The sequence below is a fragment of the Medicago sativa genome, chromosome 5 (genome assembly GCF_051527215.1).
Source record: "Medicago sativa cultivar Bolivia chromosome 5, Bolivia_mono, whole genome shotgun sequence".
Taxonomy (NCBI): domain Eukaryota; kingdom Viridiplantae; phylum Streptophyta; class Magnoliopsida; order Fabales; family Fabaceae; genus Medicago; species Medicago sativa.
Genome location: NC_140753.1, coordinates 24641712 through 24713800, shown reverse-complemented (window position 1 = coordinate 24713800; position 72089 = coordinate 24641712). Strand labels below are relative to the sequence as shown.

At 34.0% G+C, this 72089-nt stretch overlaps 5 protein-coding genes, 1 non-coding gene and 1 pseudogene across 7 annotated transcripts; 3 read left to right on the top strand and 4 right to left on the bottom strand.

Moving 5' to 3' along the window:
• Positions 1-19040: 19040 nt before the first annotated feature.
• Positions 19041-19739, bottom strand: LOC146921252 (uncharacterized). The gene has a single exon (XM_085711274.1). It carries the CDS (start codon positions 19737-19739, stop codon positions 19041-19043), a length of 699 nt encoding a protein of 232 aa, XP_085567400.1.
• Positions 19740-26825: 7086 nt separating this feature from the next.
• On the bottom strand, positions 26826-27020 carry LOC146921251 (U2 spliceosomal RNA). Its single transcript, XR_015013126.1, has one exon. It is a non-coding gene; the product is annotated as a U2 spliceosomal RNA (small nuclear RNA).
• A 2315-nt stretch (positions 27021-29335) lies between these two features.
• LOC146921250 (paired amphipathic helix protein Sin3-like 4) lies at positions 29336-42933 on the top strand. 2 transcript variants are annotated; one of them, XM_085714680.1, is made up of 25 exons: positions 29336-29437; positions 29691-29717; positions 29809-29937; positions 30760-30906; positions 31011-31197; positions 31300-31398; positions 31517-31678; positions 32381-32657; positions 33134-33270; positions 33944-34025; positions 34101-34133; positions 34260-34540; positions 34632-34786; positions 36573-36700; positions 36781-37035; positions 37486-38136; positions 38279-38349; positions 39165-39794; positions 40997-41097; positions 41189-41327; positions 41418-41570; positions 41666-41823; positions 41910-42015; positions 42165-42340; positions 42571-42933. In XM_085714680.1, exons 3-24 carry the CDS (start codon positions 29858-29860, stop codon positions 42318-42320), a joined length of 4188 nt encoding a protein of 1395 aa, XP_085570806.1. In that variant the 5' UTR covers positions 29336-29437; positions 29691-29717; positions 29809-29857; the 3' UTR covers positions 42321-42340; positions 42571-42933. The 2 variants fall into 2 exon arrangements, with proteins under 2 accessions (XP_085570806.1, XP_085570807.1); XM_085714681.1 differs by having other exon boundaries at positions 29336-29541.
• A 2979-nt stretch (positions 42934-45912) lies between these two features.
• EMB25 (DEAD/DEAH box helicase) lies at positions 45913-53641 on the top strand. The gene is made up of 8 exons (XM_085714679.1): positions 45913-46455; positions 47027-47202; positions 47538-47651; positions 48717-48825; positions 48928-49014; positions 49728-49846; positions 50737-50917; positions 51207-53641. Exons 1-8 carry the CDS (start codon positions 45991-45993, stop codon positions 53436-53438), a joined length of 3483 nt encoding a protein of 1160 aa, XP_085570805.1. The 5' UTR covers positions 45913-45990; the 3' UTR covers positions 53439-53641.
• Positions 53642-56294: 2653 nt separating this feature from the next.
• Positions 56295-58317, bottom strand: LOC146921248 (uncharacterized). Its single transcript, XM_085714678.1, has 5 exons — positions 58003-58317; positions 57844-57918; positions 56978-57040; positions 56694-56871; positions 56295-56585 (listed from the first exon to the last, which is right to left on the bottom strand). The coding sequence occupies exons 1-5, from the start codon at positions 58163-58165 to the stop codon at positions 56519-56521; spliced, it is 546 nt and encodes a 181-aa protein (XP_085570804.1). The 5' UTR covers positions 58166-58317; the 3' UTR covers positions 56295-56518.
• A 790-nt stretch (positions 58318-59107) lies between these two features.
• LOC146921247 (uncharacterized) lies at positions 59108-59887 on the top strand (annotated as a pseudogene).
• Positions 59888-69452: 9565 nt separating this feature from the next.
• Positions 69453-71678, bottom strand: LOC146921246 (uncharacterized). The gene has a single exon (XM_085710765.1). It carries the CDS (start codon positions 71196-71198, stop codon positions 70323-70325), a length of 876 nt encoding a protein of 291 aa, XP_085566891.1. The 5' UTR covers positions 71199-71678; the 3' UTR covers positions 69453-70322.
• Positions 71679-72089: the final 411 nt, after the last annotated feature.

Below are 72089 nucleotides of genomic sequence, written 5' to 3'. Positions count from 1 at the left end.
GCCATGGTGATTCGGAATTCTATGCTATTGTTTCTAGTATTATTTATCAGTTATCTTTACATTCCAACTTCGAGGTGAAGTTTGTTAGGAGACAAGCGAACATGGTTGCTCATAGCTTAGCTAGGGCGGCCTGTTCTTGGGCTAGTCACCGTATTTTTTATTCTTATCCTTCTTGTATTGAACATTAGTTGATTAATGATAATAGTTAATTTTGTTCCTCTCAAAAAAAACTCTCACTAATTAAAGAATAAAAAAAATCTGTACCAAAAAAAAATCAAAAATATAATTCACTTTGAAAAACTATACAAAAAAATAGTCAAAAAAAAGGGTTTTTTTACATAAAAATATGTTTGGTCGCATGACAAGATAAAATAGAAAATTAGATAACAATATGATATGATAGCGATGAGATAGACATTTATCATATCATATATTTGGTTCAAACATGATAAAAAACAAGATATCTTTATTTTACGATTCATGTATCTAGTGCACACTTTTTTCTCGCAACAAGTATTTAGTTCACACATGATAGTTACAAGATAAAATATATGTAAATGACAAAATCATCCTTATGAAACATAAACAAAAATTACACAATTCATATTTTTTTTTTAATTGACAATGAAAATCAAGTAATGAATTTTTTTTATAAGTCAAGAGAAAAATGACATAAAAAAGAATAGTGTACAACTAAGTTGGTACCCTACTCTAATTTGTTGTCAATTGCTCATATATATTAGGCTTAATTGCATTTTTGGTCTCTTAACTATTTAGGTAGTCTCGCTTTGGTTCCTTAATTAAAATTCGATTTATTTTGGTCCCTTAACTTCTCTCTGTTACACATTTTGGTCCTTTCTGTTAGTTTTAATTCAAAAACATTAGGTTTTCTTCATCTTCTTCTCCTTTTTTTCATCTTCATATCATCTCCATCAACCTTCAACAACAAGAATCCTAGAAAAATTCCAGAAGAAAACCTAACATTTTTGAATTAAAACTAACGGAAAGGACCAAAATGTGTAACGGAGAGAAGTTAAAGCACCAAAATAAATCAAATTTTAATTAAGGGACCAAAGCGATACTACATAAATAGTTAAGGGACCAAAAATGCAATTTAGCCTATATATTATTAAGGGTTAATTATGTTTCTAGTCCCTATAAAATAGCGACCTTGTAAGTTTAGTCTCTACTTAATTTTAATAGCATTTTTAGTCCCTATAAAAAAAATTACTTATAATTTTAGTCCCTGCTAAAACAAAGTTTGATTAATTATCCTTAAACTCTTAAATTTTTGAACAATTTTTTTGAGACAAGATTAGAACACTATGAAAGGTTCGTTTACTAAAATTTAGAATTTTCTGACATGAAATGAATTAAATATGAATTTTTTAAAACGACAAAAGTTAAAGATAAAAAGTAATAAAATCTGGATGTAGAATCAAATTTTGCGATAATTTTTTGCTGACGAACTTTTAGTAATGTTCTAAACATGTCTGCAAAAAATTGTTCAAAAATTTAAGAGTTTAAGCATAAATTAAACAAATTTGAATTAAGTAGGGACTAATACTCAGTGCAGAAAAACAAAATTAGGGACTAAAAATGCTATTAAAATTAAGTAGGGACTAAACTTACAAGGTCGCTATTTTATAGGGACTAGAAACATAATTAACCCTATTATTAAAAAGGGGCAAAAACTACATAAAAATTGGGGGACATAAGAACTGACCCAGTAAGCAACCCTAACGGGCAAAAAAAAAAAAAAAAAGATCAACAAAGTGATCCAACCCTAATCAATTCTAACTACCAAGAGGGTTTATAGTTTGGTGAATGACTCGATCATCAACACAAAATCGGATCACGTGCCATCAACTCCCTGCAACAACAACAGCAAGCATTAACGACTATTTCGAGTCCACACAGTCCTATGTCAAACAATAGGATGATTCTTGAGAATGGGGAGAGGATTCGACCACCAACATACACCCTCCGGTCACTATTATAAGCAAAAAACCACATTTTAGATTCATTCATTAAATGATGTATGTGGTTTATAATAAAGACCACATACATCATTTAATGAATGAATCTAAAATGTGGTTTTTTGCTTATAATAGTGACCGGAGGGTGTAGTAATTAGCGAATCCACCCGCACCAACCATTTACTGCGATAATCAACAACAAATTAACAGTCATTTATGGCCCAACCATAGTACCACAACCACCTCCAAAGAAAGGAAGGTGACGAATGATTCGAATAACCCACCAGAACCAATCCACACGACGGCGAAAAAAGTCCAAAATGGCGGCGACAAATCCAGAAAACCTAAATCCATAGCCAAACACTATGAATTTACAACAAAAATTCTAGATTTTGAGAATGGAAAATGAACTCGGCCGCCAACACGGTAACGAGTCCACTAACCTAACAACCCATTGTGTCCAACAACGAGCTTTAATAGCCATTTCTAGCTAACAATCCGCAGCCAATCTCAGATCGAAAACGACCCAAATCAAAGCTTGAGAAACGGATAATAACATGCAACAGAGTAACTCAACCGACGACGGTGACGGTAACCATAGAATATGAATCCAAACCAGATCTACGAATCTAGCCCAGATCGTTGACACGGAAGCAAACACCTATGGAAGCACCTCTATAAAACAAGCAAAACAATAGGCAGCGTGAGCATGACAAAGTCGTCCGCGGAGGTGCCGACGGCCACTTGAGCAACCCAGTTGGGGTTTTGAGTGGTGCATCTATGAAGACGGTGAGAGCACCACCCTCCTTCAATGGCTACATCTTGATAAATAAGGTTTAGATTTGGGAGGAGAAGGTGGAAGTTGGCGGTTGTTTTTGAAGAGAGATCGTATTTCAATAAAAGAGAGGGTTGGCCTGTAAAAAAATCATATTAATTCTATGCAATAACGGTGTAAAACTTTTTTACACATGTATTTAATCAAATCATGCTAAGTAGATATGTGTAGAAATATTTTGGGAACTAACCTTGTTTGAAAGGAAAAGAGTTTGCTTATAGCATTTCATTAATAATAAGAGAGTTTATACAATGAGGTACATGATAATGAATTTTGGAAATAGCAGATAATGCGGCAGCCCTAGCAAGGGTGTGAGCTACCTCATTTGGTTGTCGCATGTTAAACTCGACATTAGAGTTTGAGAAATGTATGGTAAAAAGACTTCGGCATGCTAAAATCACTTGCCTAAATTCAGTAACATCAACCTAATGATGATGGAAGGTGTCTGTTTTAATCTTTGAATGCAAGGTGAAATCGACGTTGTCAAATTGCATTTCACTTAGCAATTGTAAGGCGTGGAATAAGCCCAGGGCTTCTCCCATGGAAACAGAACACATAGGGGGGAGAGAGAGAGAGAGAGAGAGATTGTTTTATCTAACATAAAGGTACCTTCCTGATCACAAATACATATGTCAATAATGCTTGTTATTTGCAACTGATCCGAAAATGAAGCATCGACATGACATTTCAGAAGAACTCGTTGTGGATGCTGCCACCTAACCAAAGCTATAGCATTCGTTGTTCTAGTAGAAGGATCTGGAGTTGTACCTGAATCGTATTGTCCTACCAGTGTTGTCGTTGTCGTTTGATCATTATGAACTAAATGTTTTTATGCTTGTTGTGACTAGCTACTGGAATAGTATCGTTAGGTGCATACCAATCCTTAATAAGGTGACAAACTTCATTAATTACTTGAGCTCATGTTTCTATGACATCTTCCCAAAGCTTGAGATTTATATGCTTTCAAAATCTCTAAAGGATAGTTGCAAATCGTTAGCCGAATTCTTCTAAATTCTTTTCAAGAAACACCTCATGAACCGCATGTTGGAGTAAGCCCTAATAGCCAATCTATGTTGATTGGGTTTGGCTTTGTATCATGATATTGATATAAATATATATTGTGAATATATAAATAATAAGGCATTTCTTTATTGATTTTGTTTTGTTTCAAAATAATAAAGTCCCTAGAATAGTTAGTCTGTTTAATGGAACATTAAGTATAACTTAATTGTGAGACCCCGTTAAACATAAGGAAACTATTCTTAAAGTATCTGTAATCAAGTTTTATTGAGAAGTGGGACATCATTAAAGCATAGAGACTATTATGTGGGTAGACTGATGATCACATCTCACAGATCATGGATAAAGAGTTATGAAGTCTTCACATAGATATAAATATTAGGAGTAATATTTATATTGGATTGACCCGCCATGAGAATACTACATAGTAAAAGTTATGAAAAGTGTCATAAGATATTCTCATAGTGATAGTGGTGTATTCCACCCTTCGACCTTAAACCACTATGTACCCTAGATGTTGGAGTCGAGTGCTTTGTCACCATTCAAACATTGTTCATAACATGATGACTATAAAGTTGGTTGATGGCTACTCCATGAATCATGCTGAAGGACATGAGTGACCTAGATGGAATTTGCCCCTCCTACATAACAGGAGAAATGTTTACGGGCCCAATATTGAACTAGACAAGGATGACACGGTCTATGCCCTGTGTTCAATATAGACATGAGGGCAAAAGGGTAATTATACACATGAACATTATCACGGAAAGGTTTCGTCAAATCACATGACATTCTCGTCACTTGGGTAGCAGTGATGTGTTGTTAGATACCGCTCACTGTTTATAATATTAAATATGTGATTTAATATTATTGCCAACGTTACGGGAACCTATAGGGTCACACACAAAGGATAGATAGATGAGAGAAATAAATAAGTAAGACTTATTTAAAAAATAAATAAGTAAGACTTATTTATAAAATAATAAGTAAGACTTATTAGTAATTAAATAATTAAATATGATTTAATATTTAATTTACGAAAAATAGAGAAATGCAGTCCACCCTAAGGTACGGTGTATTTAAGTGATTGGCTTGCTGACCACACAAGTGGTTCTATAAATAGAAACCTTGTGCTGAAGCATTACTAACCTTTTGTTGAAACACTTAACCTAATTCTAAAAGTTAGAAACCCTAGCCGCCGCTTGTAACACCCCGTTTTCCCAACATAAAAATTTCATTTAAAATCAGAGTATTTTGATCACAACGGAATGTCACATACTTCATTTAAATCATAAAACGGATAATAATAATTATCCTTCAAATTCAACATCATGAAAATCTTAAAATTGTTGCAGCGGAAAATAGTTCAACATTTAAAAGTCTTGGCACGCAGGCCTTATTGGAAAATCTCATAAATTAGTTCATAAAAGAGACACGTAAGGAATAGAAGTAAAAGCAAGCCCCCATCCCGTTACGTATCAGAGCACCTAGACACCAAGTGGGGAGTCCACTCACGAACGCCTCTAATCTTTACTACCTGCACATTACCCACGGTCGAGGCAACATATACGCAGAAGGGGTGAGATTTCATAATCAATACATTAAGAATATAATCCAATAAAATGCATTTAACAACTTAAACATTAATAACATATCAACAATTAGCATATTTTTCATTTCATAACAAATACAATCATCAAATACCATTACTAATTTTCATCACAAATCATAATCAACTTAACACTTAACTTGACGACACAACTCATCTTTGACCATGCAACTCTATCAACTCAACAACAACTTAACAACACAACTCTTCTTTGACCATGCAACTCTATCAACTCAACAACAACTTGACAACTTAAACATCATGAACTTCTTGATATGCAAATGCATGTGGTACCAATCAACAACAAAATGAGCATAATGGCTCTTCAACGTGTGAGCACAAAGGCTGCCGGGCCTAAAGCCCCCAACTTTAATGAGCACAAAGGCTGCCGGGCCTAAAGCCCCCAACTTTAATGAGCATGCAATGAACTCAACTTTCAACAACTTAGACAACAACATAAACAACTCATACGACTCATAATCATGGACCACTCCTTGAATTCTACAACATAGACCGACTCATGCAACTTCAAGACACTAACAGTCAAAAACAGGGAACAGCAGCAAGATACAACATTTATTAACATCTGAATGCGTTAACATCATCTAAGGTATGAATTACATCAACATAATTACCATAAAGCATCATTATAACATTCATGCAACCACACTTCTAATCTCAGTCACCTGAACAGACTGCAGGGTCTATAAAAACATCCTAAACAGCTCTCTTACTTAATTCTAAGGTCAACTCAAGACTACACGTGCGAAGGGATCGCATCGGGACAATTTTGGGCAACTAACAGCCTAACTCGCAGTGGCGAGTAACTCTGCTCACAGTGGCGAGCAAAGCGTGCATTCTGGGTTCCTAAGTCCTTACTCGCAGTGGCGAGTTATTCTGCTCGCAGTTGCGAGCTTACAGGTCACTCGCAGTTGCGAGTTGCATTGCTCGCAGATGCGAGCTCTGGGTTCTAGCTCGCCGTTGCGAGTGTTCTTGCTCGCAGATGCGAGCGATGAATGTCAGTACGGCCAGAAACCTAAAAATCACAACTTTTCACCTATATTCATGATTCCTTCATCCAAATAGCATCTAATTATCATCTTAAGTCATATCTAAGGTCTGTACACTAATTTTGCATCAATCTAACATCTGTTCTTGATTCATTCATCAAATTGATCCTAAACCTAATTCTCAATTCTCACCAAAACTTAACCTAATCATGCTAAATTCATCCTATAGAATTATACCCTTAATAATATTGAAAATTAGTCTCACCCTTACCTGATAATAGCAGAATCGCAGCCCTCCTTTGGTTCTTCTCTCTTTCTGACTTTTCTCCCTTTTTCTCCAAAAACGTACGTACTACTTTTCCTAACTTATGTCTGTCTATTTATCTCTCCTTCTTACTCTTCTCACTACTAATTGCTCATCTCACCACGCAGCCCAATCTTTAATATTTTTATTTTATTTCTCATATCTTATTTTATTTAATAATAAAATAAGTCATAACAACATAACAACTTCACCACAAAAAATACTCCACATTATGCAGTTATAAATCATATAACCCACTCAACTTCATGAATCATAAAATTCGCACATATCAATCATGAAAATCACGTAAATCATATATATAAATATATTTTTAAATAATCGAATAATTAAGACGGGCGTTACAACTCTCCCCAACTTATAGAATTTTCGTCCTCGAAAATTTACCTCAAGCAAACAACTCTGGATAAGACTCCATCATCTTACTCTCCAGCTCCCACGTCAAGCTTTCACCAGTAGTGCCGCTCCAAACAACTCTCACTAGAGGTATTTCTTTGCCTCTCAACGTCTTCATTTTGCGATCATCAATCCTCAAAGGTAAAGTCTCCACCGTAAGGTTGTCTCTAACTTGCACGTCATCACTCTGAATCACATGGGACGGGTCTGGAACATACTTCCTCAGCTGCGACACATGAAACACATCGTGCAAATTCGATAAATGCGGTGGTAAGCCAACTCTATAAGCCACCGTGCCAATTCTTTCAGATATCTGATAAGGACCAATAAACTTTGGAGTCAACTTCTTTGACTTCAATGCACGACCAACACCGGTCGTTGGAGTAACTCTCAAGAACACATGGTCTCCCTCTTGAAACTCAAGGTCTTTCTTACGCTTATCATGGTAACTCTTCTGTCGACTCTGCGACGCTTTCATCTTCTCTTGAATCATTTTCACCTTCTCAGTAGTCTGTTGAACAATTTTTGGCCCTAAAACCACACTTTCACCGGTCTCAAACCAACACAACGGAGTCCTACACCTCCGACCATACAAAGCCTCGAAAGGTGCCATTCCAATACTTGAATGATAGCTGTTGTTATAAGTGAACTCTATCAACGGAAGATGACTATCCCAAGTTCCACCTTGCTCAAGTACACAAACTCTCAACAAGTCTTCGAGTGACTGAATTGTTCTTTCCGACTGACCATCTGTTTGAAGATGATAAGCCGAACTCAATCTCAACTTAGAGCCTAAAGCCTCTTGCAAACTCTTCCAAAATCTAGAAGTAAATCTTGGATCTCTATCTGACACGATGCTTGAAGGAACACCATGCAATTTCACTATGTCTCGAATATAAATCTCTGCCAACTGAGCCACAGGAAAACTAATATTAATCGGAAGGAAATGTGCCGACTTCGTCAATCTATCAACAATCACCCAAATAGCGTCATTTCCCTTAGGAGTATTCGGCAAACTCGTCACAAAATCCATGGATATACTATCCCATTTCCATTCTGGTACATTTAACGGTGTCATCAACCAAGCAGGTTTCTGATGCTCTACCTTCGACTTCTGACAAATCAAACAAGAGTACACAAATTGTGCCACATCACGTTTCAATCCTGACCACCAAAACAGCTTCTTTAAGTCATGATACATCTTTGTAGCTCCGGGATGAATACTTAAGCTACTTCTATGACTCTCTTCAAGAATCATCTTCCTTATCTCGTCATTGTCTGGAATACAAATCCTACCTCGAAACCTCAACACACCCTGATCATCGACCTTAAAGTCACTATCTTCGGTTTGATTACTAGCAACCAACAAGTCCACAAACTTAACATCAGCTTTCTGCGCATCCCTAATATCTTTTAAGAAATCATTATCAATTTTCAGCATTCCTAACTTAACGCTTCGAGACGACATTTCACAAACTAAGCTCATATCTCTAAATTGTTCAAGCAATTCAAATTCCTTCACCATCATAGCAGACATATGTAAACTCTTCCTACTTAAGGCATCCGCAACAACATTAGCTTTACCCGGATGGTAATTCAAACTGAAGTCATAATCCTTCAACAATTCGAGCCACCGCCGCTGTCGCATATTCAATTCCTTCTGATCAAACAAATACTTCAAGCTCTTGTGATCACTAAACACCTCAAATCTCGAACCATACAAGTAATGTCTCCAAATCTTAAGGACAAATACGACTGCAGCTAATTCAAGGTCATGAGTAGGATAATTTCGTTCATGAGTTCTCAACTGTCTTGATGCATAAGCAACAACTTTACCATCTTGCATAAGCACACCGCCTAAGCCCAGTTTGGACGCATCACAATACACCGCAAAAGGTTCATCAGGTTTTGGCAAAATCAAAACTGGAGCCGTCGTCAAACGCTTCTTCAATTCATTAAAACTGTTCTCACAATGAACATCCCACACAAAGGTTTTACCTTTACACGTCAACTGTGTTAACGGAAGTGCCAACTTAGAAAATCCTTCTATAAATCTTCGATAGTATCCTGCCAAACCCAAAAAGCTTCTAATCTCTGTAACTGACTTAGGAGTCTCCCATTGTGATACTGCTTCAACTTTAGATGGATCGACTGCAATACCACTACCAGAAATAACATGGCCCAGAAAACTTACCTCGTTCAACCAGAATTCACACTTAGACAATTTAGCATACAGCTTCTTCTCTTTCAGCACTTGCAAAACGATTTTCAAATGTTCTGCATGTTCTTCTTCTGTCTTAGAGTAAATCAAAATATCATCGATGAACACAACCACAAAGCGATCCAAAAATGCATGGAAAATGCGATTCATATACTCCATAAACACACCAGGCGCGTTACTCACTCCAAAAGGCATCACCTTATATTCATAATGGCCATATCGCGTCCTAAAGGCCGTCTTCTGAATATCTTCATCTTTTACTTTAATCTGATGATAACCCGACCTTAAATCAATCTTGCTGAACACACGTGCACTCACCAGCTGGTCCATCAAATCATCAATTCTAGGAAGTGGATATCTATTCTTTATAGTCACTTTATTCAGTTGTCGATAATCAATGCACAACCTCATACTTCCATCTTTCTTCTTAACCAACAATACCGGCGCTCCCCAAGGTGAAACACTCGGTCTAATGAACTTCTTATCTAGCAAATCCTCCAACTGTTTCTTCAACTCAGCCAACTCAGAAGCTGACATACGGTAAGGTGTCATAGACACAGGCTTCGTTCCCGGAACAAGGTCAATAGAAAATTCAACTTCTCTTTCCGGTGGCAGACACTTCCTGATGTGCCGGTAAAATCACACAACAATCTCTTCAAGAAAACTTCGGGAAATCCTCACACAATTTGCAACTTATCACTCACTGCTTGATTCTCAATAGACAGTGACGCCATCAACGAAACCATCAAAATTCCATCACGTGCTAACTTCTTCAGCTGCTTAGTAGACAAAAACTCTGCTCCACTTTCTTCTTCAGCAGAAGAGAAATACACCGACTTACTAAAACAATTAATATGGACATGGTTGTACTCCAACCAGACCATACAAAGGGTTAAACAACAAACAACAACAGGACAACTCAAATACAGTACAAAACTGTAAAACGACACATCGACTCATCTACTTGGCCGGACGGACCGACCTGCTCTGATACCAATTGTAACACCCCGTTTTCCCAACATAAAAATTTCATTTAAAATCAGAGTATTTTGATCACAACGGAATGTCACATACTTCATTTAAATCATAAAACGGATAATAATAATTATCCTTCAAATTCAACATCATGAAAATCTTAAAATTGTTGCAGCGGAAAATAGTTCAACATTTAAAAGTCTTGGCACGCAGGCCTTATTGGAAAATCTCATAAATTAGTTCATAAAAGAGACACGTAAGGAATAGAAGTAAAAGCAAGCCCCCATCCCGTTACGTATCAGAGCACCTAGACACCAAGTGGGGAGTCCACTCACGAACGCCTCTAATCTTTACTACCTGCACATTACCCACGGTCGAGGCAACATATACGCAGAAGGGGTGAGATTTCATAATCAATACATTAAGAATATAATCCAATAAAATGCATTTAACAACTTAAACATTAATAACATATCAACAATTAGCATATTTTTCATTTCATAACAAATACAATCATCAAATACCATTACTAATTTTCATCACAAATCATAATCAACTTAACACTTAACTTGACGACACAACTCATCTTTGACCATGCAACTCTATCAACTCAACAACAACTTAACAACACAACTCTTCTTTGACCATGCAACTCTATCAACTCAACAACAACTTGACAACTTAAACATCATGAACTTCTTGATATGCAAATGCATGTGGTACCAATCAACAACAAAATGAGCATAATGGCTCTTCAACGTGTGAGCACAAAGGCTGCCGGGCCTAAAGCCCCCAACTTTAATGAGCATGCAATGAACTCAACTTTCAACAACTTAGACAACAACATAAACAACTCATACGACTCATAATCATGGACCACTCCTTGAATTCTACAACATAGACCGACTCATGCAACTTCAAGACACTAACAGTCAAAAACAGGGAACAGCAGCAAGATACAACATTTATTAACATCTGAATGCGTTAACATCATCTAAGGTATGAATTACATCAACATAATTACCATAAAGCATCATTATAACATTCATGCAACCACACTTCTAATCTCAGTCACCTGAACAGACTGCAGGGTCTATAAAAACATCCTAAACATCTCTCTTACTTAATTCTAAGGTCAACTCAAGACTACACGTGCGAAGGGATCGCATCGGGACAATTTTGGGCAACTAACAGCCTAACTCGCAGTGGCGAGTAACTCTGCTCGCAGTGGCGAGCAAAGCGTGCATTCTGGGTTCCTAAGTCCTTACTCGCAGTGGCGAGTTATTCTGCTCGCAGTTGCGAGCTTACAGGTCACTCGCAGTTGCGAGTTGCATTGCTCGCAGATGCGAGCTCTGGGTTCTAGCTCGCCGTTGCGAGTGTTCTTGCTCGCAGATGCGAGCGATGAATGTCAGTACGGCCAGAAACCTAAAAATCACAACTTTTCACCTATATTCATGATTCCTTCATCCAAATAGCATCTAATTATCATCTTAAGTCATATCTAAGGTCTGTACACTAATTTTGCATCAATCTAACATCTGTTCTTGATTCATTCATCAAATTGATCCTAAACCTAATTCTCAATTCTCACCAAAACTTAACCTAATCATGCTAAATTCATCCTATAGAATTATACCCTTAATAATATTGAAAATTAGTCTCACCCTTACCTGATAATAGCAGAATCGCAGCCCTCCTTTGGTTCTTCTCTCTTTCTGACTTTTCTCCCTTTTTCTCCAAAAACGTACGTACTACTTTTCCTAACTTATGTCTGTCTATTTATCTCTCCTTCTTACTCTTCTCACTACTAATTGCTCATCTCACCACGCAGCCCAATCTTTAATATTTTTATTTTATTTCTCATATCTTATTTTATTTAATAATAAAATAAGTCATAACAACATAACAACTTCACCACAAAAAATACTCCACATTATGCAGTTATAAATCATATAACCCACTCAACTTCATGAATCATAAAATTCGCACATATCAATCATGAAAATCACGTAAATCATATATATAAATATATTTTTAAATAATCGAATAATTAAGACGGGCGTTACATCGCTCTCTATACCTAGTCTCTTTAAATCTCCGTTAGAATTGGCTAGCACCGGTTATCGGAGAAGTTCTGTTCCTGTGGACTGAGTAGAGGCATCGCTCCTTTACTTTGCTCGTGATCAGAAATATTTCTGCTACAAAGGTTCTGCTCTTCAAGAGGTAAACACATGAATCTTAAAGTGTTTAAGTTTCTATTTGATTTGTGATTAATGATTTAATCAAGATATGTTTCAATAGGATTTCTTCCGCAAAGAGGATTAAAATTTGGAAAAACCCCTCTTAAAAATCCCTTCACCGCATTCCAAAGACCAGTCCTACGCCAAACCTGCACAGTAAAAGGACACTCGAAACAAATATGAGCAAGGTCCTCATGCGGACCATCACAACTCAAACAACCTGTGGGAGATTGCAGTTGTCATACCCCAATTTTTGACCTAAGACCCTACATTCATATGTCGTTTGACCCTGAATAGTCTCTGACTTTTCAAATGAAATTTCGGCAGAAGAGTATTTTAAAATACCTCATTTTTGTTCCAATATCGGACCCTCTTCTCCCTTTTATTTTATTTTTATTATTATTAGTTTTTATTTTATTTTATTTTTATCTTTAGTTTTTTTTATTATTTCCATATTTTACTTTACCATTTTTTTATTTTATTTTATTTTATGTCCACTTTTCTTTTTAGGTTATTTTCTTTTTTATTTTAATTAGTCAAGCGTCCAATAGGTCTAAAAATAACTTGTCCAGGGTCCAAAAGAATTTTCTATTTCAGCCGCGCCACCATTCATGACCAAGATTCCTCATGTCAACTTTCACATTCCAAAATCATCAATCTCATTCAATTCCCCATCAAAAACCATTAAACCTTTTTTTCATTCTCATCAACCTCCTCACCTATAAATAGAGCTCTCATTCCACACTTCAAAACACACCAAAAGTTCTCTTGAGTTGTCAAAGAACTTTTCTCTCTTCTCCCTCATTTAGCTTGTGTTGATGAGCTATTCTTTTCTTCTCCCTCTTTTTCTGTCCCTTCGGAAAAGTCCCTTCGGAATTTTGTCTCTTCCGTAATTTTGTCCATTCGGTTGTTCCTTTCTTTTATTTCTTTATTTTCTTGCATTTTATTTCTTTTTAGTATTTTTGCATTTTATTTCTATTTAGCATTGTCATTTATTTTCCAGCAATTAGAATGTATCTAGGTTCAATGTAAACAATATAAATAAGAAAAGTGTGTGTGTGTGTGTCCTTTTATCTCTTTACCGCTTTATATATATCAAAAAATGCAAAAAAATTAGGTTAGGGATTATGTGGTGATCCAACGTCACTACAAATCCACGCCCTTTTATTTTTATTGTCACGTTAGTTTATTTTATACTTTAATTAATATTCAAAAAAAATAAAAACATGCAAATAACCAAAAATCACAACAACAAAAAAATTCACAATAAACCTTGATTTTCAATCAAGTGATCGTTCTTTTTATTTTCTTTCTTAATCAAATTTTCAAATCAATTTTAATTCTACTTTGAGTCATTCTTCTTTCAATATAAAAAATACAAACCAATTCTTATTTGCCACTTGGCTTTTTATTTTAAAACTTTTTTCAAAACTAATAAAAAACACAAAATCAATCAAACGTCAATTTCTACCCCGAATTACGAGGTTTTGATCCCTCACGGGTACGTAGGCAAAGAACCATGTCCTTCCAAATCAATAAAAAAATGTAAATAAAAATGTTCCATTTCTTTTTATCACTTTAATTCCTTCTTTTAAAAAGCAAGCAAGTTTAAGCACAAAAAGTTAAATAAAATCAAGAGGTTCTCGTAGAGTACTACGAACATAAAGGGTGCTAATACCTTCCCTTTATGTAACTAACCCCCGAACCTAAAATCTTTTCAAAATATGGGGTAGTTTGAACTTTTTTCCCCTTTTCTAAAAAAAATTAAAAGTTCAGTCGTGAAATAAAAAATGAGTCAAACGCTAATCAAAGAGCCTTGACTTACAAAAAATGACGCGACAACAGTCCTATATCTTGAAGCCAAACTCGGGTAGGCAAGCACCCACGCCACATTCGTCAAATCAAATTCTTTACTTTTGGCGGCACTTTATGTCTCCAAATACCAGACCAATATCCTGGCCTCCTAAGATTAGAAGCATCCACCAATTCTTCCATACACAATATGTATGCACTCTTGACAGAATATAAATCATTCTTCTCAACCTTCCATATTAACCTATCATCCATCACCCGATCAATTAACGGTGTTCGAAGAATAGAGTCGGCTATGTCGAAACTAAAAACTTGTCGAATCACTTCTTGTTTCCAGCCCTTCGATGAGGTATTCATCAGACTACTCACAGAAAAATCCCTCACAAAGTTTGCACCCATAATATTTCCATCTATGTGATCCCTATTTAACAACCATGGTTCATAAAGTATTGATATAGAGTGACTTGTACCAATACACCATTGCGCCCCACCTCGCCTATGAAGCGTTCAAAATACTTCTCCATACATAGCTAGGATTGTGACCTCAATTTGCTGTCAAGTAGCTTCAGGAAGGAAAATATCGAGCCTTGTAAATACGAGAGATAAGAGAATCAGGTTTTGTTTGAAATTTCCAACCTTGTTTTCCTAAGATAGCTAGATTAAAAGCAGTCAAATCTTTGAATCACATACCTCCATGGTTTTTTATGCATCACAGCTTCTCCCAATACATCCAATGAATACCATAATTATTGGGTCCTCCATGACCCCACCGAAATGAGTTCATCATCTTCTCAATAGTAGAAATAATAAAAGTGTGTAATAGAAATATACTCATGAGATACAATGGTATATCCTGCAACATGGATTTGATATTGACCTCACGACCTACCTTAGATAAACATTTACTGCTCAAGAAATTTATCTTCTGCCAAACACGATCCTAGAGATATGAAAATACCACTATACGATCATAATAGGCCCCACCGCTTCATTATTATCAAGAACCGAATAATTAGGCGTCTCGGCACACATAGTCATCCAATGAATCCAATTATTATTGAACCCATTTTAAGCATGACCTCCTTTAAATCCATCATGTCATATGCCTTACTAATATCAAGTTTAAGTGCAACACAACCATTTGTTCCCCTCGTCTTACTAATATCAAGTTTAAGTGCAACACAACCATTTGTTCCCCTCGTCTTAATTTTCATATAGTGAATAACCTCAATAGTTACCATGGCATTGTCAAGGATCGACCTACCTGAAACAAAAGCATATTGATTATCATAAATACATTTAGGTAGAACGCCTTTCAGTCCATCAACAAGCACTTTGGAGATAAGCTTATACAAAACATTACACAAAGCTATAGGGCGATGGTCCTTCATTGTAGTATGAATGTTAGCCTTTGGAATGAGAGTTATATTTGGTGTATTTAAAGAAGCTGGGAACTGACCTATTTCTAACCACTCACAACAATCCTTAAATATGTCTTCACTACAAATGGACCAGAAATGCTGGTAGAACCCCGGGTTAAAACCATCAGTGCCTTGGTATTTATTGGGGTGCATCGAAAAGATTGCATCTCTAAACTCTTCCTTTTAGAAAGGTAAAGTAAGTACAACGTTATTAGTGTCTGTAATAGAGTGTCGAATGACCTCCACCACAAATGCGGTATTGTTAAGCTTTCTTTGAAATAAATCCAAAAAATAGTTCTTTGTGAAAGTACTCATTCTAGGATTATCAGTAACCTTGACATTCTAGAGTGTCGAATGCCCTCCACCTTGATTATTTCAAGAAAGTTCTAAATTCAGTGGTGTTCAATTCCCCATGTTGTAGGAATATAACCCTTACACAATACTTAAGAAATAAATTTTAAGAAAGTTCTCAATTCCTCATGTTGTAGGAATATAACCCTTACACGATACTTAAGAATTAAATTTTAAGAAATATATGAAAGTTGTTACAGATTAGAATATTAGTTATATCAAACACATATTTGAAATTTTATTTTTTTCATTTTTGAAGTATAATCAAATACACGCATCGGGATGTAACTATGTAAGCATCTACAAAGATAATATTTAATAAAGTATAACTAAATATATTACATTACTACAAATTTGATTAAATAATTTGCTTAGATAATATTTTCCATACATATAATTATAATACTATTCACTATTATTTTACTAAATAGTGTTCAACATGCTACTAACTTTAACTGTGATGTAAATAAATTGGTAAGTTGCTAACTTGTTGACAGGTTTGGCCCTAAGGCATAGGCCGGGGGTGCGACGGCCTAGGGTCCATGCTGTTAGAGGGCCCAAAAGCTGTTTTTAAGGTGGGCGGTGTATATAGAAATATTTGGTTTTTGGGGGGTATATGTAGCAAAATGCTCCGAAAAGGCCCTAAACATTGACATGATGTAGAGCTGGGCTGAAATCTGTTAATGTTTTTGGCCCTTTGGCGCGATTTACTATATATACCCCATGTAGTACAAATATTTCTATATAAACCCTCCTATAAAAAAATTTGGTTGTTGGTAATAATGTGCTCAAAAATTTGTTATCAAAGAAATTAGTGATATTTTTTTGGGCCCTTTGTCCCTAATAATGTGTCTCACTTATTTTAAAATTATTGATGATATTTATTATCCAAGAAATTGGGATAATTTTCATAACAAAACAAATTCTATTTTAGGTGAAAATGGACCTACTAGAGAAATTAATCTTAATCTTATCTTTCAAACATCCAAAAAAAAAAAATTATATCAATATAATAATGTCATCTTTCTTGAATTGATTGAAAGGGTTGCAGAATTGAATTTGATAATGCAAGATCATGCGAAACACATTCATCATTATGAAACCGGTGTGAGATCACTATAAAAAAAAAAACCGATGTGAGACGCATCAACGTTTTTGTTTGTTCTCTACTTCTATGGTATTTTATTTTGTTTTGGTGTCTCTGACCAAAAAAATCAACGTTTTTGTTTGTTCTCTACTTCTATGGTATATAAAGTGAAGGGATTTTAAGAGAGGTTTTTCAAAAATTTATAATCCTCTTAGCGGAACAAATCCCATTGAAACGGATCTTGATTAAATCATTAATCACAAATCAAACAGAACACATGCTTAAACACTTTAAGGATTCATGTGTTTACCTCTTGAAGCGCAGAACCTTTGTAGAAGAAATATCTCTGATCACGAGCAAAGCAAAGCAGCGATGCCTCTACTCAGTCCACACGAACAGAACTTCTCCGATGACCGGTGCTAGCCAATTCCAACGGAGATTAGAGAGAATAGGTTTAGAGAGTGGCGGCTAGGTTTACTTTGTGAATTAGGTTAAGCGTTTCAACCAACAGTCAATCAAGCTTCAACACAAGGGTTATATTTATAGAACCACTTGTGTGGTCAGCAAGACAAACACTTAAGTACACCGTACCTTACGGTGCACCATATTTCACTGAAACACACCGTACCTTACGGTGGACCGCGTTTCTCTATTTTTCGTAAATTAAATAATAAATCATATTTAATTATTTAATTACTAATAAGTCTTACTTATTATTTTATAAATAAGTCTCACTTATTTATTTTATAAATAAGTCTTACTTATTTATTTCTCTCATCTATCCGTCCTTTGTGTGTGACCCTATAGGTTTTCATAACGTTGGCAATAATATTAAATCACATATTTAATATTATAAACAGTGAGCGGTATCTAGCAACACATCACTGCTACCCAAGTGACGAGAATGTCATGTGATCTGACGAAACCTTTCTGTGATAATGATCATGTGTATAATTACCCTTTTGCCCTCATGTCTATATTGAACACAAGGCATAGACCGTGTCATCCTTGTCTAGTTCAATATTGGGCCCGTAGACATTTCTCCTGTTATGTAGGAGGGGCAAATTCCATCTAGGTCACTCATGTCCCTCAGCATGATTCATGGAGTACCCATCTACCAACTTTATAGTCATCCTGTTACGGACAACGTTTGAATGGTGACAAAGCACTCGACTCTAACATCTAGGGTACATAGTGGTTTCAGGTCGAAGGGTGGAATACACCACTATCACTATGAGAATATCTTATGACACTTTTCATAACTTTTACTATGTAGTATTCTCATAGCGGGTCAATCCAATATAAATATTACTCCTAATATTTATATCTATGTGAAGACTTGATAACTCTTTTATCCATGATCTGTGAGATGTGATCATCAGTCTACCCACATAATAGTCTCTATGCTTTAATGATATCCCACTTCTCAATAAAGCTTGACTACGGATACTTTAAGAATAGTGTCCTTATGTTTAATGGGGTCGCACAATTAAGTTATACTTAATGTTCCATAAAACAGACTAACTATTCTAGGGACTTTATTATTTTGAAACAAAACAAAATCAATAAAGAAATGCCTTATTATTATATATTCACAATATATACTTATATCAATATCATGATACAAAGTCAAACCCAATCGACATAGATTGGCTATTAGGGCTTATTCCAACATAAAGGACAAACATATAGCATATAATTGCATGATCGTCGCATACAGTTTGAATGCATCAATATTAATAATACATAGAGCGTTTAGTAATTATAGATTGCGGAAAATTTCCTGAAACACAACATTTGTAGTGCTATCAATACAAACACCATCTTCATCCAGTAGCAAAATCTTCAGGCCATTTCTTGACGTAACTCTTGATATTGCTACATATAGTTGACCGTGCAAGAAGACTGGTTGTGAAAGGTATATACCAACTTGTTTTAGGGACTGCCCTTGACTTTTATTAATGGTTATTGCAAAGCACAGCGATATAGGGAACTGTCTTCGTTGAAATTTAAAAGGAATTATTATATCAGAAGGTGACAAAGATAGTCTAGGTGTATATACCTTATCACCAATATTTGTCCCTGTAATCACTTTCCCTTCAAGAATATCCAGCTTTATATTGACATTATTATCTTCTCCGATGGATCCATCACCAATTCCAAGTACCCTCTCACTAAACTCTTTTCTTTCGTGAGTTTCATTTTCCGAACAACCATGTAAAAACCTAATATTAGTTGTTAAAGTTAATACCTCACAAAATTGCCAGAGATGAGAAGAGTTTATGCTTGCATGAACAATGTCTTGTCTGGTTCCTATTGGTATCACTGGAAGAATTTGACGGAAATCACCACCGAGAACAACAACTTTGCCGCCGAAAGGAATATCCAAGCGATCGTTGTTTTGATGTCGAAGTATATCTCTGAGAGTTCGATCCAGAGCCTCAAATAAGTGCTTATGCATCATATGTGCTTCATCCCAAAGGATAAGTTTTATTGTAATAATGAGTTCGGCTAAATGATTTTTGGGTTCGCACGGGGCATATTTTGAATCATATATAAAACGTGTATCTTAAAACATGTAAATTAATTGTGCGATACTAAAATAAAATATCAAACAATGCCCTCATATAACACATTTGATGTACGATTTTATGTTTACAAATTACAAAAAACTTCCTTGTACACTATATTTGTTGTAGTATTCAGATTGACACACCTAACAAAATTTTCAAACCATCTCCCGAAGTGACTCTTGATACATCAACATACAATTGATCATGTGAGAATACTGAACGTGGAGTATATAGTCCAATATGTTGAAGTGATTGACCCTGACTCTTATTAGTTGTCATTGCAAATGATACAGTTAATGGAAACTGTCTACGCTGAAACTTGAAAGGTAACAAACATTTCACTGGAAGCATATTCATAGACCATAATTAACAGCCATATGCGTGTCATTCTCGGCTCTAGTTCCAAATTGAATGACTCAAAGTTGAGATATTAATCACGTTGGTAACACCAAACAATGGTCACAATTACTCGTGAGCACAACATCCTAAACTTCTTTAAGCCACTAAACTCATTATTATGTACACGCTTACTTATAAAGAAATGCACGACAATCAACTGTTTTTATTGATCACTACTTACTTGCATGTCAACTTATTGCAACCATTGTATTTCTATACAACTTCCTAAGTTTCATTAAGTCACTAAACAATAAATGTTTTACGTCTATTCGTAAGTTGCTTGATCTCCAACAACCCATTAATCACTAATACATAAAAATTATTGCCTAAAAAAAATATATTCATAAAACTATCATCATAGTCTAAAAAAAAGCATATTAATTGATTAAGAAGCCACTTAAAAATAGTAGATATTGGGGCAGATTTTAAACAACTACATATTCTTCTTTCTTAATTGGAGAGTCTAGTTGTCACTCCTGTGTATTATACACGTTTTTCTTTTTGTAAATGTTAAGAGCACCAACATTATCTTAAACTGTTATTTTATTAGTGCACGCGTGTATGCTATTGACACCAAGTCAATGACCTTCCTTAATCATAGCTATAGTTATAGTAGTAACAAAAAAAAAAGGATTGTAATTCAATTGGTTATATGAGTGTCACCGCATGCTATTGACACATACTCAAGGAGCTTCCTAAATAATAGCTATAGTTATAGTAGTAAAAAAAACATTGTAATTCAATTAGTCACATCCAAGGATTGATGAACTCTTAATCAATTAATCATAACACAAAACCATACGACAGTACCATTGATATATTTTCTAAAAAAAAGTACCATTCATATTATAGCAAAGGTTCAAAACATACCCCAAAATACAAAGAATTAATAAGAAAAAAGTCTAAATAGAAATGATTTAACTATTACATCAATTTTCAATCAAAGCAATCCTTTTTTTTTAGACAGCAAAACATTATTAAGAGTTTCAAGCACAAGAGGTACAAATGAAACAACTAACCAAGGTCCAACTGGCCCCAAAAAACTAAAACAGGAACAAAAGAAAAAAAGGCCACTAAAAAAACCAATGCAGCCCCCTGAGCACTACTAACAGACAGAATAAAAAACTGAAAACACAGTCACCGCAGACTCGAACAATAGAAAACAGCCCCCACAGGCCAACAACTAGCAAAAAAGGAGTACTTCAGACTCAAACAATAGAAAACATAACTGATTAAGTAGCCTTCCAGCAAGTCGAAAACAGAAAGGCACCCTCCGGCTACGCACCAAAAACAAACAGCAACAACACCACAACGCCAGAACACCCGAGTCAACACCAGCACAACCCCTAAAATTTCAATATGATAAAGAGAATTTCATTGTTTCCAAGGGACGGAGCACCATTCTTTATGACCATTCCTTCACACAGTCATTGTATTGTTCTATCATGTGTAGCATAAAAATTGTTATGCTATTTATGTAAGTATGAATTCAAGTATATGGAAAGAGTTTGTATTTATGGAGATTGCATATATAGGGAACTTGTACCGGTCAGGGCATGGTATGCGAGGAAGGCATAAACGTTGTTGTGCGCCATTGTTTGATGAAACAGATTGTAAAAAACGGGGGTAGGAAAAAGGTGGTTCATTGCATGGATGTATATAGATGGATGGACTACCAACTAAAAAATTATACGGTGCCTTGGAAATACACAGAAATTAAATGCCTGTAGTAGAATCCTCATAAGAAACAGCTTAGTTCAAGAATTTTGGCAGTGCAAATTAGAATTTCCAATTCTGAAATCATTTTGCATGGCAAAACGTGCATTAGGGTTTAAAAATCCAAGGTCATTAGTGTAGATAAGCTGGCGCCAAAGTAATTAAGTATAGGATTAACGGGTTTGGATATGTACCTTAGGATTAGATATAAAGTAGATATGAAGGTGATGTTGTTTTCAAAATCTCAAGGTGTGCAACTTCACACCCTCACTGTAGGGTAGCTTCGCCCCTTGTTGAGATGTCTATGATGTCCGTTGATGTTTGTCTTTCCTCTTAGTTCATCGAGAAAAAAATATTTATAAATAATTGATTAAAATAAAGAACGAAAGATAAAAGTAATTAAAATATAAATGTACACATTGATCACTACTCTAATGTACACAAAAATGTCATACTGATTATTAGCATGCGTATACATGTAAAATTACTTAAATAATAGTTAGTGATTTATAAGGCGAACATAAACATACATAAATATATGAAAATATAGTTTATAAAAAGCAGGGGTGTTACAAGTTCCAATTGTGTAGGTCCCAAGAACTTCCATGGGTAGATTGGAGGTGGCAAGGAAGGGATTGCCATGAGTGCAACATCCTTGATCAAAACAATAACAAAAACTGAATAGGAGCGCATGAAAAATTAATGTGAAGAAATCTAGCTGTAAAGTTGTCAAAATGAGCTAGCCCATATGAGACAGCCCGCTAACCAAGATAAAACTTAGGTCTTGGGCCTTGAAATCCTAGCCCAAATTTTTTAGGGCTTTTTAATCTAACACATAAAAGCTTGTAGTCTGTTCAGGCTAACCCATTTGGGCTACAATATCTATTTATGTGGTTTTGTGGTTATGTTTGAACTGTAATGATTGATTATGTTGTCTATAAGTGTTCAAATACCTGTTAATATTGATATGTTCTATTAAATATGTGCATAATAAGTTGTTTTTATAATTGTGAATTTGTCCCTATTTGATTTGATTTTATGGTTGAACCACTAGATTTAACTAATCCTGTTAATTAATCATATATATTTATTTATGTTGTTTTAAATTGTGGTTGAAATGTAGATGCAAGGGATGTCTACAATTATTGAGTTGTTCTTCTACCAACAAAACTAGTCATTTAATGCATCATAGAGATATTTGATAGATACTCGCTAAATATTATAATGTGGGTAAAATGATGATTGACGTTGAAGGAAAATTGAGAAATAAAAAATTTGACCCTAAGGCTAATCGAGAAATTTTAGCTAGAATGATGATTACACATGGTGCACCATTTAATATAGTTGAGCGGAGTGTATTTAGAGAACGCCTGAAATTTTTGAATGATGATTGTACTTTTGTTAGTAGAAACAGAAGATTGCTTAACTTATGATTATTGGACTACATGCACCAATGAAAGTTAGATTTCTTTAACCGCTCATTATGCTGATGTGAATTGCAAGTTGCAAAGTAAGATTTTAGCATTTGCTCACATGGAACCCCTACTCAGTGGGTGAGATTTAGCATTGAAGGTGTTGGAGAACATTTAGGGTTGTCAAATACTTTGTTGCTTGATAGAGAATTTTTTCATATACGATGATCAACGTACATCTTGAACCTCATTGTTCAAGATGGATTGAAGGTAGTTAGTGATGCATTGCATTAGACAAAGTGTGGCTTATTTTAGGGTAACAAAAATTAGAACACTATAACTCTTTGAATGTATTAAGAATATTGGTGATATTGATACAACAATCAGATTGAGATCATATTGTGTTACTAGATGAAACTCCACTTTTATAATGCATCCGAGTGCAATTACTTATCGTCTTGCCTTTTATAACTTAAGTTTGCACGATTTAAATTGTAAGTATTGTCTTACAAGTGGCAAGTGGAGAATGGTTGAAACAATGAGTGAGATTTTGAAGCCATTTTATAATATTACAAGCTTGATATTCGAGTCTTCTTTTCCTACATTAAATTTATACCTTAGAGAAATACGAAAGATAGAGTGCCTTGTAAGAGCTTATTTGACAAGTGAAGATATATTGATTCAAAACATGGTTTAAACTATGAAGGAAATTTTTGACAAATAGTGGGGTGACTATAGTTTGGTCTTGGAATTTGGGATTATTCATGATCCAACCAAAAAGGTTAACTTTATGAAAATTTGCATATAAAAAAAATTGATTCAATCACCGGTGAAGAGAAGTTGAAAATAGACAAGACGAAATTGCTAATTATTTTCCATTTTGATGTTTTCTTTCGTCCATGTCGTACCTTTATTTTATGTTTCTAGTTTGTGTTTAGTTCTCGATATGCGCGTGCACACATACAAACACACTTCTTACAAACAACATTTTAGGCATTGAAGATGATTTGAAGCAAGAGTGATAAAGTTGATTAAACACGCACAAGGGAAAAATAAAATTGATTTTAAAATAAGGAACACCTTATGTTGGTTCTCGAGATCTAAACACGGAAAATAAATACAAGTGTAACCACCGACTAAGCACATTAATGGAGAAGACCGTTGGTGGAGAAAATAAATGCAATCAGAAACGACAGTTCAACGTTGGTTAGTCAATTAATGATGATAAGGTCGAATTAGGGAGCTAGGTCCCAACAACTAAAGAGAAATCATGATCATAAAGGCATCACAAATTAAAATTTTGATTTTCTTTCCTTGGACCATTATGAATTTGACATGAATCAGTGATAGTATTTGTTACCTATTGTAGTATAGAAAAGATTTCGATCCCAACAAATCAATGTAGCAGTGCCTCTACTCGTCCAAGCGAATAGGTCTCCTCTGGTTCCCAGTGCTAGCCAAGCAATTAGAGGTTTAGAGAAAACTAAGGTTTGGTTTGTAGTTTAGGGTTCTGTAAAGTGGTGTATCTTGCTTCAGCACAAGGGTTCTATTTATAAAACTACTTGCGCCTCAAATTATAAGTCTTACTGAATTATATCTCTCATTTATGTGTGACCATATTGGTTCTTGTAATATTGACATTAATATTAAATTTTATATTTAACATTATAAATAATGAGCGGTATCTAGCAAAGCATCACTGCTACCCAAGTAACAAGAATGTCAATTGATCTTATATTTCTTGATCCAAAATATACGGAGTAACGAATAAGTCCAATATCTCATATTAACTAAATTCGGCATGGTAATACAATTTTACAATCATATTTCATTAAGTGGCCTAAGAGATATATCGCCTAAGAGATATTAAAGCTTAACTACGAATACCTTTAAGAATAATGTTCTTTATGTTAATGTAATCTCAAGATTAAGTCATATATAATGTTCCATTACACAAACTATCTATTTTAGGGACTTCATTAATTTTACAACAACTATAATAAAGAATTACTTGCATTATATTATAAAATAATAAAAGTCATGATACATAGCATAAGTTTAACATAAAACTATCGACCTTTAGGGATTACACCAACAACAACAAATGCGAGCAAAAAACTACGTAGCCTTGTTTTTTTTTTTTTCCGTACATAAGCTTACCAGTGAATGTGTAGGACCAGGAGGCTAACATCCTGCCAGGCTATCCATCTTCAATAAAGACACAACAAGAGAACTATTGTTAATCAACCAGTAAAACAACTCTTAAAGAACCTTCGCCTATCGACTTGAACACTTGAGGGGTTTTGCATGGAACCTTTTATGTCGATACCCTGATTTTGGGGATGATTCAGTTATCTAGGACCCAATTCTCTTAGAGTACCTTCGCCCTATCAACTTCAACGTTTAGGGGGTTGTGTATGGTACCTTTAAGTGAATACCTTATCAAATGGAACCCTGGCCTAGGAGACCACCGATATGAGGATATGACCCGATACACAACCCTTAGGGAGGAGCACCCAAGGAGGTCGATTATCCCTCTCATAGGGTGACATCCTAACTGACATGACCACATCACGCATAATCATTGGTCTACATAGTAGTATCTTCCTTGGGACAGGTGCCTCGTATGGATTTAGGGTAAAGGGTCACGTTTACTACACATCAGGAGGGAAAACCTTAGGATCATGCTCTAAACCTGGACAGTGTCACACTTTTTTTAGGAAGAATATGCAAAGATCATCCTATTATTTGTTGGAAAAATTAACAATACGAGCTGCATATATCATCCATGAAGTAAGGGTGTTCAAATCCAAACTGATCCAAATTAAAACTACAAACCGATAAAAAAAAAAACTAAAACCGCACAAAAACGAATAATATTTGATGTGTTTGGATGACATTTTACGAAAACCACTCGAATTGAATTGGATTTTGGATTGATTTTTTAAAACCGAACAAAACTGAACCAAACCGCATACATGTATTTTAATATATATTTCCATTTTTATAAGTATAATATATTATATTAAGCTGTTATTATTTTTCTTTTTAATTCTTTTAATACTACATATGAGTTTAATTTAATCAATTTTGTTTCTATTTCATATGTTTCAAAGATAATCAATCATTTTTATTTTGTACTATTAATTTTTTTATAAATCATATGTTATATTTTGTATCAAACCTATTATGTTATCATATTATTATAAGATTATCATTAATAAAAAAAGTTACAATTTGTAATTTGGATATCCAAAAATTGATCCAAATTAAACCGCATTAAATTGGATCAGATCAGATCGGTTTTTAAAAATTAATTATCCAAAACCGAACAGAACCACATATAATTTTATCTTTGGATCAGATGAGTTTTTGCCTCAAAACCAATCCAAATCAGACCGCAAACACCCCTAATCCATACCTATATAGGAAATATGAAGTTTTCTTTTGGGGTGCGCCAGCCTATGCAATAGTGCAACACATAAGTGACACTCGAGAAGCTCATTAGCAAGCTCTTGTGATGACTTCTCCCCATCAAAAAAGTAATTTAATATCATATGACCCATTAGGCCACATATCAGATATTAAGCTAATAAGAACAAATACTACACTTGATCTTAGTCAAAAGGCCGAGAAAAGTATTAGGGAATATGAAGTTTCGATACAATAATTTCTTTCAATTTTATTCTTTATTTAAAATATTTTATTTACAATTTATTATTATCCAAATATGGTGAAATAATTGCATTTAATTATTATTTCAATTTTAAATCCAATTTGCTCCCAATTTTATATTTAAATCAAATCAAATTAAATATATTCCTTAAATCACTCTTAACAAAATCAATCTAAATAAATTATTTCTTCAAAAAAAAAAATCTAAATAAATTATTATCCAAATTTGAATTAAAAATATAGCTCATCTAAAACTTGAAATTTAATATTCATTAGATGGACATCGACCGACTATGATTTTCATTCGAAAACAATGTACACCCTTTATCTTCATTGTGGGGCGACTTAAGGATTTCGGCAAGAATTGTCTTTGATTAACCTTCTCAATTTTGTAACTATATTTCTTACTAAAAAAATGCAACCAATTTGTTAGGGGATGCTTATGCACATTTTATATTGAGAAGTTAACAAAACTATAGAACTGTCTTCAACAGAACAAAGGCCAAAACCCAGATATATGCCAAGGCTAGGCTTCAATTTACCACTTGAGAGCTTATCACAAGCACAAAGTTACCAATATCTCTTACTTCTTCACTATCCAAGATCAAGAGGCTAATTGGTCCCTCCAATTCCATTAACAAGCACACATCAAACAATCCCTACATTTTCACTTCATTAGTAAAATCTAAATTGTCTAATCCACAAAAATGTAACAAGTTGTTAGTATAGTTGTTTTATTTTTTTTTTGTCAAAAAAGTTTTTAATATTTATTACATAAGTCTAATCCACAAAATTGTTATTTTTTTTTATTTTTTTGGTCAAAACAAGTTTTTATTATTTATTGCATAAAGATAAAGATAATTACAAAGTGTTAAGAAAAAGATAACTACAATGTGTCACTTTAAAAAATAAAATAAAAAATAAAGATTTTTATCCTTTGTTTTATTATTTATTACATAAGTCTAATCCACAAAAATGTTATTATTATTTTTTATCTTTTTGGTCAAAAAAGTTTTTATTATTTATTACATAAAAAATGTTATTATTATTTTTTATTTTTTTAGTCAAAAAAGTTTTTAGTATTTATTACATAAAAAAATGTTATTAATTTTTATTTTTCTGGTCAAAAAAGTTTTTAGTATTTATTACATAAAAAATGTTATTATTTTTTTGGTCAAAAAAGTTTTTAGTATTTATTACATAAAAAATGTTTTTATTATCTTTTTTTTTTGGTCAAAAAAGTTTTAGAATTTATTACATAAAAAATGTTTTTATTTTTTTTATTTTTTTGGTCAAAAAAGTTCTTAGAATTTATTACATGAAAGTGTTAAGAAAAAGATAACTACAAAGTCTTACTTTAAAAAAATAAAATTAAAAAACATAAAGGTTTTTATCTTTTCTCTCACTATCTATTAGACCTAATTTTATCATCATTGTTGCAATGCATCATCTATCCACCAATAAACTACTATTCACAAATTCATACCAAGTTTAATTTTGTTTATAGGACAATTCTAGTTATGTATAATATTATTAAAGGGAGGTAAATTTTTTTTAAGGATAACAAAAGGTAAAAATGTTATACCGGAAATCGAAAACTAAATCTTTCTTAAAATCATTAAGCATACCAACTCATTAACAACTGTACTCCACCTTCAATATCTTTGATGTAAGAAGAATTATCATAAATCAAACAAAGCCTTAATACTAATGAAAAAAAAATATCTAACCTAATCCATAAAACGACACTTGATGAAACATGATAATCAATTCACACTCATTAAAAATAAAAATTAATGCTACACCGGAAATCAAAAACTAAATTTCTTTCTAAAACTCAATAAGCATACCAACTCATTAACAACTGTACTCCATCTTCGATATAACAAGAGTTATCATAAATCGAACAAAACCTATCTTAAACTCAATAAGCATACCAACTCATTAACAACTGTACTCCATCTTCGATGTAACAAGAGTTATCATAAATCGAACAAAACCTAAATACTCTTAAAAAAAAATCTAACCTAATCCACAAAACCACACTTGATGAAACATGATAATCAATTCACCCTCATTAAAAATAAAAATTAACCACAGTATAAAATCTAGATCTAATCTAGATTAACCCTAATTTTTTTCACTTTCACAAAAAACATGGTAAGAAAACCGGCTAACTGATTATAACCTGTAAAAAGCGTAACCCATTACCGGTAATAAAAGGTCAAGCTTTACTATCGCCGCGCTATATATATACCACATTGTAAAACTCTGAAATTTTCAGAGAGAATTGAGAGAAAGAAGAGAGAATTTCAGAGAGAAAAAATCCTTCGTGTTTTTCTTCATCAATTCAACGTTGATATTTCTGAAGAATAATCACAAAGGTGAAAAAAAATATCTTCAATTCAACTCATTTTCTCAGTTAATTATAATTTTCCATCACTTTCTCGGAAAATTCTGAACTTCAAAGACTTCACGATCACTCAGTGCAAATAAATTTCGGTTTTTTTTAATTTTTGAATTCATAGTTACGTTGCTTTGCATTGAAGTGATTCGAATTGAGAATGATGAATTGTGAATTGTGAATTTCGAATTGAGAATTTTTAGTTCTGATTTTCATTTTTTTTGTTTGTGCAGGATTTGGCTTGGTTGAGTTGATCTACGGTAAGTGATTATTGCTTTGTGTTAATGTTAGATCTGAATTGTGAAGTAATCTTGATGCTGTTGATTGATTAATCAGCTTGTGATTTTGCAGAATTTTGAATCATCGAGTTTGAAAAAGCTCGTTTCCGCGTTTTCTGAAGATGAAGCGGTCACGTGAGGACGGTTTCATGAGTTCATCTCAACTCAAACGACCTATGCTGAATACTTCTAGAGGAGAAGCGTGAGTTTCTGAGCTTTTTTGAATCTCTGAAATTTCATCTGTTGGTTTTTTTTTCAATGATTTTGTGCTTGATCAAACATCTGAATCTTAATTGCCTGATATTTATGGTCTTTGTTGTGATGAAATTTTATGTTTTTTGTGTTCTTATGTGAAATTGATGGAGTGTTTTTAGATAATTGTTTGGTTTTTTGTAATTTGTAATATCTTATCTAGGTTTAGGATTTAGTAAAGAGTTTAATTTTTATTTTTTTTGTTAAAAATTAATTTTTTATGGAATGTTTGATTTCGAGAGATGAGATCAGATGATTCTTATCAGCAATTATGTTTGAATGGTTTTATTCATTGGTTGATTTTCAACTTTTAACGGTGTTTAGTTATGGTTTTGATTATTTGTGTCTGTAATGTAATACTTTGTGATCAATTTCAGATTGTGGTTTTGAGTATTTGTTTCTGTAATGTAATACTTTGTGATCAATTTCAGATTGTGTGTTGAGTTAGGGTTTTGATTATTTGTGTCTGTAATGTAATACTTTGTGAGCAATTTCAGATTGTTCTATTCATGGTTTGATTTTCAACTTTTAATGGTGTATTGAGTTAGGGTTTTGATTCTTTGTGTGTTAGCAATGTAATACTCTTTTTTTTAATGGCAGCAATGTAATACTTTGTTATCAATTTTTGAATTGTTCTATTCATGGGTTGATTTTCAACTTATAGCGGTGTATTGAGTTTAGAATTTTGATTATTTGTGTGTTGTTAATGTAACACTTTGTTATCAATTTGATTAATGGTTTAAATTTATTCTGACATTTTCATGGTTTGAAGGTCCGGGCAACCGCCGAATCGAGGTGGTCAAAAACTGACTACTAATGATGCCTTAGCATATCTCAAGGCGGTCAAGGATATATTTCAAGATAAGAAGGAAAAGTATGAGGACTTTTTGGAGGTTATGAAAGATTTTAAAGCACAAAGGTTTGATCATGTTGTACCACGTTGTTTTTGTATATATATTGGGAGAGGGGGTTATGAATTTGTTAGTTGTAATTGATTTGTTTATCTGTTTGGTGCATTTGTAGAGTTGATACTGATGGTGTCATTGAAAGAGTGAAGGAACTTTTTAGAGGTCATAGAGACTTGATCTTGGGATTTAACACCTTTTTGCCAAAGGGCCATGAGATTACCCTTTCGTCTGAGGATGAGCAACCTCAACCAAAAAAGAAGGTTGAATTTGATGAAGCTATGAGTTATGTGAACACGATAAAGGTTAGAATGTTTGTCAGTTTAATGGATTCTCTTCATGCAGATTTGTTTGCAATGTAGAATTAACAGTTTTAGTTTTGAGCTTAATGGTTCCTTTTTATGCAGACTCGGTTTCAGGGCGATGTTCATGTTTACAAGTCATTTCTGGACATATTGAATACGTACAGAAAGGAAAGTAAACCGATAACCCTGGTCTACAAAGAGGTATGTTCTGTTATAGTCAGGAAAATTTATTATGTTGGTTTTTTTATTTTATTTTATTTCCTCCAGTACTTGACATATTGCTGTGATACACATTTTAATCATAATTGCACTTCTCCAGGTTGCTGCACTCTTCCAAAACCACCCGGATCTTCTTGAAGGGTTTATTCATTTTCTTCCAGAAGCCACCACAGCTGCATCTACTCATGCTTTTGCTCGGAATTCCATGTTTCGTGATAGGAGCTCTGCAATGCCAACACTACGGCGAGTGCATGTTGAAAAGGTTCGTCTTCAGTTCTTTTGTCCCTTTCTGTAGTCAAAGGCATGCTTAAGGAGCTGAACTTAAATGCCAGCAGTGTTGTCAATCGTAGATCGCAGAAAATAGTAGTTCAAATTCTGCTACGCAACACTGTTATAGTGACACTATAGTCACTATACTTTGACAACATTTTGTACTAAGTAGCGTATTGCGGAGCAATAGAGATTTGTTCAAATTCCGATACGCTATAGCTGCTATATAACAAAACTGGACGCCAGAGGGGGCCATCACCTCTTGCCAGTTGAGTCTTAACTCCTTCAGTGACGCACTCGCCTTTAGGGCATTATGGTTCATGTGAGGCATACCTTCAACACGTTATTGATAGCTATAACAAATCTAATGCCAGCTATTTAACATGCATGCTAGGACGTTAAATTGGGTAAATTAGTTATAATGTCAAAAAATATATTAATTGTTGTTTACTGCTTGAGACTTTATCATCTAGCAGACTAGGGTTTTGTAAATGGAATGTATTAATCATTTATTTTTCAACTCAAATTGATGTTATGCTTCTATAGTAATCGGTCTTTGACAACTTCAACCCAATGTGTTAAAGCCCTCTAAGTCCTAAGGGCCTACATTTTGTCTTTGTCTACCTTGGTGGCTTTGTTCCTCTGAGTCTCATAGTTGGTGATAAAGCTAACATTCTTCTTATCTGCATGCCAGAGAGAAAGGACCATTGTTTCACATGGTGACCGTGACCCTAGTGTTGACCGTCCTGACCAAGATCACGATGGAGGTTCGTTGAGGGCAGAAAAGGAGCGTAAGAGACACATGGAGAAGGAAAAGGACCGTAGAGAAGATAGAGGCAGGAGAGAACGGGAACGAGATTATGAGCACGACAGGGGTCGAGATAGGGAGAGGTTATCCCACAAACGGAAATCCGATCATAAGGCTGAAGACTCAGGAGCTGAACCATTGCTTGATGCAGATCAAAATTTCGGTATGCACCCTATGTCATCCACTTGTGATGATAAACATTCTCTTAAAATTGAGTATGTCATCAACACAGTTGATCTTGAATCTACTAACTTATCTTGTATATATTTACCTTTTCTAACTAATGCTATGATGTACAATGTTTTTCTGCTGGAACTACGTGCTTTCATGTTCACTTGGGAAAGAAATATATGGGAAAATATGGAATTGTATGAACTTGAAAGTTCATTAAATTATGCAAAAAAATTGTTATCACTTTTCTGAAACTCATCATAATGCTAAAATATTTATTGTCGAGAAATGATATAAATTTTTTATTTATGATCTAAAGTTATATAAATATTTTCCTTGTTTTGCTGACAGGGAGAAAAATATTTTATTCCAAATTTGTTTTTTGGTGTTCTCTTTTTTGTTGATTGGTGCTTTTATTTCCTACGTTCCCTTTTAGTTTGTTACGCATCTTGAATTTTGTCATCTCAGGTACGCATAGCCAGGAGTTAGCTTTCTGTGATAAAGTCAAAGAGAGATTACGAAATCCTGTTGACTACCAGGAGTTTTTGAAGTGTGTACATATTTACAACAAGGAAATTATTACTCGACAAGAATTGCAATCACTGGTACAGTGTGTATATTAATTTTTGTTAGTTTACTGATTTTTATGTGAAATTCTTCAATTACGGGTGTCTGTAATTGGTCTGGCTATGTTGATTTTCCCTAGTGAGCATTCACTCCAATTCCTTATAAACTACACAAATTCATCTATTATTTCTAATGCCACGTCCTATTTGTACAATTGTTTAGAATGGTCTTCCATAAATATATTTATCAACTGATCTATTACTTTTAGTTTTTCATTAGAGAACTAGACTATCTAAGTAGACATAGACTAGTGAGAGAATCAATCTCTCATTCTTTAAGGAAGACAATTATCCTTTCCAGTTCCTGCTGGAGCAATTTGATTTTGTAAAAAATGCCAGAAAGCAACCTTGCATGACAATATCTGATATGTCTCCTAAAGGTAAAGGTTATCGGGGGAAGAATGCAAATTGAAGGAACATCTTAAAAGTATTGAAATCTGGTATCATGTGCAATCCACATCACTAATTACTTTTTTTTGTGCTTCCTACAACTTATCTCTGCTTGGAGATAGCTGAATTTTTCTCCTATCAATCTATGATCAGCTCTGCCTTCTTTCATTGTATTTCTCAGTGCAATTTATATTTTCCTTGAAGAACACTCTTTACAAGATATACAATATGATACCTAACTCTTGGTAGCTTATTCTTGCAGGTGGGTGGTTCTGGTTTATTGGGAGACTATCCAGATCTTATGGAAATTTTTAATGAATTTTTGTTGCAAGCTGAGAAGAATGGTAACATTCAAACTAGTGATTACTTTCTTTGAAGTAAATTTTTGGAGTTGTTTCTAATCAGGTCCTGTAATGCAGGTGGTGGATTCCTTGCTGGCGTCATGAATAGAAGTATGTAAATGTTTTACTCTACTGCTATTTAGCTCTCTTTATATTCTCTATGCAATGGGATTTGGGATCATATGTTCATTTTCGACATTATCTTTTTGTAATGACCTTCTGACTTATGTTCATCAGAGTCCTTATGGATTGAAGGATGTGGACTGAAACCAATGAATGCTGAACAGAGGGATAGAGATAGGGATGATGATAGGGATCGTTACAGGGAAGATGAGATGAAAGAAAGGGACCGTGAATTCCGAGAAAGGGACAAATCTCCCGTGATCAACAAGGATGTTTCAGGTTCTAAGATGTCCCTATATCCCAGCAAGGATAAGTATCTCTCAAAGCCAATAAATGAGCTGGACCTTTCTAACTGTGAGCGATGCACTCCTAGTTACCGCCTTCTACCAAAAAATGTATGCTTGTTATACTTGTCAGTTATTTTAATGGCATTTCTGAGGTCACTCGCTTATCGTGTTCTTACGAATATCATTTGTGCTTATGCAGTATCCAATACCTATTGCTAGCCAGAAAACAGATCTTGGTGCAGAAGTGTTGAATGATCACTGGGTGTCGGTCACTTCAGGAAGTGAGGATTACTCCTTTAAACATATGCGCAAAAATCAGTATGAAGAAAGTTTGTTTAGATGTGAAGATGACAGGTTAGAGTTTGCCAATAATGTTCTTTTACTCTTCACTATTCATGTTTTATTGATTTGTCCAATAATGTCAAAATTTAGATTCTATCTAGGATTGGGAGGGGATGTGAAAGATCATAGATTAGAGGATTATAAAACGGGTGGTAAGATCCTACCTGAAGTGCGAAAAATGCCGTGCATAAAAAATAACTTACATGAGGTACATAACCTCTAAAACAGAACATTAATCTAAACTTTTGTTTGCAATAAAAATATAAAATTGAAAATTCAGTCATAAGTAAAAGCAAGCATCATAGTAAACATATGAACTTATTAATTAATTATATAATACTTTTCAAATTTAAAAATATGATTTTTGGATTATGAAGCGAGAGTACTCAAAAATTGAACTTTACTGCAGATGTACCCACACCTGATACACTTTGCCTATTCATGGTACCTACGGGGCACATACCTAAAGTAGTTTTAAGTAGCAAAAAAAATTTGGTGCTATCTCCATTATGTTTTGGATTCTTTCCATATTTCTACTAATCAAGTATTCTTCTGCATTTTCTGCAATGCAAATATCCTCTTTCTTAATTCCCCTTTATATATTTCTCGATTCTATAATAATTTTTTAATGTAGCAAATTAGGGAAATTTGCAGGCAGTAATTCGATAATCTCTATAAAGCACCACAAAAAAAAAAAAAACAGAAATGGTTTATTTTCTACAAAGATTATTATAAAGTCGAGTGACCAAGTTTAACTGATCGAGAAATTAAGTACCATTTCTAGTCTCTTACGCAGATAATTTTAGTTCATTTTCCTCTAAATTCTATTTCTTAAACAATTTGGTCATGATTTTATAAATATATAAAATCTATGTTCACAAAATCCCATTCCTTGTATCCATGCAACATAGTCTTTTGGACCAAGTAAATTAGCTTACTAATATATAACATATTTTAATTCTCAGAACTTATATGTAAATTTTGTATACTTAAAAGAGCATTTGAATTTAATATTAGGAAATTTAAACTTTACCATTGATAAAAAGTATGATTTTATTGAAAACACTATATAATATATAATAATAAAGTAAGTAATTCAATTAAAATATTAATTTATTATAATTAAAAAAATGAACAAAAGTGATATTAAAATACAAAAATATGTGTGTGTGTCTGTCATTTCATTTAATTAGAAGTACAAGAATTAGAAAAATATTGGCTCTCACAAGCAGCCGACATCACATGCATAGAAGACAGGCGCCCAAGGTTCTGCAGAAAAGAAAATTAAGGGAAATGGGGAAACCCATAAGAGAAGGGTGGCCACAACTACTGTTCTTGAAGAAGAGAGGGAGGTCACAAATTGAAAGAAAGAAGAGATGGAGGAAGTGCGGTTGAGAGAGGGATATTGCAATGAGATAGAGGTAGCGGCTAAGATGTTTCTCTGGTGAGGTTTTGTTCATTGAACAGGTCGTGAATTAGGAGAAATAGGCTTTTTTTCCTATCTGGTTTTCAAAATCCGTCATGGAATTTGTGATTGGTGAGCCGACCATGATCTCACACATGCAATCCAGGCATTGATCTAACACAAGGATCCTACCAAAAATCGTAGTACTGGAAAATACCATTAGTATGATCGTGATCTTGACAAGAATAGATCTATCTTTTATTGGTAGCACTCATAGCCGCAACATCGTTCCGCTTATTACTTTTGATATTGCTAGGATGATTAATAGTTATTGATTTATGTAAGTTTTCTATTTTTTGCCCCTGCTGATGTTATGTCAATCTGTGCTGGCAGGTTTGAACTTGATATGTTGGTAGAGTCTGTCAGCGCGACAACCACACGAGTAGAAGAGCTGTTAGAAGTTATCAGCAAAAATCCAATTAAAGGAGACAGCCCTATTTGTATTGAGGAGCACTTAACAGGTATGCAATTGATATACAGTGTAAGGTAATTTCTTGAAGTATTCAATATTCTGATATGGTTTCTCTCTATATTTTTGTAGCTCTAAATTTCAGGTGTATTGAACGGATATATGGTGATCATGGTCTTGATGTGTTGGAAGTGCTAAGGAAGAAACCATCTCTAGCTTTGCCAGTGATATTAACACGCTTGAAGCAGAAACAGGAAGAGTGGGCAAGATGTCGTGCTGATTTCGGTAAAGTTTGGGCTGAAATATATGCCAAGAATTATCACAAATCTCTTGATCATCGTAGCTTCTACTTTAAGCAACAGGACACAAGGAGCTTGAGCACCAAAGGTAATAGATAACTTTTCACGTTATTTATTAACATAAGATTCCTGAGGCTTTCAATGTGTAAATGAATCAAGAGTATTTGTTGTAGCTACAAAAAATTTTAATCATGTGAGATATAAATGTCTCTATTGACATACCAAAATGTGTATTTCTTTGTTAACCCATCTTTAAATTTTCTGTGATTGATGTTCTCTTTTCTTTTACATTCATCTTTTTTCTTACCCGTCTGAAATGAATATATGCACAAATAAATATTTTCTTCAGCAACTGTCGTATGGCTTGATTTCGCTCACTTATTTATTTTGGTCGAAACAAAACTTGGTTTCTCTAGAGTCTAGGTTGAGCTGCATGAGTGGTATGTGACATTCTTTGACTGCAATGCAACTTTCAATATATGTGGTGATCATGTTCATTCCATTCTCACAAATCTTTTATTTGTGAAACTATTTACAGCCCTACTGACTGAAATCAAAGAGATCAGTGAGAAGAAACACAAAGAAGACGATGTTCTTCTTGCAATTGCTGCTGGTAATAGACGGCCTATTCTTCCAAACCTGGAGTTTGAGTACATTGATCCAGACATCCATGAAGATTTGTATCGGCTTATAAAATATTCGTGTGCAGAAGTTTGCACAACTGAACAGTTGGATAAAGTTATGAAGATTTGGACAACATTTTTAGAACCGATGCTTTGTGTTCCTTGTCGGTCCCAGGGCGCTGAGGATACTGAAGAAGTTGTGACTAAGAATAATTCTGTGAGAAATGTTGCTGAAACTGATGGTAATCCTGGTGTTGGGGCTACCATAATGAACCCAAAGCATATAAGTACTTCTAGAAATGGTGATGAGTGTGTGCCAATAGATCAGTCAACTTCTAGCAAAGCATGGAAATCAAATGGTGATACTGGGATTGGAGAAGATAAATGTCTTGATCCAGACCGTACTATGCATAAAAGTGAAACATTTGGCAGTAATCCACAACATGGTAGCCCAGATATTATTGCATTCCTTGATCTCTCTGGTGGGCTGTTAGTGAATGCTAATGTCTCGCCAGCATCTGGAATGGAGCAAAGTAATGAAAGAACAGAGATAGATAATACATCAGGTACGGAACTTGGTTCAAGAATAAAGACGCTTGATGCTTACCCATTGATCTAAAAGAATACCTTGTAATTATTTTCTCCTTTCATATTCATATGTTACTTCTGATAAGTGAATAAAACTGAGTTGCATCTTTTTTCATCAAGGATTTGCTGCTACTCCATCTAGAAATGGTAATGTATCTGTCACCAGAGGACTCGAGTTACCTTCATCAGAGGTATGACATAACTCTTGGTTTAGTTTTTGTCAGTCTCAAGTTATAAAGGGCACTTGTACCAGATTCATTTTTGAGATAAATTTTGTTTTTTATCAGCATGAAGATCTCTGCTCTCTCTTTGAACCAGTTGATGCTTCCTTCATTAAAAAAATGGTTTAATATTTATGCTGCAAGAGAAACACCTTAACCACTCCAATTTGGTTTCACTTATATCATTTATTATGCATTCATGCCTACCTCTAGATCTAAATACAATGACAGCATGTGATAGAAATAGAATAAGGAAACAAATATCTACGAGGTTATGTTTTCTTTCTTGTTAGCATTCTACAATTGGCATTTTTGCTTGTGCCATCAACTGTCAGTTGACGAATTCTAGAGACATCAAGTTACAAACTAGATTTTCACTTCTATGTGATGTTCTGTCTCCTAGACTTCACTCAAGTGTTATAACATGATTCATGCAGCCTGTAGTGTGGGTACAGTTAATGTATGATGTTCTTTCTACAATAAAACTGATGCTCATATTTTAGTTACCAAGACCTGATTGCTAAGCCATAAGTCGTTAGATTGTCAAATAATGGCTTCATTTCCTTGTTAATTTAGTTTAAAGTTGTTGGCTTGGCAAATCAGAGCATTGATAGCACCATTTCATTTTTAACTGTTTTATGGGACTATCAAATGATCGATTTACTTGTGAAGTTCTTTATAATTGTCTTTCTCCTGCATCACTACGAGTGATGTACTGATTTTTGTTTAGACCAGGCACCACTACAAGTAATATGCTGAATGTTTGTTTCTTTATCATGGTTTAGGGTGGTGATTCTGCTAGACTATGTGCATCCACAAATGGGGCCATCGCTGGAGGCACTGAAGTGTGCAGATACCAAGAGGAATCGAATCGACAGTTCAAAAGCGAAAGAGAAGAGGGTGAGTTATCTCCAAATGGAGACTTTGAAGAGGATAATTTTGCAGTTTACGGAGATGCTGGTTCGGAGGCAGTGCATAAAGGAAATGATGGTGGTGTGAAACGGCAATATCAAAATAGACGTGGCGAAGAAGTTTGTGGTGAAGCCAGAGGAGAAAATTATGCAGATGCTGATGATGAAGGGGAAGAAAGTCCTCAGAGGTCATCAGAGGGCAGTGAAAATGCTTCTGGAGACGATGTTTCTGGAAGCGAATCTGCTGATGGAGAGGAGTGCTCCCAAGAAGAGCATGAGGATGGAGAACATGATGATAAGGCTGAAAGTGAAGGTGAAGCTGAAGGAATGGCTGATGCACATGATGTTGAAGGAGATGGAACGTCATTGCCATTTTCTGAACGCTTTCTTCTAAATGTGAAGCCATTGGCAAAGCATGTTCCCCCAGTGTTACATGTTGAAGACAAGAATTCTCGAGTTTTTTATGGAAATGACTCCTTCTATGTGCTGATTAGACTTCATCAGGTACAAAATTTTATACATTTAATGAGACATACACCCTCTTCTGGTATTCAAAACCTAAAGTGTCTCTGTAGTTTCAATTTCTACAAACAGCACAGCTAGATTTTCATTCAGCATTATTAACCTCTGTTATTCTATTCAATAAATTTAAACCAGATAAATATTTGTCAAAAGTATAAAATCTAAATTACCCTTTCCACCTGTTTTTGATTTCTCTCTCTTATTCCTTCTGCTAATTATTTGGGTATCTGTTACCAATTGAGTCATCCCAACCAGATGATTCCTTATTGTGTACTCTTCGGTAGAACCACTTTATTTAATATATCTAAATGATTAAATCAATGAAACGAAGGATCCTAACCATTTGTGGATGAGACTTAAATGATTTAGGAAAATTGATTTTCTTAATTGAGATATCATTACTCACACTGGGAGGTGAATGAAATGGTGTTGTGGCCAACAGTAATGAGGATCCAGGACAAGGGGTTTTTAGAGGAAAATCAAGTCTGAATGGTCATTAGGTGAAGTTGTGACATTGAAGGGTGGGAGCGGGTGGCAAGGAATATGAGAATTGTTGCAATTAGCATGACTTGTTCTCTGGTTACATTGTGGAGGTGGAATGGGAGATTGGTTATATGGGTTGAGGCCATAATGATGGGATGATTGTGTTGAGTTCCACTTTGAGTTGAAAAAAAGTGTTACTTAAGTCATGAGGCTCTCCACCTTATGATAACAGTGCTCTTGAATGGTTGACAAGTCCCAGTTTGAGTTTATAATACTGCTCAGTGTTGTAAAGCCACTAGGCTCTCCCACTTATTGTACTAGTCGTTTGTGTTGGGCTCTCCTCATGGGTTTGAGTCCTAGCAGATTCACATCAAAAGGATGATGGAGAGATCAAGCAGTAGAAGCTCCAATGGGGGATGTAGAAAGGCTAGAATCTACTATTGTTAAATACGGAGTGTTTTGGTCATGAAATGATAGTTTTAACTCTGGCCAACTTTCTGTTAAGAGATGGAGGTATTTGTAGAATTTGAAATTTGAGGGAGTAGGAACTTTTATGTAGGTTTTGCGAATCTGGAATTTGGCTGCGTGTAAATGTTTTGGGTGTGTATGAATAAATGTATTGTTAAAGAAAAAATTAACATTTCAGAGTTTATTACATAGTATATACTGACTGTATAAATTTTTCTTTGCTAATTTGACAGACATTGTATGAGAGGATACACGCAGCAAAGGTTAACTCATCATCCGCTGAAAGGAAATGGAGGGCTTCAAATAATACAAGCTCCACTGATCAATATGATAGGTATATATGCCTTTGAAATGTTTCATTATATTGAAAATTTGAAGATACACGCAAATATCTATCAAGACTAACTGTCTCCTTTATGCTACAGGTTCATGATTGCCCTTTACAGTTTACTGGATGGTTCTTCTGATAATACAAAATTTGAGGATGACTGTCGTGCTATTATTGGAACTCAATCATATCTCTTATTCACGTTAGACAAACTAATATATAAACTTGTTAAACAGGTTAAATGCATAAAGCTGTAAAATTCCTCTTTTTACAACTTTGATGCCATTCATTCTTTCTGACCCTTCAATTATGTACTCCTATTTCAGCTTCAAGCTGTTGCGAGCGATGAGATGGATAATAAGCTGCTTCAACTATATGCATATGAGAAATCAAGAAAACCTGGAAAGTTTGTCGATATAGTTTATCACGAAAATGCTCGTGTTCTTCTTCATGATGAGAACATATATCGTATTGAATATGTAAGTTTTCTTTTAAGTTTTACTTGTCTATTTAAATCTGCTGCTGAATGAAGTTTAGTGTTATATGTTCTGTAACATGGTTTATTTCATTGCAGTCACCAAAATCAAAGACACTGTCTATTCAACTCATGGACTGTGGAAATGAGAAGCATGAAGTGACTGCTGTGTTAGTGGACCCAAATTTTACAACCTATCTGCACAATGATTTCCTCTCTATTGTCTCTGACAAAAAGTCGGGGATTTTCTTGAAAAGGTATTTGATTAGTCAGAAGAAATATTAGCGCCATTGCTTATGACAACTTGTAGGCAATACTTTGACAAATTCATTTATTTTTGTAGGAACAAACGTGGCTACGCCTGTAGTGATGAATTTTCAAGCGAGGTTATGGAAGGACTGCAAATTATTAATGGTCTGGAGTGTAAGATAGCTTCCAATTCTTCTAAGGTATTACATGTCATACGATTTACTACTATACATATTTTTTCTACGTATTTCATTCTTCATTAACAAGCCTAATGTTTACTCTGTTGGACTGTGTTTCTGAATTTCCATTCTTATATTTTTTTTTCTTGACACGTTACTCTTCTTGTTAGGTGTCGTACGTTTTAGATACCGAAGACTTCTTGTTTCGGACTAGAAGCAGAAGAAAAACATTGCATCTGAAGAGTTCATGCTATGAAGAACGAAAGTCTTCAAACATTCGTTCAAGCAGAGTAGCAAGGTTCCGCAAATTGTTTTCCTTCATGTGACAGTGTACATTCTGAGTTGGGTAAGTTTTCGAGATTGTTTATATTGCTTAATGTTTTTACTGTGTGCTTGACACCAAACTTGCACTCAAACAAGATGCACATACCACATACCACATACTTTCACTAGAGATCAACATACTTTCACTAGAGATCAATTGTTTTAACTGACCCTTGGTTTGTTCCATGGAATGTGAATTTTTTAATGAACAATTAGCTTAATCAATGATTATTGTTTGACTGTCCCTTTCAGGAGTATTTCATTGGTAGAGGGACCGGATGTAAACGACATTGTATCCTAGAAGTTAATCAAAGGATGTACAATATTTCATCATATTTTATTTATAGGTAAACTAATAAAGGTTATAGAAGGGGGAGGCATGGTGCTGCAAGGAGAGGAATAGAGATTACAGTATACCGTAATTTGATGGCTGATTATGACTCACAATAATGTGAATGTAAATAGGTGTACTTTGTCGTTTAAACGAGAACATTTTATTCCATTCCTCCATAGTTTTGTTATCAACTTGCTTTGATGACATTGAGGCTATTTTTTTTTTGGATCATTTGGTTGCTGCAATTGGCCTTATTTCAAATACCAATAGCATTCCCTGAATCATGCAATTTCTGGTATGGCAATTTTAGGTAACCATGGTGTGACTGGCTTAATTCTTTCAAATAAAGAAAAAAGGGTTTGTCCGGTTTAAGACAGTTGACATTAAAAGCTTGATTTGTGATTTATTTCGACATTAAAAGCTACTACTTCAAAATTAAAACTAGAAATTAGAGATTTAGAAATAAAATTATGGTTGGTAATTTTTGTTTATTAGCTTGAATGATTATTTCTGATAGGATTTGAATCAAAATAATGCTCTTACTTTATATGAAAAATTTCTTTAAACAACTTTTTGAAATTATGCTCTTTTTTCTTTTTATATATTGAAGAATAAAGATAAGTTATAAAAAAAAATTAAAGAAATGCTCTATTTACTTCTCTGTATCGTTCCAGTTTTATTTTTACTTGATAAAAGATCAAGTTAAGATCTTTCGAATTAAGATGTATTTAAAATAATTGTCTGTGTAGAAGACAACTGCGCTGTTTTATTTTTAAAATCATTGATCTTCTTTTGACTAATACAATTATTTGTCTTGCTAAGGCTAATAAACTCAATGTATCTATGGTATGGCAAGCCTAGGAGTGTGTAAGTGGCAAAGTTAGCCATCTTTATTCAAAGATATTGAGAGTTGTCTTCCTAATTTTTACTGTTCGTAGAGCTCTTTTGTAATTGTTTAAAATATTAAAAGTGTCAAAATAAGACGAAATACATATATAACTCAGGTGAATATAGCTAAATATATATCTGGGATAGCCACTTACTAAGTATAATTGTTGTAGTATGACTCAAAATTGAAGTTCTAAAGGAGTGCAAAATTGGTGACGATTTTGAGTGTGTCTCCTGACCTTTCCTTTTGACTTTTTTTGGTGCCCGATTTCGCGCAAGAGGAATAAATTAGTAATATTAATTACATATATAGTTGTGACATTAATGTTAGTTTTTTTTAGCGGACATTAATATTAGTTCAGTTCCTAAAATATAGAATGTTGTACTGATATATCAGTAGGTGTTATTTCACTCACACATCTTTTAATACTCAGCGTGAGTTAACTCACGCAGTGTCGGGATTTAAGTCACGTTGCGTGAGTTAACTAACATAGAATTTTACATATGCGTTAGTTAACTAACGCAAAGGTATTTTGGCAGTTTGGTTGAGTAGGAGCAAAACTTGTTGGGATAAGAACATAATTAATATATATTAGTTCTGTAGCCATAAAACCCAGAACAAACAAAGATCCACTCGTTATCATGGTTCCTAAGCCAACAAGATATCAGTTGGAGTTACCAAAACAACTACCATCATGTAGCTTAATTTCTTTTGTTTGAAAGGAATCTATGGCTGTGTTTGGTAAACAAAAAAAGCTAGCTTATAGCTTGTTGGACTAGCTTATAAGCTCGTTGGATGAAAACGTGATGTGTTTGGTAACAAGCTTTTTTCACGAGCTTATAGCTTTTTTTGAGAAGCTATTTCAAGTAGCTTTTTAGCTTATAGCTGATAGCTTTTTACATTTTCTTCCAATAATAACCTTATTATTTTATTTTTATTACTTTTGTACCCTTTTGTAAACAAAAGCAACTGTCCCACTACTCACCACTCACTCACGTTTCATTGTTTTCCTCTTCGGCCAAATTTCTTAAAGGAAGTAAATTTTTGTCATTTTTTTTCTCTTTTAAATCAATGTTTTTAAGATACACAAAGTCTAGTATAGTTCTTTAGATTTGTGAAATGATAATTTAGTCACTTAAATGTATATGATCGAATTTATTCTTTTTCAAATTTAGCATTATAGAATGTTTAATTTCATGTATGAAGAAGGGACCAAAGACAATACGTGACTTTCATAGATTTTGATGAATAAATATTTTCAAAGGTGATATTTTTTTTGACATAATTTTGATTTTTTTTTTAAATTAAATTGTCATGTATTTTTAGGTCATTTTATATTTATAACAGCTAGTTTTACCAAACACATTATTTTTAATTAGCGAGCTTTTCAGCTATAAGCTATCAGCTACCAGCTATCAGCTAGCTTTTCAGCTATCAGCTAGCTTATCAGCTAGCTTATGGCTTCTTTTTACCAAACAGAGACTATGTAGCTTTAATATTAAGTATACTTTTAACACATCTTGAATTTTCTGCCCTCATAATATAACATGAGGTATGTTATTTGAGACGAACATAAATTTACAAAGAAAAATAGAAATTGACATGGAAACCAAAACAATAGAAAAAAAGTTAAAAATATAATGTAAGTATGAGAGAGAAAGTTGTCACAAAAGTTGTCAAAAATGGTTATACAAATATCATTTCTCTTATAACAAACAGACCAAAGTACTCTTAAATTTTACTTTCATATTTCTACCACATTTAAATTTAATTTTTACAAGAATTTTTGTTTAAGTTTCACATAACTTTCACAAAATTAAATAAAAAAAGTCATAGAATTAAAATTAATTTTAATTTTATAGGATGTAATATATTAGTAGAGACATTACAATGAGCAAGAGTCGAGATTTGATTTTTTTTATCAAGTAGTCTAGTGACTAAAACTCACACATTTTAAATGTAGAAAAGTAAGGTGTCCGACGTTCGAACCCCAACCCCCTATACATATATTATGTATTGTCCCTACCAATTAAGCTAAGTTCACGGGGGCGATTCGAATTCTAAGTTTCTCACTTTTTTTTAGGGGAAAAGAAAAGAATAAAAGAAAAAGAAACTGTGCAATATTTATCTTTTATATCTCTAATAACACACTTATTTTAGTTCTATAAATGATTTCTTTAAAAACAAAAAACAAAATATCTCGTGTATAATCTCATAACTCTTGGATTTATCTACTTACATCTTTAAATTTCATCAAAAGGAAAAGAAAAATCTTCTTGTTAAACGAGATCTAGTTCAACCGACAATGTTGATATTATTGAAATTTAAATTGAAACTTCGATATAACTATTTGATTCGAGAAATTAATTTTACATTTTTCCAATTGATTAAAGAATGATTAAAAGAAAAAGTTTGTAGCATCTAAACCCAAACCTCACCATCTCCCGCCATGGCTATCCCCACCCCCACGAAACCGAAACTTATCCTCTCACTCCTCCAACCTCATCACCACACTTTCTCTCTCTTCCAAACTCCAACTACTTTCTCATTCTCTCTCCTCCCCAACCGCTCTCTCAATTTCAAATTCCCTCTCTCTTTCTCCTTCAAATCTCCACCTTCACCAATCCGCACCTTCAATGCCGACGACGACGAAGACGAAGAAGAAGAGGAAATCGACGACGAAGACGATGAAGAAGAGGAAGATATCGCGGCGGATGAATATGATGAAGTAGTTGTATCCGGTGAGGCTTCGGATGAAGATGAAGTTGAGGTTGAGGAATTGGGGAGATATGATGATGAATTTAAGTGGCAGAGAGTTGAGAAGCTTTGTAATGAAGTTAGAGAGTTTGGTGTTGGGATTATTGATGTTGATGAACTTGCTTCTGTTTATGATTTTCGGATTGATAAGTTTCAGGTTCGCTCAATTTCTCTTCATTTTCATGTTTATGATTTAGTATTTTGTTTTTTTTTTCTGCCATATGATAAAAACTGATTTTTAGTGAATTAATTATATAAAATTGATTCTGATGGTTAAAGTGATTTTATGTATAAAATTGATAGTAAAAATCAATTTTTGAATCAAAAGCGATGAGAAAATGTGTTCTGACAATCAACATGATTTAATATCATTTGCGTTTGATACTTTTGGCTTCCTGGCACATAGGTTTTGTGATGTTGTGTCTTCTAGGTTTATGGGTGTGGTTTTTAAGATGATTGGTTTTGCCATCCAGAAACGGTTAACGGCGCACCTTGTTGACTGTTTGCATTTAATTCTTGTGTAGTTTTCTTGAGTATTCAAGTAATTAATACAAGTTATTTATAGTTTAAAGCTAGAATCAATTCTGAAGGTAAAATCAAGTCTACTTGAGAGCAATCAAACAAGTCAAAATCAATTATACATCTCTACAATAAAGTTTGGCTTCTCTAAAAGTGGTACCAAGAGTTTTTGATTTGTGTGTGTTGTGGTTTTTTTTTTTTTTTGCTAGCGGCAAGCGATTCAAGCTTTTCTGAGAGGTTCATCGGTGGTGGTTTCTGCTCCGACTAGTAGTGGAAAAACTTTGATTGCGGAGGCTGCAGCTGTTGCTACTGTGGCTAGGGGACGAAGATTGTTCTACACGACTCCTCTTAAAGCGTTGTCTAATCAGAAATTTCGTGAATTCCGGTATGTGATGAACAATTGAGTGCGATTTTGTGCACATTTAGAATATGCAGTTTGATTGCAAGTATTTATGTACAGGCTATTTCTATTTCATATAAGTTATAAGTTGTTTTCATTAGTTATCCTGAAGAGATTATGTAAATAAGCAAAAAAGTAAAAACAACTTTGGGCATTTCATAAGTTGTTTCTATTAGCTCTGTAAAACAGTATTACAAGTGTTTATGTCATTTGATAAGCTCAAATAAGTCAATCAAAAAGAGAATCTTATTTGTTTCCGTTATTGCTTTTTTTACACTGTTTGGAAGTTGAACTGGTGGTGGGTTGTTGTGTTCTTTCAGGGAGACTTTTGGTGACAGTAATGTTGGCCTTCTTACGGGTGATTCTGCTGTCAACAAGGATGCTCAGGTTTTGATTATGACTACGGAGATATTACGTAACATGTTGTATCAGAGGTGCATTATCTTGAAAACTTGGACTTATTATGTAACACTAGATTTTTGTCCCCAAAGCAACAATCATATACTTTTGAGCCTTTGTTTTTTGCTATTGTGCTGAAAAAGCTTGGGTTTTGGGCTTATGGCTTTATGTTGTTTATGTTTTTCGTTACAATTAATAGCTCTGAATTTGGAGTCAAATGCAATGAAGCTCATATACTCCAAAATCACTAAAGTATCAACATCATGCCCTATTTTGATACTGATACATGTATGATACTCCTAGATGTATATCCAAGTAGTATCCAATCCTTTTACTTTTTTTATGGAAATTGTTGACCGATAATACATTTAGAGTATGGCTTCAATACTTTGGGATACAGCTCCGAAAACGTATTTTAAAGTTTTTGTATGTTCTTGTTCTTCATCATGTTGACAGCGAATTTGGATGATATAATTCTTCTATTCATCCTATGAGCATAGAATGTGCGACATTAGTGGTACACATGTACTGGATCCATTTAATGATGGATGGAATTCTTGAATTGGCAAAGCCGACTCTTATGTACTAGACTTAGAGGCTTTACTTTTTTGGATGGTCAAGACTTTTAAACAGGACTAATGATTTTTTTGTGACCTTGTGAAATTGTTTGTGTGGGGGGGTACATTTGTGACATATAACATTATCTAATTTCTACCAATGTAATAATATCAGTGTCTCATTATAAATATTATGCATTTATGTAAAGTTGTACATTTTCGTATAATGACTGTTAATAACTTTTATTTTTAATCCCTCAAAAAAAAAACTTTTATTTTTAACTATCTTTCGTATTCTTGCATTTCTGTTGTATTGTATCGACGTGTATTAAGTCTGTGGGACTCAAAGGTCCAAAGGACAGGAGATCAACAATGTGGATTTACCAGTTCAATTCATTTATCATTTGACCTTGTTTCTTGTAATTTGATTATGGCAATGTCATCAATATTCTCACCTGATATTTTTATCAAGTATATTACTAAATCCTATGTCCTCTTATTTCTTTTCTTTATCATCATTTTGACGCTGCAATTTTCATGCAGTGTTGGTAATGTTTCTTCTGGAAGTGGACTCGTCAATGTTGATGTGATTGTTTTGGACGAAGTTCATTACCTTAGTGACATATCTCGCGGTACAGTTTGGGAAGAAATTGTAAGCATGATTTACTGTCTTTCCTGCTTTACTGTCTTTGCACATGACTTAGCTTGCTTGATTTTTCTTAAATTTGTATGCATATGTTTTGTATTGCTGCAGGTTATTTATTGCCCAAAAGCAGTTCAACTTATTTGTCTCTCTGCAACCGTTGCAAATCCAGATGAGTTGGCTGGTTGGATTGGTCAGGTATTCAGATTGGGCTGGTCATGTTTATTGCAGTTGCAGAATTTGTTAAGAATTGAGCACTTATCTATGTAAAGAACATGACAACATGTCACCATCGGTGGCTTTTTTATTTCTTGTTCTAAGCCATTCAATTCAATTAATTATTTTCACCGCTCAAATTGGAAACATCCAAAAAGTTGTCGTATATAATTAATTTGAAATTTACCAAACTTCAGGCTATTTTTAAGGAGCTTTACATATTTGATCATCTTGACTGATTTTTGGACAATTTGGATTTGAAACATTCTATTGTTAAAGTATCCATGTGGCCGACCCCACTTAGTGGGAAAAGGGTTGGTTGTTGTTGTTGTTGTTGTATCTATTGTTAAAGTATATAATTCTGGGTTCTCAAATTTATGCAATGCTCAGTATTCAGATTTTATTTATCAGAAAATTTTGCATATTATAGTTGCAGAGAAAGAACTAGACTACATTAATTTATTTTATATAAAATTACCTTGATAATGAACTCTGATGCTGGTTGCATTTTTATGTCACGTAAGTTGAAAAAAATTCCAAGTTCAGTATCATTGCATCTTCATTAAATTGACTGATGGGATTGTGGTCGGTGACAGAATTCAATTAGTAAATTAAATCTGTCATCTTTCATTTTGTTTGGTTGCCTGTCTAGGCTAGTTTCTCTTTTTGATCTCTGAAATGTTTTTGTTTTTCAGATTCATGGTGGAACAGAGTTGGTAACATCAACAAAACGCCCAGTTCCTCTGAATTGGCATTTCTCTTTGAAGAATTCCTTGTTACCCCTTCTTGACGATAAAGGAACACAGATGAACAGGTGATATCTAGGATCCTGAATTTATTTATTTTGTTTAGTTAATTGCTACATGTATCCGATATTAGTAGACACCTTGTTTAACTGTAAAGAGTTGTACAATTTTACTTTTTCACTTCAAAGCCATATTTTCTGTCATGGATGTATGGATTTGGTATGGTTCGTAATGATTGTTTTGATGAGTTGCATGAAGTTTGATAGCATCTTTATTTGGTGGCCTTTTTCATAGTTCCTTATGTTAAATTTTAGTAGCACGCAAAAGGGCTGAAACTAGTTGGTTTTGCAGTTAGATTTGATATATAACCCTGTGATGTGTGATCTATAGTAAACTTAGCTCTTTTATAATGCATGAAAAGTTGTTCAAATTGGGTGATTATTCTTTGTAGTGCCATAATTTACTGGATCAAAGTAACACTAGTAGTCAATAGTTGGGGGTGATGCTTACTGTTGTTAAGACTTGCAGCTATTCAGAATGTTAAGAGTCTTCGACTTGCAGCTATTTCCACAATATGATCGTTATTTACACATTTGCATTACTTATTGTGATAATTCTAATTATAATAATAACTGCAAGAATTTCAATGGGATGGATGAATAGGTCGGTTGTAGTGACTACATAAGTATTTAGTGGTTGTCCAAAAGAAAATACGATAGAAATAAACTATGAATTTTTATTATTTAAGAAACCAAAGATAGAAATATTTTGTTGGAAATTGTGCATTCAATATTCTAGAAATTTAAAATCTTATCTTTTCAAGATATAATTTATGATTTAATACCATTTTTAGATTCTTAACTTGTGCCCTAAGGGCACAAGTTAACACTACCCTATAATTATTTTACAAATGAATTAAATCAAAGTGTAAACTAAGTTCTTCTTTTATGTAATGCAGGAAGCTGTCACTCAATTATTTAAAACTTCAAGCTGCAGAAGCTAAACCTTACAAGGATGATTGGCCTAGAAAAAGGAATTCCCGGAAACGTGGAACTCGCACAAGCTATGACATCGATGATAGAATGTTGGAACAGCGTTCTCTTTCAAAGAATGACATAAATGCAATTCGTAGATCACAAGTTGGGCCTCTGAATTAATTTTCTTATTGTTTGTTTGTACTTTATGATGTTCATAGTAGCAATCATTTTCATATTTTTTCACAACTTAAAATCTTTTAAAATGGGGATACCTTGGTGGCATTTATATGTCTGCCAACCACCATGCATATTGAAATACGTAGTTCGGGTTTTGATACACATCTGGGCTAATAGCACACACACATTTCCATTAGAAAAATAAGACTCTTGTGCCCTGAATTTTTAGTAATGAGCGTACATGCTGATGAGTATAATATTTAATTTTTTTCAGGTTCCTCAAATAATCGATACTTTATGGCACCTTCAGTCAAGGGATATGCTTCCAGCTGTTTGGTTTATTTTTAGCAGGAAAGGTTGTGATGCAGCTGTGCAATATGTTGAAGATTGCAAACTTTTAGACGAGTGTGAAGCAAGTGAGGTTCAACTAGCTTTGAAGAGGTTCCGCATTCAGTATCCAGATGCTGTCAGAGAAACAGCAGTGAAAGGGCTTTTGCAAGGGGTCGCTGCACATCATGCTGGATGTCTACCACTGTGGAAGGCCTTCATAGAAGAGTTGTTTCAAAGAGGTCTTGTCAAGGTTGTTTTTGCTACCGAAACCCTTGCTGCTGGAATCAACATGCCTGCTAGAACAGCTGTTATTTCATCCCTCAGCAAAAGAAGTGATACTGGGCGCACCTTGTTGACCTCAAATGAACTGCTTCAGATGGCTGGGCGTGCTGGGCGTAGAGGCATTGATGAAAGTGGTCATGTAGTCCTCGTCCAAACTCCTAATGAAGGTGCTGAAGAGTGCTGCAAGGTACTTTTTTCTGGACTTGAGCCTCTGGTGTCGCAGTTTACTGCTTCTTATGGTATGGTTTTGAATCTTCTTGGTGGTGGGAAAGCCCTTCGTAGGTCAAACACATCAGACGAGATGAAAACTTCATCAGGGAAAACTTTGGATGAAGCTAGGAAGTTAATTGAGCAAAGTTTTGGAAATTATGTTAGTAGCAGTGTTATGCTGGCTGCTAAAGAGGAACTTAATAGAATTGAAAAAGAAATTCAGTTGTTGATGTCAGAAATCACTGATGAAGCCATAGATAGAAAAAGTAGGAAGGCTTTATCACAGCGACAATACAAGGAGATTGCAGAATTGCAGGAAAATTTAAGGGCAGAGAAACGTATTAGGGCTGAATTGCGAAGACAGAAGGAAGCAAAGAGAATATCCGCCTTGAAACCATTATTAGAAGAGTCCGAAAATTTACCATTTTTGTGCTTGCAGTATAGAGATTCTGACGGAGTTCAACATTCAATTCCTGCTGTGTTTTTGGGAAAGGTCGACTCCCTTGGTGCTTCGAAACTCAAAAACATGATCGGTTCTGTTGATTCTTTTGCACTAAATTCAGCAGATGCAGATTCTGAATTGAATGAAGACCCTGTACCATCATATCATGTAGCTCTTGGCTCAGATAACTCTTGGTATCTATTTACAGAAAAGTGGATTAAAACAGTATATGAGACAGGCTTTCCCGATGTTCCGTTAGTTCAAGGGGATACCCGACCTCGAGAAATTATGAGTGATCTCCTTGATAAGGAGGACATGAAGTGGGATAACCTTGCTAACTCTGAACACGGTGGTTTATGGGTCACGGAAGGATCTCTGGAGACATGGTCTTGGAGCTTGAACGTTCCAGGTTTGAGTAGCTTCTCTGAAAATGAAGAGGTGCTACTGAAGTCTCAAGCATACAGAGATGCAGCTGAACAATACAAAAACCAAAGAAGTAAAGTTGCACGCTTGAAAAAGAAGATATCTCGTACTGAAGGCTATAAAGAATATAATAAAATTCTAGACGCAGTCAAGTTTACTGAGGAGAAAATCAAGCGAATGAAGACTAGATCCAAACGTCTGACAAATCGGATAGAACAAATTGAACCCTCAGGTTGGAAGGAGTTTATGCAGGTGAGCAATGTCATACGTGAAACCAGAGCTTTAGATATTAATACACATGTGATATATCCACTAGGAGAAACTGCTTCAGCAATTCGTGGGGAAAATGAACTATGGCTCGCAATGGTTCTTCGTAGTAAAATTTTAGCAGAACTAAAACCTGCACAACTTGCTGCAGTGTGTGCAGGTTTGGTATCCGAGGGGATTAAAGTCAGACCCTGGAAGAACAACAATTACATTTATGAGCCTTCTGCAACGGTAGTCAATATCATAGGGTTATTGGATGAGCAAAGAAATGCCCTATTGACAATTCAGGAGAAACATGGGGTGACAATATCTTGCTGTTTGGATAGCCAGTTTTGTGGTATGGTTGAAGCTTGGGCTTCTGGGTTGACATGGAGAGAAATAATGATGGATTGTGCAATGGATGATGGTGATCTAGCTCGTCTCCTTCGAAGGACCATTGATCTATTAGCTCAGATTCCTAAATTGCCAGATATTGATCCATTGTTGCAAAAGAATGCAAGGGCTGCTTATGATGTCATGGATCGGCCTCCAATAAGTGAACTTGCTGGGTAGTTTTCTCTTCTCTCTCTGTTGTATCATCCATTTGTACATATTGTACGATTAATTTACATACAGTAACACAATTTATGATATTATCATTGTTCTTACAATTTTAATCAAATTTATGTTGTACCCTAAAAATTGTCGACTATAGGCTGTAATCTTGTGACATTAAATACAAATTTCTAGAAATAGATTTGTAATATTTATGTTCATACGATGTATTATCCAACTACATATTTATTTATTTATTTATTTATAGTTTATTAAAACAGCCACTTGAACTTGATCGTCGACACTTATCTATTTTTTGTCATGTCATCTCGATTCTTGCCGCATAAGAAATATTTCAATGCGTCCCTCTCCTAAATACGTCTAACCACTTTAACCCCACATCTCTTCTTGACATTTGCCTTTTCTCAATACATAATAATACTTACCGTTTTCTCATCCCTTTTTGACGGTTACACTATGTCTCACCATTTCGTTTATTATAATTGAACTTTTACGTTGTTCTGTTCCTCTTAATGCGGTAAAACTAATCTACAATCTGCACCATTGCACAACATTTGATATGAGTAACTGAATAGGAGAAATGTACTACTGTTATGGCAGTCATCTCCTAGTATGCATTAGTCAAAGGAAGTCTCAATGTAAATTTAGAACCGATTCCATTTTCTAAAAAGTCTATTTATAATGATCATTTTACAGCATCTATGCATCTATATGCAACAATTTTCATCAAAACACTCTCACACTGCTCTCTCTGTCGCCTTACTATCCCCATATGGTATTTAATAAAATTTCACTATTTCTGTTATATTTCACGTTCTTTAATTTGCATAATGATCTTATATATATTTCCTACCAAGAATGCATCTTTTGTAAATGGTTTTATATAATACTTTACGTAGATTTTTTTTATAATGGCCATACATTTTCCCAATAAGACATCACCAACATGGCTATCAGGATCCAACTCAGCACCTTATACCTTTCAATTTTAGGCCAATACCACTAAGCCACACCACACTACAATATAACTTTACAAAATAATCTAATAGGCCATACCCTCTACTTTAAGGGCGCTGCTCTGTTAAGACAGCTTAACCCAGAGTTTCCATGAAGATCGACTACTCGAAATATGTATTCTCAAGTCTATCCCTTAAAGCTGCCCGGAAGAGATCTACATCAAACCTGACAACCAAGATGGTCATGTCCCCATCTCTTTCTCTTTCTCTTTCTCTTTCTCTTTCTGACACAAGGTCTTGGTAAGACCTAAATGTAAGATAAATGTACAATTTCGCTTATGCATGTGCAATTGTTCGCGCCTTTTTCCTATAAGCTAACATAAAATTTCTCACTTTTATTGACTAATAAGTCGATAAAGTAAACTCATGTTTTTATAATCAATTCTACTATTTAGAAGAAGACCATGAAGGGGGACGATCAGAAATGAAGAAGTAGAAAAATGAAGGTAATTAAATATGATTATTCTATTATAATTAAATCCATAAGAAAACGCACGGTTCCTTGCACATTTTACGGAACCGCCCGTGTCCATTCACTTTTTCAAAATTAATTTTTTATGATGAAAATATAAAAAATATGACACTAATTATTGTTATTTAGGTTTTTTAAAAATGTCCATTAATTTATTTAGGTTTATAAAATTTATTTAGAATAAAATATTTGCATATCCGTCTTGCCACCTCTTTACCCCTTGCGCCATCTAGTTTGCGCATTGTACACTTGTTTGATGGTTGTCACATTTTCGTGTGATGTTGATGTTAAGGGTAGGAAAAAATGTATCTTAGTGATTTTTAGAGTATTGGGTGTTCCTATCACATTTTAAGGCATATCCGTCTTGCCACCTCTTTACCCCTTGCGCCATCTAGTTTGCGCATTGTACACTTGTTTGATGGTTGTCACATTTTCTTGTGATGTTGATGTTAAGGGTAGGAGCTTCCAGAGTATTCTTTTGAGTGGGTTGGTTCACTTCACGCTATGTGTTTCAAGTGCAAAGTTACAATTGATGGACAAACCTTTGAGAGTCCTAAGTTTTATTCGACATTGAAGGAAGCTGAACATGCAGCAGCTGAAAATGCTTTGACATCATTATCACCAAGTGGAATTGAAGAGGCTAGTCTTAATCATTTATGGCTAATTCGATATCTTTCTTATTCTATAACTTAATTCTTTTGCTTGGTCCTTTTTACATATATATGATTGTCTATATTTCAGGATGAAATTGTGGTATACAAGAATCTTTTGCAATTAGCTCAAAAGGAAGGATTGAAGTTGCCTGTATATAGTACCAATAAATCCGGCGAGGCTCACAAGCCTATATTTAGTTCACAAGTGGAGATAAAAGGGGAAATATTTACTGGTCAAGAAGCTAAATCCAAGAAGCATGTTGAGATGAGTGCAGCCAAAGTTGCTTATACATTTTTAGACCCAAAAAAAAAGAGTGTAATTTTGCCAATCCGTAAAGTTTATTTGCATTGTTTTTATTCCCAATCATATTTATTTTGATTTTGACACTTATTTAGGACATTGAATTTATTTTGAGACTTGTTTAGTATTGTTAGATTTTTATCAATGCTGTATTTTATTTAAACTTCTTTACTTTAAATAATAATATCGATATTACGAGATGTAGCGAATTAAAACTAAATTAACTTTTAATATATGAAATAATTTGGTGATTCATGTTGAATTATTAATTATTACTATTTACTACATGATTTAACTTTGTTAATTTTTTAAGTTATTTTCTGTAATGCGTTGTTGAAAATTATAATTTTTTCCATAAAAAAAAAAAAATAGTAAATAATATAGTAAATCTTTAAGTACAAGTTAAAAAAATTAATAGAAAAGGGTCCATAGAGAACAAGGACAAGTTAAAAATTAATAATTAACCCGCCAACTCGTTAATAAACGGGGCGGGCTTGAACAGAACAAGGACAAAACAGTTTGAAGTTCAACTCATCCAATCATTATGAAAGATTATTCATCTTTCATAATGTTATAAAATATTACACAAATATTTGTTCAAGATAACAGGGGAAAATAAGTAACAATGAATCCAATCAATGCTCCTTAATTGAAGAACTCCCATGATACCCTGTGGTGCGCAGCAACTGCTGGGCATATTTGCTGGCGTTGGCACAACACAAAAAATTCTATGAGTGGCCTCAATATACAAAACAGAAAATTAGAAACAACAAAAAGCAATATTCCTAGAAGAAGGAGTGAAGAACAGACCTGCAGATACTTCTAATATAATCAACTTTTTTGGCATCCTCAAAGCCTAACCACATATTAACTTCCATCCCAAAATGTTTAGCATCAAAATGTTTGGCAGCAACCATCCCTTGTTCATTAGACAAAAGGCCATTATCGACAAAAGAACGGATTTTTGAAGATACCATTCCCTGTAAATCTGAAAATATTCTTAGCAAGTAAGATAAGCCATATCTAGTCTAGAAATAAAATAAAAAATGTATGACAAGCATCCTTGTACACTGATATAAGCTGCAAGTTGTTACCTTTTTCATCAATTTCTTCAATGTTTTCGGAACATCTAAAATATTGACCTTGTGATCCCTCAACTTCGATTGATCCAACAAGTAAGAAGATGAGAAAGGGTAAGATTGAGTTGAAAGGGATTGAAAAATTAAGGGACAGATTTGTTGTTTCATGTAAAATCAATTTAAAAATGAACAAAAGAGTTCACTTAAGATTTTTCATAACTGTGTTATGCACACACAACTCGATTGACTGAATTGCAAAATAAAATAAAATCTAAACAACATAGCGCGTAACATGAAGTGTCCTCTATATTTCGTGTCATGCTTTAAACGATAAAAAAGCGTGTGTTTGAAAAAATGTGTCAAAAGTAATTTACTAATCATTCATATATATAGCAATAGTATTTCAATTCCTCATATCATAGGAAAAAAACTGTAGCATTTTAATGTAAATTTGGTCCCTTTCTTTAAAATTTTATTACATTTGCTTGCATTGCTTACGTGATTTTTGTATACCACAACACAAGATGAAACATGTATGAGGAATCATTTATAGTTGGATGTTATGATTATGTTATGTTTAGTTCTATAATAATCACAGTACAGGCGTAAAACAATGACGGTAATAATAATTATAAAATGGCAATAATAATTAGCCACTCTTAAAAATTTAATTTGTGTGTTCATTATTCCAGAAAAATATAAAAATACTTTTTTTAAATATCCATATATTAGAAAATACAGGCGACTTAAAATTATAGTATCATCAAGTTGATTTTGTTAAAACTGCTTTAATTTGATCCTGTTCTCCACATTAACACATGTTTTTGTATAATTTGAGTTAGCTACAGTTGAAAGTGTAGTCTTTAGGCACGAGTTGTTACCTGAAATTCTTGTGGATCTGGTCGCCAATAGTCTTCTACCTTGTTCTTCCATCATAAATCTCTTTCTTTTTCGAGCTACAGTAAAATAATTAAAGAAAAATTAAACCATAAGTTTATGGAAAAGGTGTAGATCGAGTAAGAGTAGGTTTTTCGAGCTACCTGAAATTGAATAAATCGGAGTATGAGCAAGAGTAAGAGTAGAGATTTCTGTGAGAGTAGAAATTTGGGACATATCCTGCGTTTCAGGTGAAGAATTGGTAGATTCAGATCTTCTTTTTCTTTTTTCTTCTAATATTTGAAGATGAATGGGTAATGAAGGCATGATTGATTGATGGTTCAACACAGAGCCTCGGGAGTATGCAAGCCTTCAAGACACTGTCGACCAAATCTCCACTTGAGATACGAGTAGCAGTAAACCCAACCCCTTTTGATGGAACATCATATTCCCTCGGCTCGGTCCCAAATTAAGTGAGACAATATTTTGTTGGGAAATTAACCACTTTAGTCCCTGAATCGGAAGAGATTCGTCACTTTAGTTTCTGAATGCAGATAAATTGCAAAATAGTCCCTGAATGTAGACTTTGTTAGTCAATTTAGTCCCTGAATGCAAACTTCGTTAGTCAATTTAGTCCCTGAATGTAGACTCCGTTAGTCATTTTAGTCCCTGAAATTGACCATGCAGGGACTGTTTTGCAATTTCACTTCATTCAAGGACTAAAGTGACTAATTCCCCATATTTTGTTTTGATCTTATTTTTCTACTAATAAATAAAAACAAATATTAGCATTAGTTTATTTTTTTACGGCTAAATGAAAATGTTAGCCAGCGAATATTTTTTGAATTTATTTTAAATCCACGGCTATTATAATGGTAGCCTAATATTTTTGAATTTATGATTCAATAATTTATTTTATTCACGGCTAATATAACTCACGGTTTGTGAAACTTGAGATAACTAATTTAATTTATTTTTTTGAGTTTATTTTAAATATTTTCATTTAGCTAAAGTAAAAGTTTGTATGGTAAGCGAATGATTAATATAAATGTTAGATGATTTTTTTTTTACATTATAAAATAATTACTTTCGTGTTAAATATTTTACTTTATTTACTATGCATTTCTAATAATTTTTTTATCTTTAAATTATATTTATTATTTTAATTATTTTAAAATTATTGTATAACATGTAAACAATTTTCTAATATCATATAAATCATAGTTTAAGTTATTATTTGAACCGCAAATAAATTTATTTTTGAATCGGATGAGTTTTTGCGGTGAAGGTGCATGTGCTCTTGTACGATACGGAACCAAGGGGGGTATGGATGTGTGCTCCTTGAAGGTATGCAAAATGTTGTTTTATTGCCCATTTTTTTCCCTAAGCAATATATTTTAAATTACTACTGCTGGAATTATCTGGTACCATAGGGTTGTTCACCCGCTGGTGAGAGTTCTCGTAAGTTTGCAAGAGGGGAAGGTTCTTCTGGAGAGTGCCAACGGTGCAAACTTTTATCAATCAGAATCAAGCTTTTGGAAGCCAAGCAGGGACAGATGTATGGCCAAGTTTTTAAAAACCTTTTTTTTTAGTAGTATAATATACCAATAGTTAACAATTTAATCACATGGCCCACACTTATCACATATCATCTTTCTCTTCGCTCACACTTATCACACGATTTGATAATATGAATCAGATGCGAAATCGGATAGAAGATGACTGGTTAAATGATTGTTTAGTAATTTATATAGAAGGAGATATTTTTATTGATATTGAAAATGAGAAAATCATTCAATATTTCTAGAATATAAAAAATCATAGAGGACAATTTTGATGGGTATTTATGCTTTCGAAAACGAAATGTAACATGTATATAATGCTACAAATTTTTGATATATGATGCCCCCACTATTCAAAATTCTTGGATCCGTCATTGAAGCTAAGTTGGAGGTTGCTCAATCATCCACCAATTTATACGATGCTTTGGTAGAGGTGTCTGAAGCGGTGGAGGGACTATCACTGGATCATTAACCAAATATTTCTTAACGTGTTTGTTTCAAGGTATGAAATTATATTCCCTCGAATGGTATTTGACGATCCTTTATATTTTATTAATGGTATTCCTAGGAATAAAATTTCCACGACCAATATTCTTCAATCTCCGGGATGATAGTTGGACATTATGGTTAGTTGAGTGATACAATGGCGGCGTTCATTTATTTGAAGATCCGAAACTGGAAATCAAGGAAATTAAGCAACAAGATTCTTTTATTTATTTTTTGGAAATTTGAAAAGTAGAAAATTAATTAAAAGAAAATAGGGGAAAGATGAAGTAAAAATAAAATGGGTAATTGAAGAATGAAGATAGGTGAGTAGTTTGGAACAGTCAAGTGTTTTTCTACTTCAAGTGTTCAAACAACTTTTTGCAAACTGTTATGGCTCATTAAAAAAAAAAATTGCTAATGCAAACTGTGTTATCTGGGACTCTTTTTGTTTTGTTTTGGTTGCAGGAATGCAGCAAGCAAGGAAGAACAAACTGAATTAGTGGCCTAAATTGTCAAGTTACTTTTGATGTATTTTGAATATTAGTGGCCTACATTGGCCTATTTTGAATATCGAAGACCTGTGTTGCCAACTAACTTTAGGTTTTAAAAGCAAGGAGTGTGAATCTTGTTAGGTTTATTGTTAGGACTAGTAGTTAATATAATAGGTTGTTGCTATTGTACTCAATTTACGTGTATAACTATAGTGAATGGACATTTGTAAAAGGATAAATTGTTTACGGACATATGATGTTATATCGAATGACTTTGCTTGAACTTTAAAGAAGAAAATAACCCCGAGTTTCCATGAAGATCGACTGCTCGAAATAAGCTGCCCGGAGAATCTTGTTAGGTTTATTGTTAGGACTAGTAGTTAATATAATAGGTTGTTGCTATTATACTCAATTTAGGTGTATAACTAGAGTAGTGAATTGACATTTGTAAAAGGATAAATTGTTTACGGATTTAGGTGTATAACTAGAGTAGTGAATTGACATTTGTAAAAGGATAAATTGTTTACGGACATATGATGTTATATCGAATGACTTTGCTTGAACTTTTAAGACTTTTAAGAAGTTACGGATTTAGGTATATAACTAGAGTAGTGAATTGACATTTGTAAAAGGATAAATTGTTTACGGACATATGATGTTATATCGAATGACTTTGCTTGAACTTTTAAGACTTTTAAGAAGAAAATAACCCAGAGTTTCCATGAAGATCGACTGCTCGAACGAAATAAGCTGCCCGGAGTTTCCATGAAGATCGACTGACAACCAAGATGGCCATGTCCCCTTACCCAACCCATAGTCACAACAACAACTTCCAAAACTTTAATACCCCCACTTGGGTCACAGGCTAGCGCTACCAAGGCCAGTGTTTTCTGTGCTCTGACCAACAATATATAAACACTTACATGCTTTCTTAGTCTACCGATGTGGGACATGTAATAGACTTAGGATGGTTTTGTTTTATTGTACTTTGGTTAAAAAAAACTAAGTTTGATGGACACTCAAACATATGTATAGTATACACCTTTAGAAAGAGTAAAAGATACGGATGTAGTAGTAAATTGAAGATCAATAGGATGAAAGAGATTTTGTAATTTTTTTTAAGAGATAGAGATAAAATGATGTGTTGAATGAATGTTTGAGAATGTGAAATGTTCAAATATTTCATTTTTTCACTCAGTTGTCACTTTTAACAATTTTTTTATCTGTCTCAAAATAATGGTCACTTTAAAATATCAATGTAATATTTATTATTTTTCACTAATATGCTTTTATTTATAATTCATCCAATTTAACTACTCTACTAACTATAATTAATAAAAATATTTTAATAATTGATACTAATTTTATCATTAAAATCAATTCAATTAATTATTTTCCTAAAAACGGCACATAACTCAAAAACAACAATTAATATGAGAATAAGGAATATCATTGTTGGTTATTATAAAAGATAAGCAGTATAGCATAGGGAAAAAAAAACAAGTGACTCGGTGACTAAAATAATACAAGAGAAGCCATCAGTATCAAACAATATGGAGTATAGCATAGGGAGTAATCATTCCAGTGTGACTCATATCATTTAATATACTTTGGATATATTCAGGATTTTTTTACTCATATATTTAGTTAACTAAATAAAAAAATTGTTTGATGAACAAACACGCCAATGCCAAAATTTTAGTCATGTGGTAGAAAGATGGGTTAATTATGTTTCTAGTCCCTATAAAATAGCGACCTTGTAAGTTTAGTCCCTACTTAATTTTAATAGCATTTTTAGTCCCTAATTTTGTTTTTCTGCACTGAGTATTAGTCCCTACTCAATTCAAATTTGTTTAATTTATGCTTAAACTCTTAAATTTTTTAACAATTTTTTGCAGACATGTTTAGAACATTACTAAAAGTTCGTCCGCAAAAAATTATCGCAAAATTTGATTTCTACATCCAGATTTTATTACTTTTTATCTTTAACTTTTGTCGTTTTAAAAAATTCATATTTAATTCATTTCATGTCAGAAAATTCTAAATTTTAGTAAACGAACATTTCATAGTGTTCTAATCTTGTCTCAAAAAAATCGTTCAAAAATTTAAGAGTTTAAGGATAATTAATCAATCTTTGTTTTAGCAGGGACTAAAATTATAAGTAAATTTTTTTTTTATAGGGACTAAAAATGCTATTAAAATTAAGTAGGGACTAAACTTACAAGGTCGCTATTTTATAGGGATTAGAAACATAATTAACCCTAGAAAGATAGATAAATGAAAAATAAAATGGTGACCAAGATATATTTTTTTTTTGAAGGGAATGGTGACCAAGATATATTGTATCCAGTATTTTCTACTCATATATTTAGTTAACTAAATAAAAAATTGTTTGATGAACAAACACGCCAATGCCAGAAAAATGATTTTGGTTTTTGAAGAAATCAAAATGAAATATATTACTACCAGAAAACTATCTACCTAGGACAAGATGTATCAGAGAAAATAGCCAAAAAATACACATAAGTTTAACAATGAGAAGAACAAGTTAGTCAATACCCAAACAAAGAAAGGAGTTTTTGCACCAATTACGAAAACTAAAAAAAAAAGCGTCGTAATTGGCTTTAAACCACCAAAAGGAAAGAAACTTAATACTTTCCACAACCTGAATAAGAGAATTTTGTATTCCACGAAAAAGTCTATCATTTCTTCCTTCCAAATCACCCAAGAGCTAGCAAACCAAATCAAATGCATGAAAGAACACCTTGATTTAGCATAACCTGCAGAAGTGTGAAACTGATGAAAATGATCCTGAATGTTAGAGGGATCCGCTGAATAGACGCAAAGCCACTTCCTAACAAGCTGCCAAATATGACCAAACATACGACATATAAAAAATAAATGATTCTCTGATTCATGTAGACCACAACCACTAACACACAGCTGAGAGTCATGTGGAATAGTCCCTCTTTGAAATAAATTCACCTTACTTGGCAATCTATCCGAAAAAGACGCCAAGCAAACACCGAGACCTTTAAAGGAACATCCTTCCTCCAAATGAGAGCCGCGGGGACGAAAATATGATGCGACGACCCTTCTGTAAGACTGCGGTAGCCTCACTCACTGAGTACCCAACACTTGGATCAGGGACCCACTGCCACACATCTTCAAAATCAATTTGGATGTCAGTGGTAAGTAATAAATTCCTACACTCCACTACCATTGCCTCCTCCCACGCCCATAATCTCCTTCTCCACTTCCAAGCTTCCCCCCACTCCCTAGCAAACATATGTGCCACAGTGGACAATTTATACTCAAATAAATCATACAAGCGGCGATACCTATCCAGGAAAGGAACATCACCACACCACCTATCTAACCAAAATAAAATGCTAGCACCATTACCGACAATAATGCGAGCATTATCGGAAAACCAACTACCCATCGTTGAACCAACACCATCACAGATGCTAGCTATCTCCCTTCACCACACACAACCCCTCCCGGCCACCTGCCTGAAGCCGCCCCTCTACTTGGCCAGAAAAATGAAAAATAAAATTGTGAATGAGTGTCAAAATTTTAGGAATATCTAAATATGAGAGTTGATAAAATTAAAAGAAAATACAAAAACTACAACCTAAATACTCCCTCCGTCTCACAATATTAGTCGTTTAAGGTTTGTGCATGATTATTAAGGAAATGATTAATTGTGTTGATTTCAATGGTAAAATTAGTAGCATTTACTAAAATATCCTTATTAATTGTAGTTAATGGAGTAGTTAAGTTGGACGAAATTCAATAAATAAGGATATAATAGTGGAAAAAAGTAATAAATGCTGCATCGATATTGTAAAGTGACAATTATTTTGAGAAAAATAAAAAATGCTAAAGTGACAATTATTGTGAGACGGAGAGAGTATTTGATAACATGTACGTTACGAGAGACACATATAAACTTAAATTCTCCAACTTATTGACTAAGAAAATCCAGAGTCAATTATTTCCGTTTTCAAAAATAATTTGTAATGATTTAAAAGAATTTTTTATTATGGAACAAATTTAGGTAAAAAGAACACAATATATATCAATATACTACCTACTAGATATTTAACCCATGCTGTTTTATTAGAATGCACTTATATTTTAATACACTTATTAGAAGAAAAGTGTAGTGACGACTGGGGTTTTGAAAAGAGAAGGGAAAGACCCAACTTTGATTTAAATGTATTATAATAAATCATTTAATTTATTTAATAAGTAAAAAATATATTTAAAAAATAAAATATATTTACTTTGATTAAGTTTGTCGGTGTGTCAAACGATATATTTCTCCTTAAAAAAAAAGTGTCAAAAGATACATTTCAAAAAATCAAATTCTTTTTTGTCAAAAAAAAATAAAATCAAATTCTTAGTATGAAGAGTGTGTGAAGAAGAATTCTTCATGCCGATGGAAAGGCTACCGAAAAAATATATTAAAATATACGTTGAACTTTCTCTTCCGTTATAACTAAAAAAAACTTATATTCTTTAATTTTTGTGAAAAGGCACTTAAATGACTCGGAACACACAAAAAAATCTCCTAAATCTTTCAAACAACTTGATCCCTAAATTATAATCTCTGTCTCAAAATGAGTGTAAAATAACTAAAACATAAATGAAAATATATTACATTAGTATTCAAGTTTATATAATAACAAAAAAAAAAGGTGTTATGTGTAATTAGTATTTTATATTATATATACAAAATTTAAATGAACAAATTGTTTGTCAATCAAACAAAATTCAGAAATATGTGTTACTCAACCATCACTTTAGGTATATGATATACTATAAAAGTACGAAAATAATATATTTGAATAACTTCAAAGCCGAGTTTCGTCAGTATCCTTCTTATATTACAATTACAACCACCACATCACATGAGTAACAACTTCGAGTAATTCTCACTTCGAGTAATTCATTTATCACTTTGATTCTAGTTCTCCTTTGATTGATTGCCTCTGAGATCAATTTCCTTTCAATTCAAAATGAAATAAGAGAAAATATTGAATAAATAAATTTAAATTATAGACACACATATATTAAAAAATATAGATATTAGTTTAATTTATCTTTAAAAAACTTATTAAAGAGATATACTTACAAAAAAAGTTTAATACAAATTCAATAAGTTTAATACTTAAAAAACTTAATTTATCTTCTATAAAAAAAAAAGTTTAATACAAATTCGTTAAATTTAAATTTAAATTTCTTGATGCAAATATTAGGATTATAGAGATATACTTACATGAGAATCATCGTGTATCGAGTTGATGATAGAACATCTTATGATATTTTTAACTATGTTTATAGTTTTTTGTTTTTTTTTTTTTTTTGTATTTTAAGGCAAATTAGAAGTCATTTAGAGGAGTTGTTAATGGTTGGAGAAACTTTTTGCATTAATCCATCTAAAATGATCCTAAATAGGAAAAACAAGACATTCACCAAATCATGCAGCTCCACAGGTGTTGAGTCTTTTTAGTGAGAAGTCATGTAAATAGGAAAAACAAGACATCACCTCAAGGATCAAGGATATGAAGAAAGTGGTTAGCAAAGGATAACAATGATAAATAAGGGTATGACTTGAAAAAGGCTCATAGTACCAAACAGGTGCTTCTTGATGAATATCTTTATCTAAAAGCCCCCATAGTTATTGTGTTCTTGAACTTTGGGGGTAAACTATCTCTCTGCCTTGGTGGTAAATAATAATTTTCCAAGACAAAAACAATTTAAAAATTTTTGGAGATTGTTAGCAAATTTCATAAACAGTTCAATATACATAAATTTAATTTATCAATCAACAGCGGAAGCAGTTATTGAACAAGTTTATGATCAGATACAACATGTTTGATTTACTAAGATTAAAGTTCAAGGTCATAGGAATACCTGGATCCATGACAAAAGAGTTTTTCCGGCAGCAGTGATCTGAAACAAAAACAAAGTCAGCGGCGGCTGGTTTGGTTCTTCCTCAACCTGTACCTTGATGCCCTAATGCGCTTCAGATGGGGAGAAGAGCGGTTTTGCTGTGTACGGTATATTGGGGACCATAGCCTCTTTATATAGGATGGCCATTAGGGTTTCCCATTATTCCGTTAATGGACCATCCAGACATCCACCCGATCCAAGCCCATATCACTTAAATAATTAATTATTATTTTAATAGAAACCTAATAAGCCTTTTTTCCATTATATGATCACTAATCAATTAAGGCCCTTAAAGATAAATAGCTAATATAATTAAATTAGATATATATGCCCACATAATAATCATTGGAATATTATAATTAAATAAATTAAAATATTCCAACAATCTCCCACTTGGGCAATATATCTTACAAATAATTATATCAAGGTTCTTTAGGTGCACATCTGAATGCTATCTATCGTTAGATTTCAACTTTACAATCTGGTCCATCTCATACATTAATAATGGGACCACCGCGGCTGTCGTCACTGACATATAACGTGACGGAACCCCGACGGCCACCATAACAATGTACTCAATGACATAGATCAATATGGGTGAGTGGCATGGAAATTTCATGTAATGTGATCTCTAAATCATGTCTATTTCCAACTGGTCCTACATAAGTCTTTATTGAGATCATAATGTAGTTCAAATAGGTGCAATAAAAATTACAAAAGTTGCACATAATAAAATTAAACTTGATATTGTTATAACAATAATATCACATAAGTTTTATTTCTGCAGAAAATCAAACATAACTGAAAGTTTGAACCAAAATTACATCAATAATATAGAACATAAAATAAAGAATAGGAAATGACTCCCACTAATCTAAGGCAATCGAAAAACCAAGACCCATGTTTGCAACATGTCCATGAAAAGCCTTAGGTGCCAAGCCTTTAGTTAGTGGATCAGCTAGCATAAAGTCTGTTCCTATTTGTTCTATAGAAATTTGTTTCTCCTGAACTCTTTCTTTCACAACAAGATACTTGATGTCGATAAATTTCGATTTCGTAGCACTCATATTGTTGTTGGAGTAGAGTACAGCTGCACTATTGTCACAATAAATCTTCAAGGGCCTCTGGATGCTCCCAACGATGCGTAGGCCAGTGACAAAGTTCCGCAGCCAAGTTCCATGATTTGATGCCTCAAAGCAAGCCACAAACTCCGCAGCCATGGTAGAGGGAGCCACTAAAGTCTGCTTAGCAGACTTCCAGGAGACGGCTCCTCCAGCCAAGAGGAAGATGTAACCAGATGTGGAACGTCTGCTATCCGGGCATCCTGCAAAATCAGAGTCAGAATATCCGACGATCTCCAAGTTGTCTGACTTCTGATAAGTGAGCACAAAGTCTCTTGTTCTCTTCAAGTAACGCATAACACGCTTTACTGCCGTCCAATGCTGCATACCAGGGTTGCTTAAATATCTCCCAAGAACTCCTATAATGAAAGCTAAGTCGGGACGGGTGCAAACTTGAGCATACATGAGACTCCCCACAGCCGAAGCGTAAGGAATCTTTTGCATCTCTTTCCTTTCAAGATCCGTGACGGGGCACTGTTTGAGACAAAATTTGTCTCCTTTAGCAACGGGCGTGTCTCCTGGTTTACTATCTTTCATGGAGAATCTATCCAAAACTGTATCGATATAGCTCCTTTGCGACAATCCTAAAACACCTCGAGAGCGATCTCTAAGTATTTGGATTCCTAAGACAAAGGAGGCGTCCCCAAGATCTTTCATCTCAAAATTCTTTGTGAGAAATTTCTTGGTTTCGTGCAGTAAGCCTATATCGTTGCTTGCTAAAAGGATATCATCTACATATAATACCAAGAAGATATACTTACTCCCACTGAACTTTAGGTACAAACAATCATCAACTTGATTAGCCTCAAAACCAAACGAGGATATAACTTGATGAAACTTAAAGTACCATTGACGGGAAGCCTGTTTAAGGCCATAGATGGATTTCTTAAGTTTGCAAACCATAGATTTCGGGTCACCTGACACAAAATTTTCTGGCTGCACCATGTATATTGTTTCCTCAATGTTACCATTTAAGAAAGCAGTTTTAACATCCATCTGATGCAGCTCTAAATCAAAATGAGCTACTAATGCCATTATGATCCTAAGAGAGTCTTTCGAAGAAACTGGAGAGAAAGTCTCTTTATAATCAATACCTTCCTTTTGAGTATAACCTTTGGCGACAAGACGGGCTTTATATCTCTCAACATTACCCTTTGAATCCCGTTTGGTTTTAAATATCCATTTACAACCAATGGGTTTCTTTCCTTCAGGTAACTCAACGAGATCCCAAACATTGTTGTCAGCCATCGATTTTATCTCATCCTTCATGGCATCAACCCACTTAAGAGAGTTAGGACTTTGGATAGCTTGACTAAAGTTGATTGGATCTTCTGTAGTCAACCCAATGCCATCCTCATGAGTCTGAAGAAATACAACATAATCATCTGAAATTGCACTTCTCCTCTCTCTAGTGGATCTTCTTAATGGCGGTTCTTGAGGTTGTTGAATTTGATCTTTAAGTGGTGCTAGAGGAAGGAACTCAGCGTTGTCTTGTTCTTCAGGTATGTTATGAATAACATCATTGTTTGTTTTTGAATCTGTTTCTGGAACAAAAGCAGGCACAATAACTTGCTCATCTTCAGTAACAGTTTCTTCATCAAAGACAACACTCCTTATGTTTCCTTCCCCCCCAAATTCTACATCCTCAAGAAACCTTGCATTTCCCGTTTCAAAAATTATTCTACTAATGGGGTTGTAAAACTTATACCCGCGAGAGTGTTCAGCGTACCCAACAAAATAGCAACTAAATGTCTTTGCATCCAACTTGTTTTCATGAGGCCTATAAGGCCTTGCTTCAGCTGGACATCCCCAAATGTGCAAGTGCTTAATGCTGGGCTTTTTCCCAGTCCACAGCTCATAAGGGGTTTTAGCTACTACTTTACTAGGTACTCTATTAAGGATATAAACTGCGGCCTTTAATGCTTCTCCCCAAAGTGACTCTGGAAGAGAAGAATGACTAATCATACTCCTCACCATATCCTTAAGAGTCCTGTTTTGTCGTTCTGCAACTCCATTCATGCTCGGTTTTCCCGGCATTGTATATTGCGGAACAATTCCACATTCTTTGAGGAAAAGTGCAAAGGGTCCTGGACGTTGTTCTCCTGATCCATCATACCGACCATAGTATTCACCACCACGGTCAGACTTGACAGCTTTAATTTTCTTTCCAAGTCGAAGTTCAACTTCAGCTTTGAATGATTTGAACATGTCCAGAGATTGAGATTTCTCATGAATTAAATACAAATAGCCGTACCTCGAGTAATCATCTATGAACGTAATAAAATACCTTTGTCCATTCCAAGAACTTGATGGAAAAGGACCACATATATCAGTATGTATTAGTTCTAAGACGTCTTTAGCTCTTTCGGCATTAAAATTCCTTTTGTCTGTTTGCTTACCCTTGATACACTGAATGCAAACTTCAAAGTCTGACATATCTAAGGGTTCAAGAATTCCCTCCGACACAAGCCTCTGAATTCTCTGCTTAGAGATATGACCTAATCGCTTGTGCCATAAAGTGGCAGAATTATGATTAATTTTTCGTTTTGTACCTCGCGACTCAGTTTGCAATATTTCGTTAGAGGAACGTTCAATATCAAGCATATATAGATTATCAATTAAAGACCCGTAACCAACAATATTTGAATTATTTGAGAGGCTAACTTTATTATTTCCAAATGAACAAGAAAAACCAAATTTGTCCAAAACAGAAATAGAAATTAAATTCCGTCTAATAGACGGTGCAACATAAGTCTCAAACAAATCCAAATAACAACCAGTCTTAAACAATAATCTAAATGTTCCTATAGCCTCAACTGCAACCTTGTTGCCATCGCCCACATAGATGAATCTTTCGGCATCATTTGGCGGACGACTCCACAGGCAACCCCTTCTTTACTTTCCATGCGGCAAATTTGGAACAATCACTCTTCATGTGACCATATTTCTTGCAGAAGAAACATTTCACCCCAGCTGGTTGTTCCTTTGCCTTCTTATTCTGCGAAGAATTTGCAGCAGCCCTTTTTCTTTTATTCTGAGAGTTGGTGGCCAAGTGAGCACTTTCAGTCTTCTCTCTTTTCAGTCTCTCCTCTTCTTGCACACAGTGAGAAATCAGCTCATTCAATGTCCATTTTTCCTTCTGAGTGTTATAACTCACTTTGAACTGACTGAAGTGTGGTGGAAGAGAAATTAAAACCAAGTGCACAATTAAATCTTCAGGAAGTTCTAACTTCAGTGCCTTGAGTTTTGATGCGAGATTAGACATTTCTAAAATGTACTCCCTTATGTTCCCTTTACCTTTGTAGCTCATTGAAACCAGTTTGGATAGGACATTACTAGTTTCAACTTTGTCATTCTTAGCAAAGAACTTCTCAACGGTTTCAAGGAACCCTTTAGCAGTCTCACTCTCAGCAATCGAGCCCCTGATCATCTCTGGTATGGATCTTTTAATGATCATAAGACACATACGGTTTGAACGGTCCCACTTTTCTATCTTAGCTTCATTTGGATTCTCCGGAGTAGCAACAGGGCGACCCTCCCTCAAGGATAAGTCCAAGTCCATGCATCCAAGAACAATCTCAGCAGATTCCTTCCATGACTTGAAGTTCATCCCACTCAGCATAGGGATAGTGTTAATTTGAGCAGCAAGATTGGGAGCGGTGGCAGCAGCAACTAAAAGAAGAGAACAACAAACATACAAGAACTTTAGTAGACATGTCATAAACCAAAAGGACATGTACAATTTCTTTATATGCAAATTAAATAAGACTTAAACAAGATACCAAACGCATCATTAAAACACAATCTTTGGATTGCTAAGATTTAATTGCAAGCGGTACTCTCAATGCAATGATCAAATATTGACGATAAGTCCGGTCAAATAATGGTCACCTTGGGGCGTCCCATTATTCACATGGATAAATCTTTATAATCGACACATATTTACCATCGCAGGTGTAAAATTATCCGGCCAAGTTGCGCCTTCCTTGGGGCCGACAACAACTCGCATGAATAATTTTACACTACATCTTTTTGTAAACTTAATTGAAATCAATTTACACAACAGAGGTTACTTGGGCAACATTATTGTTTCAACCAACTCAACTAATTTTACTAGACAATTCAATAGAATTAAATGGGAAAGTCTTAAAATTCACAAAAGGAACATTACTCACAAATGTAATGCAGATTGTATGTTTATATTTATCTTTTAATAATCACATGATTATTAAGGTATCCTTAATGCGAGAAGGAATTCGCAGGTTGAATTTAGGCAAAGAACAGCGCACATGCGTGCACTGTAGTTGCAGGGAAGTGAACAAAGGTAGTATATATTCTATCGAATATGCAGCAAGAATGAAAGATATATGTACAGACATAAATATATAACACTATCTTGTTCCACCAAAATAAAAGCAAAAATTTTTTTTAAACAATTATATGCATTGATAATAAATGCCACTGTTACGGAAAAAGAAAAAAAAAAAAAACAAATTTTGCTTCACGGAAATGGAAAAATATTGAAACAATCATGTGCATTAATAATGCTACTATTACGGATTGCAAATGGGATTTGTTTCAAAAAATAAAATAAAATTAAACAATCCAATTAATTAAAAAAAAATAT

Excerpts from the sequence above, each read along its gene's own strand:
- LOC146921252 (XM_085711274.1), bottom strand. The coding sequence starts at position 19,739 with ATGCATAAGCACTTATTTGAGGCTCTGGATCGAACTCTCAGAGATATA.
- LOC146921250 (XM_085714680.1), top strand. The coding sequence starts at position 29,858 with ATGAAGCGGTCACGTGAGGACGGTTTCATGAGTTCATCTCAACTCAAA. Across the intron at positions 31,198-31,299 it reads GTTATGTGAACACGATAAAG|ACTCGGTTTCAGGGCGATGT; the intron begins GTTAGAATGTTT and ends CTTTTTATGCAG. Across the intron at positions 38,137-38,278 it reads AGAGATAGATAATACATCAG|GATTTGCTGCTACTCCATCT; the intron begins GTACGGAACTTG and ends TTTTTCATCAAG.
- EMB25 (XM_085714679.1), top strand. The coding sequence starts at position 45,991 with ATGGCTATCCCCACCCCCACGAAACCGAAACTTATCCTCTCACTCCTC. Across the intron at positions 47,652-48,716 it reads CGTAACATGTTGTATCAGAG|TGTTGGTAATGTTTCTTCTG; the intron begins GTGCATTATCTT and ends ATTTTCATGCAG. Across the intron at positions 50,918-51,206 it reads ATGCAATTCGTAGATCACAA|GTTCCTCAAATAATCGATAC; the intron begins GTTGGGCCTCTG and ends AATTTTTTTCAG.
- LOC146921248 (XM_085714678.1), bottom strand. The coding sequence starts at position 58,165 with ATGCCTTCATTACCCATTCATCTTCAAATATTAGAAGAAAAAAGAAAA. Across the intron at positions 57,919-58,002 it reads TCCGATTTATTCAATTTCAG|CTCGAAAAAGAAAGAGATTT; the intron begins GTAGCTCGAAAA and ends ATTTTACTGTAG. Across the intron at positions 56,872-56,977 it reads TGAAGAAATTGATGAAAAAG|ATTTACAGGGAATGGTATCT; the intron begins GTAACAACTTGC and ends GAATATTTTCAG.
- LOC146921246 (XM_085710765.1), bottom strand. The coding sequence starts at position 71,198 with ATGTCCTTTTGGTTTATGACATGTCTACTAAAGTTCTTGTATGTTTGT.